Source organism: Symphalangus syndactylus, chromosome 4 (genome assembly GCF_028878055.3).
Source record: "Symphalangus syndactylus isolate Jambi chromosome 4, NHGRI_mSymSyn1-v2.1_pri, whole genome shotgun sequence".
Lineage (NCBI taxonomy): Eukaryota > Metazoa > Chordata > Mammalia > Primates > Hylobatidae > Symphalangus > Symphalangus syndactylus.
The window spans coordinates 84,347,521-84,418,678 of record NC_072426.2 but is presented as its reverse complement, the minus strand read 5'-3'; the positions used below and the strand labels follow the sequence as shown (position 1 = coordinate 84,418,678).

At 44.3% G+C, this 71,158-nt stretch overlaps 1 protein-coding gene across 7 annotated transcripts; it reads right to left on the bottom strand.

The window, feature by feature from the left end:
* Positions 1-11,779: 11,779 nt before the first annotated feature.
* TMEM273 (transmembrane protein 273) lies at positions 11,780-46,687 on the bottom strand. 7 transcript variants are annotated; one of them, XM_055275359.2, is made up of 7 exons: positions 46,597-46,687; positions 25,912-25,965; positions 24,847-24,987; positions 23,743-23,773; positions 23,182-23,338; positions 19,619-19,642; positions 11,780-14,291 (listed from the first exon to the last, which is right to left on the bottom strand). In XM_055275359.2, exons 1-7 carry the CDS (start codon positions 46,637-46,639, stop codon positions 14,223-14,225), a joined length of 519 nt encoding a protein of 172 aa, XP_055131334.1. In that variant the 5' UTR covers positions 46,640-46,687; the 3' UTR covers positions 11,780-14,222. The 7 variants fall into 7 exon arrangements, with proteins under 7 accessions (XP_055131334.1, XP_055131335.1, XP_055131336.1 ...); XM_055275360.2 differs by having other exon boundaries at positions 11,780-13,940; XM_055275361.2 differs by having other exon boundaries at positions 11,780-13,940; positions 23,182-23,260.
* Between the last annotated feature and the right edge of the window lie 24,471 nt (positions 46,688-71,158).

The following is a 71,158-nucleotide window of genomic DNA, read 5'->3' as shown; positions in this document are numbered from 1 at the left end:
ACTTCCTAATTATTTTACTACATTTTAAGACACAGTGGCAGCTTGTTAGAGGGCTTGGTGGGAGTATTTACACCATGGTAATAAGCAAAGGCTAAAACCAGGGGCTTCCTCCTCCCTGGCCAGGAGCAAGTGGTTGAATATTTACCATCACATTACTGGGGGTTCCCATAGGAGATGACCTGAGCTAACAGTTGTGGCTGTGAATATAAACCCTCAAGCAACCTGTTCCCCAATAATGCTAGCTTTCTAGAGCAGTTCTCATCATATGGGCTGCATATTAATTGGTCAGGGAAATGCTCAGAACCCTCCCACCTGCACATGAGTCTGTCGTCCAAAAGACCACCAGGATCACTAAATAGTGAAAAGGAGATCCTTATTGGTGATAGCAGTTGGTGAACTGTAAAGAGACAGTCTCTGGCAAGTACCAAGATGCCCTCTCTTCAAAGAGGGGAAGGGCGATTTGGGTTTTACAGCTCACAAGGCTGGTATCCTATGTATGCAGCAGGTTTGGGGGGAAAGCTGTACATATTTATGAGGAGAGTCAAGTGGATGCACAGTGGGTAAACATGTATGTCACATACATCCCATGTTCACTTTGGGGCAGGGTTTTAGCATTAAAAGAAGTAGAATTTGGCTTTTTATGACAAAAGGTGAACGATATGACACAAAGACAGTTTGTGCACAGCCTCTGTAAGCTGCTGAAAATGACTTAAAGTCTGCAATTGCTCATCAAGAAAGAATGTTGGTAAGGGCATCCTCTGTCCAATCAGAGTTGTAGTGACTGGGTTGTAAATCAGACTTGGGAGGGGTCTGATAACGCCATTGTTAGGGAGTTTGGAGCCATAGGAATATAGAGACTACTCATGCCAGCCAGGCCCTGAACCCTAACCTGTAGGTAACTTTGTTTCCTTAACCTTGGTGTCTGTCTTAGTTGATACAGCGGTGTTTATTTTGATCTTTCAGATTACAAGTCACAATTTAGGAAGGGTGCTCCATCATCATTTCATGATTCTCACTATAGCCCAGACAGGCAGGCAAAGCAGTGTTCTTTCCCCTTTAATAAATGAAGAAGCTGAGCCTCAAACAGATGAGGGGGCTTCCTGGGTTCACACAGCTCTAAGGGTGGGAACCTAGCTTTTTCAGTGACATTAGCTAGATGTGGTGGGCACTTCTCATTAGAAAAACAAGAATTAAATCAACATGAGGTCCAGAACTGGTGTACCCTGTTGGAAAAATAAATTGAAACTAATGTTCTGGCAATAGGTAGCAAAAACTTTAAACCTATGGTACCATCTGTCTTGACAGTCTTACCTCTAGAAATTGACCCCTTAATAAATTAAAACTGTGCCTTTGTTAGCCCATTTTCATCAGCCCATGTTCAACACAGCGTTGTTTATGGATGAGTGAACTCAGAGGCAACCTAAGTGCCTGAGGTGGAGGTTGGGCTAAGTTGGTTTGCTTGCATCATCCTCACCTGGAAACTTGTTAGAGATGCAAATTCCCAGGCCCCACACCAGGCAGACCTGCCGGTTGGGAAACTCTGCAGTGAGGCCTGGCAATCTGTGTTTCAATCAGCCTTCCCTGGATTGATTCTGGTGCCTGCTAGAGTTTGAGGACTCCTAGGTTAAGTAAATTATGGAACAACTAAACAATGGAATGCAATGTAGTGAATAAAGCACATGGGAAAATCTGTTCACAATATTATGATTACAAGCATATATCAAATAATCCCAGTTATATAAAACCTAGAACATGCATGCATATATACACACATGTAAAGTCTGAAATTTTACATGACAAGCCTTAGCAATATTTCTTTGTACGAAAAAGAGATTCTCATCCTTTTGTTAATCTTTTTCTATGATAATTGTGTAAGAAAATAAGCAATAAATTACTTCCAGCTTTATTTAAAGGCTGATGAGGCTGGAAAAAACATATAGGCCCACAAGCAAGATTTTACAAAGCCCCATGACTCCTGGCCACTCTGTCCTAAGATGATCCACGCCAGTCCCCTGGACAGGTCTCTCAGCCTGGATCTCTTGAATGGACATCAGCCTTTGGGTCCCAGAGCATTCAGTTCACTGGGTGCAGAAAAAGGGCTAGGTTGAGGAGTGGAAACCTGCCATTGACCACAAGGGGTTACAACCTAACTGGCTGGGAAGAGGCTCCTGGGAAAGATGTGACATTTGTTTGCAAGGAAACATAAACAATAACAGATGAAGACAGTGACATGTGGCTCAGGGTGAGCCTGATCAAAGCCAGCTGGGCAAGCAAGCTCCAGGCCTGGCTGCAGGAAGAGATACCCTAGGGGCAGGCTTGGCTGGAGAGGGTCTGTGGGGGAGGCCAGGGCAGCCTCTCCAGCTGTGGGGACTGCCCCAGGGAGTGTGGCCAAGAATTCCAACCCTTTTGGGGGAAGTTGGGTATGACTGAGGCTTCAGACACTTGGGACCTGAATTAGCTGTTCCAGCTGCTGGGAGGGATGGCCCACCCAGAACTGTCTTCTTAGCCCCATGGTTGTAGAACGGAAAACAGCATTTACCTACCACCAACCAGATGCAGAGCACACATGCCTTCAAGAATACATGGATTCCAGCCAGGATGGACATGACTTGCCACAGGCAGGCTAAACCGTTCCCTTTCAGTGACTTTCTAAATGGGGTGGTAATTTCACTATGTCATCAAGTATGATAGTCCCGGAGCAGATGATTTTTGAGCCCCTCTTCCCCATTTTCCAGGCGGATTTGCTCAAAGGTCATAGAGCTGCTGAGTTGTGTAGCAGGCGTCGGAGCCAAAGGCCCATGTCCATCTACAGAGTGCAGGCTTTTTCCATCCCAGCAAGCAGGATCCTCATCCGTTCCCACCTGAGCCCTCCCAGTGCCTCCCTCTGCCCTCCCCAGCTCAGGACATCTGCCCCAGCCCACAGCTCTTCCAGCCACCACCATCCATCAATTCCCCTAAGCGGCAGAGCCCTATAAAGAACCAGTGTGAGCCCAGACTTGGTATTACCATGTCTCCATCCTGCGAAGGTGAACACAGCTCTACAGTGGTTATTTCAAACTGTGCCAGGCAAATGCTAAGCACATATTGTAAATTATCATTAATTGAGGAGGTGTTTCCTTTTGGGCGGCAGAATGCCTCACTGGTTCTGTGGACAATTGCTGAAGCTTAGAAATTACTGTACACCCACAAGTTTTCTCAACTGGCCTGGGCCCAAATACAACCTTGCGATGTTCTCTCTCACAGCTTTCAGACGACAGCACAGATTCCCCACTCAGAATGGGGCAGTGGAAGGGGGGCTCCCTTCCAGCCCCCAGATGATGTCTGAGAATGTGACCTGCCCCCGCCTGCAGGTTCCAGGTGTCAAAGTCACCTCCTGTCACCGCCCTCTGATTTTGTTCTTTTCTTCCTCCCCTTTTTACCATCTCTTCCCTAATGTTGGGTGACTCATTACCATGCCCATTTAGAAAGTCACTGAAAAAAGATGCATTTAGCTTGCCTAAGACCATCTCATGCCCTTCCTGGCTGGAATCCATCTTTCCTTGAAGGGACACTGAGGGTTTTAAGTGGCAAAACTTCCCCAAACTATCACTCTTTGGATATTATTTTCTTTCTACAAAGCTTCACTCCCTTGGAACTTGTGGAAACTCTTTTTGAAGGCAGATCCCCTTCCTGCCAACCAGCTCTTCTGCCCAACTCCTTCTCTAGGAAGTGGGGTCAGTGGCCTCGGGCTTTTTTTTAGGAGGAGTGCCCTAGGGTTCAGGGGCATAAAACCCTGCATGTGTTTGTCTACAGCTTTGCTCACTCCTCAGGGCTGAGCCGTAGTAGATCCATGGCCACCATGGAGAGCTAAGAGTTTCTGGATTCAGTGCCTGCTGTTGCTCCTAGAGATTCCTATCCCGATTGAAGGCTGGTCCCATATCTATTCACCCAGGCAGTGGGGATAAAAGCCATCTCTAAGAGAGCTACTCCCAAGAAAAAGAAGAGCAATGAATGCACCCTCGCCCTCCCCCACTGACTCTGTCAACACCCACAGACCCCTGAACCTAACATATGCCTGTGCCCATGGCTGTGGTCGCAGCGTCCCCACCTTCACCTCACTCAGACATTGGGCTGGCTTTGAGCTCTAATCTTAGCTTGTTTTCACCACATTGCTACCCTGTTTGCCTTTCTGGTCTCACAGTTCATTCTGTCCATGTTGCTTTCCTATCTGGGGGCTGTGTCAACCAAGTTCACCCACAGAAGCAGCAGAAGCAGCAGAAGCAGCTCTGACCTCTCTGTCTCCAAGAGCAGCCTGGCATAATCAGAGCCAAACCTGAGGTGTAAACTCAAAGAGGCCAGGGAGAAACGTGCTTGTGTTCCAATGTCAGTGCTCCAGAAACCCTGGAGACCAGGCTCCCCAGTAACACTAATGCTCAGACTTCTTCCACACTGGGCATGCCACATGCAAATTGCAGTTTTAGGAGTAAAAATTCTATCTGCCCCTAGAAAAATTCTTGTGTCTGTGCCAAAAGAATATGCACAAGAATTTTTGTTACATGTGTTTTATAGTAACAAAAAAACTAGAAATGGCACGCAATAAAAGACTGAGTAAATCATTGGAAATGATTTCAATTAGGAAAAAATTAGCAAAATGTTTAAAAGGCAAAAAGCATTGGTGAGCATGTGGAAAAGGATATTGCTTTAGACTGCTGGCGGGACAGTGAATTGATAGGGATTCAGTGATGAAGATTTAGGCAGTAACTACTGCAACTTTTATTTTCCGTTTCTCCCTATGGTAATGATCTTAGCTAGTTTCCTAACCTCTTTTTTTCTTTTTCTTTCTTTTTCTTTTCTTTTTTTTTTTTTTTTTTTTTTTTTTTTTTTTTTTTTTTTGAGACGGAGTTTTGCTCTTGTTGCCCAGGCTGGAGGGCAGTGGTGCAATCTCAGCTCTCTGCCACCTCTGCCTCCGGGGTTCAAGTGATTCTCCTCCCTCAGCCTCCCAAGTAGCTGGGATTACAGGTGGGCACCACCATGCCTGGCTAATTTTGTCTTTTTAGTAGAGGCAGTGTTTCACCATGTTGATCAGGTTGGTCTCAAACTCCTGACCTCAGGTCACCTGCCCTCTTCGGCCTCCCAAAGTGCCGGGATTACAGGTGTGAGCCACTACACCCAGGCCCAACTTCTTTTTGAGCAAACATAGTCATTTAAATTTGGGAAGAAAATAACCCATTTTATCTAGATGTTCAAATTATTTCTATAAAAATATTCTTTATAGTTGCTTATACTATTTGGATATTTTTAATGGAATAGCAACAAATGTTTACTAAGCACCTACTCTCTGTCCAGCACTGTCCTGGCAGTGAAAAAGACAAAATCCTTGTCCTAAAGAAGCTGGCATTACCGTGGAGGATGAAAAAAAAATAGATGGATACAAGCATAAATACATAACATAATGCCAGTGGCAATAAGTGCCCTCATGATAAATATAGCATGATAAGCGAATATATAACTAAAGGAGTGTTCTCAGGGGAGGCCTCCCTGCAGAATAATGTGGGGGAAGAACACTGAGTGGAGAGAGTGATCTGTCATTTGAGAATCTGGAGAAAAAGCTTTCCAGGTAACAGAAACAGCAAGTGCAAAGACCTAGGCTAGATATGGCATTTTTAAAGTCTAGTAATTCCGTGTGACTCTTTTATACTTTCCATTTGCCTGCCAAGGATTCCCCTCTGTCCAACTTTCTGTTCATTTCACCTGAAAAAATATATATATATTTACAATAATTGCTTAAGTCCTTGACTGCTAATTTCAACATCTGGATTATCATGGGTTTACTTCTACTGTCTGTTTTCTCTTGTTAAGAGTCATGTTTTCCTGCTTCTTTGATTGCCTGGTATTGTTCCTTTAAACATTGTGGATGATGCATTATAGAAACTCTGGATTCTGTTATCTTCCTTTGAAGAGTGTTAATGCTTAGTTGTTCTGTGTTTTTTTAGATTCTGTATTTGTCTAGTAAGCATCCATTAATTACAGGGCCAAACTAACAGCTAATGTTGTATATATCTGCCCTGCAGTCCAGTTTCCCTAGGTGCCCGAAAAATCTTATCCCTGGCTGGGCACGGCGGCCCACACCTCTAATCCCAGCACTTTGGGAGACCAAGGCAGGTGGATCACTTTAGGCCTGCCTGGCCAACATGGCAAAACCCCATCTCTACTAAAAATACAAAAAGTAGCTGGGAGTGGTGGCATGCACCTGCACGAGAATCGCTTGAACCCTGGGTGCAGCCTGGGTGACAGAGTGAGAGTGCATCTCCAAAAAAAAAAAAAATTTATCCCAAACTTTCTCATCAATCCTGAGTGTGTGCCCCAACCACCTTCTTTACCTAACTCTCACACACCAAGCTAGTATTTCCCCTGCCCTAAATCACCCAGGGCCAGTCATTCAGACAACTGGAGACCAGAGCCCACCAACCCTATCCACACTAGCCAGTACTAAGTTGCTTCCCCTTTCCTGCCTTGCTTTTCCCATGGAAAGCTCAATAAAGGCTCTGGGCCATGCTTTTCTCTGGCTCTTTCTACCTCTTGACCAAACCTGGTGCTTCCTCCCTGTGGCCTCTTGGGACATGGTACGTCCCCTTCTCTTAGGAAATGTAAGTACTGTAATAAATTATTCCTTCAATGACATGAGCTCTCTGTGTTGTCTTTCAGTCACCTTTAAAATTAAAGCCTGGGCACAAATCATTAGTCTGGCAAGTTACATCACTGGTAAGTTACCTTGATTCTAGAGAATCCTGGTTTTAGGCTGTGTTGGCTGGGTCTATTTCAGTTCTGTCTCTAGTCTTAGAGCACAACCGCTAGTCTTGGTTTTCATGGGAAGCCAGCTGTGCTTACCAAGTATATTAGGGTTCTCCAGAGAAACAGAACCAACAAGATGTGTGTGTGTGTGTGTGTGTGTATATATGTGTGTGTGTGTGTGTGTGTATACATATATAAACAGGTTTGTTTTAAGGAATTCGCTCACACAGTTATGAAGCTGGCAAGTACAACGTGCAGTTTGGGCCAGCAGGCTAGAGACCCAGGAAGAGCTGAGGTTGCAGTTCCAGCCTGAAGGCCACATGCTGCAGAAGTCCCTCCTGCTCGGACTTTGCTTTGTCCGTGCCTTCCAATAATTAGATGAGGCCCACCCAAGTTACGGAGGGCAATCTGCTTGACTCAAAGTCCACCAACTTAAATGTAAATCTCATTCACAGACACCCTCACAGACACATCCAAAATAATGTTCGACCAACTATCTGGGCACTGTGGCCCAGCCAAGTTGGTACATACAATTAAGCATCACACTAAGTCCTTCTATTAATACTTTGGCAGGATTTAAACTTCAAACTTTGTCTCTCAATGGCAGGACAGCTGCTGAAATCTCTGCTCAGCTCTTTTTAGCCTTCCAGCTGTTGTTTTCCACTGAGCCCGTTGACATTTCATTCTGTGCATACCAAGTTTAGGAGTCAGCCATCAATTTAAGGGGAATTTTGAAGCAGAGTTGGGGTCTCTTCCAAAATCGAAAGTTGCTTCCTTTCTGGGATTGTTCCCCTAAATTCTAGCCACTATGACAGCATCAAGTCCCAACCTCTGTCTTCCTAGCACAGTAAGATTGTCACATCCCGCTTAAACTCTCTTGCCCTGTATGCAGTATAAACGGGAATGGGTCCTCAGAAGTCGATCTAAATAAATGTGGAGCTCACCTACTTCTTTTCTTTTAAGGGCCAATTACTCACCGGATCCTCCTTTGAAACCAAGGTCTAGTGTCTTTTGGCAGCTCTGGTAAATTGTGTTCTCTCGTCTGATCTGTCCTTTTTTTGCTCTGTCTGCTCCCTTCTCCTAGAACACCTATTAAATGAGCACTAGAACTCCTGGATCTTCCCTCCACATCTCTCAACTTCCATTTCACAGAATCACCTATTGTCTTTCTGCAACTCGCTTTGTGAAACAGAAAACTGATTTCACAAAATCCAGATAACCAAATGGCTGAACACGTTAGCACCTTGTTTCTCCATAGACTTCCTGACCCTCCTTCTACTCAGCCGCAGCCCTGCGCACAGCAATGTCCTTACTTACCTATCCCAGCTTGCCGCGTGATTTCATGCTTCCAGGCATTGGCATGCCAGGTGCCAGACACCCTGCCAGGTGCCAGATGCCCTGTCTGCTTTTCTGACCAACAAACTCCTTTGTGTCCAGACAGAGATGTTGCTCTGCTGGCCACTGTGATTTTCTCTTTTTCCTGGGATCCAACAGCACCCTGTTCACACCTCAAAAGCAGCACTCACTTACCCTGTTTGCCTGTGGTTTCCTCTGTTAAGGCCACATCTGTGTCTTCTTTGTTTTTTCCCATGGTGTCTCATACCGTACTTTAGAAGAGGGAACATTTATAGAGCACCTACACATTTTGGACACTATTCCAAGTGTTTTACATGCAGTAACTCTTTGGCAAGTCATAGCAACCTCCTAGGGCCATCATCATCATTATAAACGAGAAAACTAAGATGAAGTTGAGTCACTTGTCAGGGGTTGCGCACAGATAGTAAGCAATAGACCAGGAGGAATTAGACCTTAGCCAGCTGGATTAGAGCCCACACTCTGAACTGTGAGAAGGAACGATTCCATCCACAAACGGGCACACTGATCATAATGGTGGGTTGTTAGAGTGCATGCAGCTGTGTCTACAAAAGCTAGGCTACGAGTGCAGATATAATTTACATGAGTAAAGTATCCACAGGGTATAACAGGTGCTTGCCACCATCCTCTGAGAAGGTTTTCTCCTGTTGCATTGTGTCTTATTTTCCTTTTGAAACTGACCATTTCCTTATGTTTGTCAGTGCCACTTCCATCCGGACAGAAGGCACCCAGGTCAAGGCTGACAGGAGGAGCAGGAGCCATCAATGAGAGCAGACCTCAGAAGCCCACGGAGGTGAGAGAAGCACAATCCACAGCCCCATCCTCTGAATGTTGTGGGAAGAAGTCCACAAAATACCACCCCTTGGAGTGAGTCAGTAGCAGAGCCCTTGCTGCTGGCTGCAAATACCCCATCAGAACATGTTTGGGGTGATTCTTGGACCTGGTTTCAATTTCTTTTCTGCCAGTCAGCAGTTGTGCTTGACTCACAATTTGTTGCCATCTCTTGAATTAAACTCAGGAAACAGGATAAAGATCAGAACCACATCGTAAAAGCTTCCTTATGGTTCCTTTTTTGCTAAGATAAATAATGAGCAGCTCTGATGCACCTCTCTGGAGAGCTCAGAGCACACTACCAGGAGCTCCTAGCCGCAGAGTGAGCACAGGGCGCTGGTGTTCTCTTGATGAGGAAAGACAGCAGTGTCCAATCTACCCTGCCTTGCACGGAGCCCCAGGTGCTCTCCTGGACTGTGTTGCTACCTAAAGCACATGGCAATTGCGTGATGCTAACCAGAGCAGCCCTTCACTCATTAGAAACATCTGCTTTGCATTATTTACCCAGGAAAAGTTTTCCTTTTTACTGAGCCTACCCAGTTCAAACTTAAGTGGGATTTGCCAGCTATCTGGCTAATTTTATGAGCAATAATAAAGATTGGTGAACACTTGGTTTTTGTGTAATTATAATCAATTTTATGTTAAACTTAGCTTAAAAGAAATTTATCTTCATGAGAAAAATAGACAGACTTTAGTGAGGACCAATCTACAAAATGCCTGACCAGAGTTCATCAAAACTGTCAAGGTCATCAAAATCAAGGAAAGTTTCAGAGATTGTCACAACCAAGAGGAGCCTAAGGCGATGCTGTGACTAAATGTCATGCGGTGGTCTGGATGGGGTCTTGGACCAGAAAAAGGATACTAGATAAAAACAGGAAATCCAAATAATGTGTAGATTTAGTCAATAATAATGTATCAATATTGGCTCATTAAATTGGGACAAATATGCCATACCAATGAAAGAGGTTAATAACAGGGGAGGCTAGGTGTGGAGCATTCGAGAACACTCTCATCTATGCTCTCAACTTTTGGGTGAGTCTAAAACTGTTCTAAAATAAAAACTTTATTTAAAAATGTATAAAGAGGCTAGGCACAGTGGCTCATGCCTGTAATCCCAGCACTTTGGGAGGTCGGGACAAGAGGATTGCTTGAGCCCAGGAGTTGGAGACCAGCCTAGGCCTCATGATAAAACCCTGTTTCTACAACACATACAAAAATTAGTGGCACACGCCTGTAGCCTCAGCTAGTCAGGCTGATGAAGTGGGAGGATCACCTGAGCCTGGCAAGGTCAAGGCTGCAGTGAATCGTGATTGTGAAAATGAACTCCAGCCAGGGGACAGAATGAGACCCTGTCTCAAAAAAAAAAAAACACTATACATATACATATGCAAATTAAGAATGAAACAAAAACTTCCATAATCTCACCTTCTCTGAATTTTGGAATTGTGTAAAAGTTGCCTCAAACCAATGATAAGTAATAGCTTATGTTTACCAAGTGCTGACAACATGTCAGTGTGCTAAGAACTTTACACGCGTTACTCATTTAATTCTCACAAAGATCCTATGGGGTAGGTACAACCATTAGCCTACTGTACAGATATAGAAACTGAGGCATAGCACCATTAAATAATTTTTTCAGCTCAGAAAGCAGCATTTGGTTATAGAGCTCATGTACTCTACCACTGCTCTGTACTGCACAGAGCAGGGCCACAAATGAAAAGAGAGTCATGAGTCCATTAAAATTCCAGGACAGTGAACACTGGGACATAGGATATGCTGCTAAGGGGGGCTGGGACATTCAAGGCTTGAGTGACTTCTCCGCATCTGTATACAGAGCCTGGGAGATGTGCCACTCATTTGTCATCTGATGATAATCTACTCATGAAAAATCATATTCTTTGAAGGATGATTAATTAATTTGACAAATCTGAGATTAAGACAAATGACTTAGAAGGGAAAGAATCAGTCATAGCCTGCACCTGGCCCAGTATGGACTTCCCGTCACAGGCCACTACCCCTTCTGCCTGTATCTTCGGGTCTGCCCAGTTCAGCTTCTCTCTGTCTAAGCAGCCAACCTGCACACTCCATCTCAGGGGAAAGGAGCCTCCAAGCTGGCCCTCTCCATCTTCTCTCATAAATCCCAGAGCATGTTCTAGAATAATTGTTGACACGTGCTTTTAACCCTGATTTGCAGGTTTGAACACCTGTAGAAAGGTGAGGTTCACTGCAGCCCATCATTGCCTCCCCAGTAGCCTAGGAGACCCAACACCCAGTTGCAGAGCTCTCTAAGGCCATTGCTCCTCAGGCTCTCCACATCCTAGCCAACGACTCCCAAACCTGGGGTTGTGCTGAACTCCCTCTGCCTCCCTGACAGATCGATCCACCAGCAAGTCCTGGCATCTCTTCCCCTAAGGTCCATCCCAACCCCACCCTCACCCCCAATTCTCTGCCTCTTTGCTGCCAGCACTCCACCTGGGCCATGCTCACTTCCTGCTTGGACTGCAGCATGGATGCTGCAGGGACTCTAGAAGCTGCAGAGGGATGCTAGCATGCCGTGACTTGTTTGAAAATCACAATAGCACTGATATTTTTATTTCCAGCTGCCTAGCTTATCTGCCTCTCAGCTGTTTTCCAACTTTGATGATGGAAAGGTTGTATCTTCAGGCTCTGTTCAGCTTAGCCTCCCTCTGTCTAAGCAACCCTGCCTGCTTAGAAAGGAGTTTTATTAACTCCTCCAAACCCGCATTTATTTCCTAAAATTGCATGATATATGTACTTTCAACACACAGAGGACACACATATATACACATATTTGTTTATGTATTAATTTATATAGATTCAATTTAAACACACTTTTAACTATATAGATTGATACATATATAGATGATTTTTAATTTGTTGACCTTGCCAGAAAACCCTCTCCCATTCACCTTCCCCTCCTTCCTGTACTGAATCCTGGAGGCCCTAAACCATATCCACTTCATTAGATCCTGGCTGGCTGCAGCCATCTGCAACCTGCTTCCCTGTGCAGGTTGACTCTTCCTCCTGACATTTGAGAACCATTTTTCCCCTTCCCTTAGGGCATGATGTTCTGCATGCTGTGGTGGGCTGTGGTGGGGGAAGCTGTATGTGTCCTAGGGTCCCAGAACTTATAAGGCTGGGAGGATGGGGCTTAGTCCAGACACTGGCCTCTGCTAGCATACTGTCAAACCACAGGATGAGGCAACCATGCTGGAATGGCCCTGACTTGCGAGGCTACACTGCAGACCCAATGGCTTCTTAGGACTCCTTTCAGTCACTTCCAAGAGCTACTGCCCATTGGACCCCGCATCCCCAGGAGCTGCTCTTATGGAGAGGAGCTATCGAGGGGGGCTTCAGAGAGCTTCTAACAGGACTAGAAGGACATCCAGAAGGAAGATATTGAGCTTGGGTTTGGAGTGTAAGCCAGGGAGACCTCAACGTCAGGGCCTCCTGCCCATCTGCCTCCCAGATGATGTCAGCCTTTATGACCCAAGGAGAGGACGCTGGCCTTCAGCATAATTCTCTCTATTCTTCACTTGGGAAACCTTGTGTGGGGCTAAAACAAAACCAGAGTCCAGTGGTGGTGTTGGGAAAATATGTCATGAGGTGGGGTCGGAGAGAGAACACCGAGGTTTTGCTGTGTGTACAGAAGGTAAAACAATGGCTGAGATTCCAGGAGCATTCACCTTCAGTTCACAAGTGTTTCTGCCATTCACAAACCAGATGTCTTAATTAAAATGCTGCTAAAGGAAGAAAATCATTTAGCAGATACCATACAAGATGGTTTATTTTATCCTACACACAGAAAATTTCTTACGAGTATCACGTTACCACTCTTGGTTATCAGTTAACAAAGGCTGCTAATGAACAGCATCGTTATCAAGTTGGGTAAGAGACGCCCTGGGAGTTCAGGCAAATTATGACAACACAGCACTTTGTTCTGAAATATAGCTCATCTTTCATCACATATGAGGAGGGCAGCCCAGTCTGAGAAATTTCCTGGAAAGTGGAAAGGCAAAGAATATTCTGTGATGTGATCCCAGAAATACAGGGTTAATATTACAAGGGAGAGAAATGCTCATGGGGCCTTAACCTGATGGCAATTGTAGAATGGCGTGGCTTTCCTCAGCCTCCACCAATCATGTCTTTTATGTAACAGCCATGCACATTGTAATAATAACCACAAACTAATTATATAAGGAGAAAAATAATAACTGACATTCATGGCCCTCTGCAAGGCACAGCATCTGCTTTCTCATTTGGTCTTTCATTGGTTCCATCCTTTGAAGGTCTGAGAGCAGCAGGCCCATTCCATGAACACCAAAGCCCTTCCTACCACGCCAGCCCAGGCTGCCATTTCCCCTCCAGAAGGCCAGCGTTCATCATCAACAGGGCTAGAGACCATCCCGGAGTCCCTATGTTTCAGGACTCCCGAATCTTCACATAGTCCATCTTTAAGAAGGAATCTCTTGGCAGCTAAGATGGTGAAGCTAATCGTTCTACAAAGTACTGCCTAACTGTTGATAAGATGGCAGTGCGTACGAAGCTGTGTGTTGGGTCGGATTCCCCTTTTCATGAGCCATTTTCTGTGGTAGCTTCCACGAACATGGACACCATGCCCTCATGGAAGCATGAACAGCTCCAACACAGGGTGAAGTTTTTGGTGTCCACCTTCTTCTACTGCAGGCTAAATTGCTCAATCCTTCCTCTATGCAGTCCGCTTCTTCCAGAAGAGGCGTGATATTTTCCTTCAGGACAGAGGCACTGTATATTCTATTCCTTCTATTATTTGCCTCCAATATTCAGTCCATGTGAAAGTTCATTACAAGCCTTGGGTGTTCGAATGCAGAACATCCTGAGATGTTAACCATGGGCCGTTTTCCACAGGGCTAGAACACCTCTTCACGTCACTGCTCACCTACAGCTCAATCACCTGTGCATCTCTGGAAAGGAAGAGAACCATCTGGAAGACTTATTGAGAGAGCAACTATGCTCTAATTATTGCGTGTGTTTATGCAATTCACACAATTAAACAGGTATAAAAGCTCATCAGCAAAGCCTGCAAGGTGGGACATTTCCTTGCGCAACATAGAAAGGAAACTGAAGGCCAGTGGCTTCTGGGTAAAGGGGAGAACTCAACCTGGAAGTTGTTTTCTGCCTGCCAAACCCAAGGCAAACAAAACTTCATCCACTTTGATGACAAAAAGAGAAGTCATTCCTCGAGGTTAATAGGCATATTTTGGGAAACTTCTCACTTTCTGTAGTTGGTGAATTTGCACAGATCTGGCCAGATGCTACAAGGAACAAGGTAGATAGACATATGAGAATGGAACTGGAAAATAATGCCTTCACATCTGAACTACAAGCTGTTACAGAGGGTGAGACTTCTCCGTACTTGGTGTACCAGCTTTGATGAAAGGGAAGGGCAGCATAGGTGTCTAAAAAAGGGGAATATGGAAGAGAAGATGAGTCAACAAACCACACTCAGATACAATAGAATGTGGACTGAAAGTAGGATGCAGACCCTGCGAAGGGCCTCCCTTATACCTCCATGCCTTGAGACCAAATTCACACCCTCACTGTAGTTTCACATAGACATCTAGACTATAATAGAATGGTATATATGCTTACATTGAATGATGCAAAATTGTGTATGACTTTCCATTGTGTATATTCAATCACAATCTCCTGACAGCTAAGATCTCCTCATGAGAGATGGGGCAGCAAAAGCAGGAAGGCAGGACAGAGTGAAGCATCTTTGGGACAAGCCACGTCAAAGGCCATAAAACAGACAGCACATACTTGACTACCCCATATTTGAGGACCAAGGACACAGGTAATGGTCAGGGATATAGAGCTTGATGGTGATAGAACCAACGTTAAAGACAAGAAAGACATTGGAAACCAGCAAGATATGGTGAGAGGAAGTGGTGAGAAAAGTAAAGGAAGGGATTCCAAGCAAGGGCCTCAAATGCCGTCAGGGGTTTTTTCTCCTTTAAAAGATGGAAGGTCCAGAGGAACATGGGGTTTAGAGGCCCAGAGGCTGAGCAGAGGGTTCATCCTTCCTAGTGTCTTTAACAAGCCCTGCATTAAAAGGCCCCTTCAGGTGTTGATAAGGAAGGGATCTAAAGAAGCTGGAGTTAGCCAGGTTTGTTTTGCACTTGAGATATCAATGCCCAGAGTAGATGGGCAGCCCAAGAGAGCAGCCTCCTCCTACCCCTGGCTGCCCTGAGCAGAAGAAGGGGCACTGCTGAGCTACCTCATAGATGAAGTTGTTCTCTGACAGGTAGTGATACCTCTGCAGATGGATGTGTCACCAGCCACCAGAGAGCCAGGCACGATCTGGAGGAAACAAGATAAGGCTGGCAGAGTCTGGGGTAGCATCTGCTGGCTGGACTAGTAGGTGAATTAGGCTGCATGGTACTCCGGGTTGGCATCATGAGAAAGAGCAAGAGAGTGTTGCATACCATGTGATTTAGTGGCTACTTAACTCAAATCTTTGACCATATCCTCCAAGAATCACACAGACCAACAAGGAGAGAAGAAGAACAAACAAACAAAAAAAAGTAAACTAATAATGAGGATGCCTATACATTCTGGTTAGCCCCAGGGTTCATCTGTTCAGGATACATTTATGCCTGCTAATACTGAAAAAATATCTTTGGCAAAATCCAACACACATTTCTGATTTTTAAAACTCAGTAAAATAGGAATTGATGAATGCTCCTTAACATGATAAGATATGTGTGCTTCAGCCCTAGAGCCAGCATGTTACTTGATGGACACCACTAGTGGATTTCCCATCAAAATCTGGCAGAAGCATGTCATATGCACACTTTTTCCACTATTATTTAACATTGGTGTTTTTAGCCAATGCAATCAGAGAGGAAAAAATAATTAAAGGCATATGAATTGGGAAAGAAGATCTATATTTTGGCAGATGACATAATATCGTAAAAACTCAAGGGACAGAGGAGAAAACAGAGACAAATAATAAAATCATTCAACAAGGCAACCCCTATAATGCTAACATAATCCCCAAATATCAAAATACAATCAATAACCAGGTAGGAGACATAATGGCAAAACTCCATTTTTAAAGCAGCAAAGGCAAAATACTTAGGAATAAATATAACAAAAAATATGACAATCTTATAAGAGTAGAATCTGAAAACTCTCCTGAAACACACAAAAACAGAAACACACAAAATCAGATAATTTTTTATGAAAAAATTATCTCTTTTCCATGGAGAGCCACTTAACATCGTAAAGAAGTAAATCATCTTTAACTTAATATGTAAATGTAATGCAACCCCAATTTAAATACCAGGATGTTTGCTTCTTTTTTTTTTCTGTGTGTTATTTTTATTTTCTTTGCTTTGGTCTATCCAAAAACCCAATAACCAAAAACACAAAGCAATCATCATAAAATTCTCCACTGGGACCTCCCCCAGCCCCCACACCATGAAAGATTTTTGTTTCTGTGGAAAGATTCTGAAGTTGATTCTAAAGTTCATATGGAAAAATAAATATGCAAGAATAGCTGGAATAAAATAGCAAGAATGTCCCCTGCAAAGGAAGCACAACGTGTGTGCGGGTGGAGGGAACCAGCCCCACCAGAAGGTAGAGCACACCAGGAAGCCTCTCTAGGCTCAGCCTCTCTAGGAAGCTCTCAGCACATGAATAACCACAAATACCAATGGAGAATAAAGTCTAGAAATACCCTAGTACACACAGAAATTTAGAACATTATAAAAGTGGCAAATGAAACACTGGGGAAATAGGGTGGTTTTAAAAAATGGTATCGGAATAATTCAATTGCCATTTGGGAAAAAGAAAAAATTGGATCTGTAACTCATACCACACACCAGAATAAATGCCAAATGGATCAGACATCTAAGTACACAATAAAACCATCCAAGTGCTGGAAAAAGTATATATGCACAGATATATACATCTATATGTAAACATTTTCTAATTTTATTTTAAAAAGTGTGTCTATATAAAAGTGTTTTTAATTAAATATATTTTTGTAAAAGTATCACAGAAAGAATAAACCAGGAACTATTGAAAATAGCAACTTCAAAGCAGTAGGTAGGAACACGGTGGAGTGGACAGTTACAAGAGAAACACTTCTCTGAGTTTATCTGTTTACATAGTTTATCTCTGAATTGTGTACATGACACACGATTCAGAGATAAACTGTGCAAACAAAACTATGTAAATTAAAATTTTAAAAGACTAAAACAGGAGATAGTAAAATAGAATACACATTAAAACAAGTGTTTCTGACTCTCTATCCAATTGATAGCATAACCACGCAGAGAATATAATTAATTTCATTTGAACACAATACTCTGGCTGTACACAACTAGAGGGCTAAATTCTAAGGGTAAAAGCCACTGCAAAGAAATGTGCAAGTTTACTGAGCAGGTCTATAGCTGTATAGTGCTCTAATTTCTGGAGGCATTTTGTGTGTATTATAGAATAGAGAAAATGAGTAAAAATATTATGTGGTTGAAAAGCAGGGTTTTTACTTTGGAGAAGGCAATCTAGACACACGGATTAGGGAAAGCTTAGGAAATATCTTATGATATTGAGTTTGTAATTTAAATGCACATTTCCTGACTCTGCCCATTGAAAGGGCCTAGAAGCAATGACACCTCAGTAGCCCTGAGCACACATTGTACCCAGATCTTAGTTTCTAAAAATCATTCCATAGTAAAAATTAAAATAAAATAAAAGAGAGAGAGAGTGAGAGAGAGAGAGAGAGAAACAGGGACCCTTGGGAAAATTAGACCCTTGTGCTACCCTTGGGAGCAGGACAAGGTGAGCCTGAGATATTGTGTTGTCAGAAGTCTAGCATGTGCTCAAAGACTAATGGGGTTCTGTCTAAAGGGCACAGGGGCCACCAAGAAGTGACTTGCACTAGCCAAATTTGCAACAATTTGGGCATCAGAAAGAATCATGATGGCAATGGATTAAAATGCATTGAAGTCCACAGTAATAATCCTCAACAAAAGAAGGAGAAACGGAAGATAGAATAAAAAGGCTTTCTTATAGATGAATGTCAGCTATTAAATATAGAAGAAATTCTGGAATTAGAAAGTCAATATTTTGTAATCACCAATGGCAATAACTGCTTCAAGCAGGATCGTGAACAGGTACAAAATCATTAGGTGAGGAATTGTTGGGGGTCAGGATATTCACATAGTGTCAAAGTGCCACCCCTCGTATTATTCATTCATTTCAGAGGGGAAAATTCTCATTTCTACAAATGTAGAAATCTAGTGGTCACTCCCTTAACCAAGCAAACGAAGCATCACCAAGAGTGATGCAATACAGCGAAAGATACACAACATCACCTCATGGCATTTCCTACCAAAAACTTCAATCTGAATCTATTCAGGAGAAAACAATCAGACAAGTCCAGAAAATGGGACATTGGATAAGACAATGGGGCTTAGGGACTTCTCAATCAACAATGCCATAAGGGTAAAAAGCAGAGGGGCTGTTCAATACTGAAAGACACTTAAAAAAAAGACAAAATAAATACAAATATTTTTTCTGGATTGGAAAATAGCACAATAAAAAATAGAGCAATAAAAGATACTTCTGAAATAACCAGAGAAATTTAAATATGGACTGTATAATAGATGATACTAAATTAGAATTAATTTTCTTAGGAGTGGTCACTGTAATTATACACAATAGGAGACACAAAGGTGTTGTATTCAGGGGTGAAATATCATGATATCTACACTAATTTGCAAGTAAATCAGTCAAAAAAGGCTTAAGTACACAGAGATAAAGCAAAGGGGGCACCGTGTCAGTGAGTGACCCTAGGTGAAGGGTGTATATATTTTGATTGTCCCATTCTTTCAACTTTTCTTTGGAGTTGGACATTTTCATAAAGCAGGAGACTGAGGTCAAGTGATTGCCCCAGGCCTGTGTGACCATCCTGGGCTGGTCAGACAGGGAGCAAATTCTCAGTGGGTGTGGCACATGCATGGGGCATGAGGTGAGGAAAAGTCAAGCTGGGGAATGTGGATTGTGAAATGATGATTCTCAAAACCCTGGTGAAGACGCCTTCATTCCTAGGAGTCTTGATTCATAGGCTCATTCAATCAGGGGTCCAAGATCCTGTCCCCTTCTGTAGACCGGCCCTCCACATATGGGCTTCGTCCTCTCCGAGACCCCAAAGCAGCACTGAGATGCAAATACCCAGCCAAACTGATAGCATGATGACATGAAGAGATGTTTGGGAATTTTTTTTACCAAATGGACTAAACTGGCTAATTATTATATTGGACACTATCATAGGATAGGTCTTGGAGAATGAAAAATAATTTACCTATCCTGTTAAAACCGTTTTCTCAGCTCTAACTGGGCAAATGCCCCACGGCTTCACGTTAAATCTTGCCAAGTACCACCACTTCCCAAGGTGATGCTGATTCCTGGTCTCACAGCTGTCCTGGCATGAGGGCTCCTGGCCATGGCCATGGTTGCCCATCCCGTGTGGCCAGGGTGAGGGAGAGGTCATGTCGAAAACCCATGCAGCCCCATGGGGCAGAGACTGCCTGTCCTCCTTTTAAGACAAGTGATCACCCTTACAACTCACCTTTTGGAGAAATTGTGGTTTTGCCTGCAAAACAAGATAAGAGGGTGTTCATTGCCTAAGCCTTAGAAGACAGAAAGACAATGCAAAACTTGCTGCAGGAGAGTGGCTTGCTTGTCATTAGCTTGCTCTTTTGGGTCTGACTTCCTCATGACTCAGCCTGACTCCATCTAGTGTTAGTTTTGGAAACTCGAATCCTGCCTCTCCTCTCTGAAAGTCCCTCTATTTGCAGAAGAGCTCTGTTACCATACCTGCCAAGAACAGCTCCCTGCATGTGGTGAGGGCAATGTATTAATTATCAGGGGTATAAACTCCCATCCAGCCATTGCCTCCCAGCCTCCCTCTCTCCTGGCCTTTATTTCTTGCCTCCCTCACCCACCTGCTTCCTCTAGCATCCCTTCATGTTTTTTCATGAACTTTGCTTTCAGAAAGTTCATTGTTGAATAACTATTGGAGCCATCTTTCTTGGATTATGGAAAATGCCTTCTATAGCCCTGATAGCTCAAAATAACCCAGAACTTCCAAAAAGCACATATAACTGAGATGCTCCTCTTAGATGATCATGCATAAGAACATGAAAAGCACAGTGACTGCTCATTCAGCAGTGCTTTCAAATGGGTCTGTGTTGTATTGCTCACAGCAGCATCTTCCCACACAGACATATGTGTGTCAGAGTCCATCATGAATGACCACATGCACATACACACATATATACACAGGCAATACATGCACACACACACATATGCGTGTGCATACACGCAACAGGATTAAGGATCAGGCTTTGTGAAATTTCATTCTATGTGAAGTCCATGGCTAAGATGTCCCTGAAGCATGGTCTGCTTCAAGGTCTGGCGATTTGCAAAGCAAAGCGCCTTAACTCAAAGTCCCCCTCAATGTGTGGCAGGAATTCAAATGGTCAAGGTAGTGTCCCTGTGCTGGGTGGAGCTCCAGTACTTTAGAGCCTTCCCAGTGGTGAGAAGGTCACTGTGCTAGAATCTCCACATGTTTCAATATTCCTGACCACAGGGGCTGAGCTGGCCACAGCAGTCTGTGTCCTCTGCCTGGGTACCTAAGCACCCAGCAGAGGGCCCCTGAAGCCACGTGGTGCCAGGGTCTTCGCCATGGCCAACACAGCCCATCCATTCAAAACAGACTCCTCCTGCACTCCTCACCACAGATGCTACCTGGACCCACAAAGGCAACAAAGGTTCTAGGAAGTCAATTCTTCTCACCCTTCCAGACTCAATCCATGGCCTCCTCGTGTCCTCCAAGAACCCTGTGTGAAAACCCTTATAATGGCCAGTCCATCCTGATTCCATGGTGGGAGAGGCTCAGCGCCCAACCCACAGCCATCTGAGAGACCGGGACACCCTCCTGGCCAGGTGCCGCAGATGCACACTTAGGAGAACCTGTGATTGTGCCAACCCCCCTAGGGCTAGAAGAACACAGAGCTGCCCCGGGGCAAAGGCCTCTTAGGGCAGGGGGAAGGGAGGGGTGTGAAGAGCTGGCCAGCATGGAACTCTACTCTCCCGCATCAGTGGACTTGGGGGCACTGGGAGCTGTTCGGCATGTTTCTTCTATAAAAAGGAATGTGACAACTTCAGCCAAAGTGGGCCTGGGTGTGTGTGAATATGTGTGCGTGTGTGTGTGTGTGTGTGAGAGAGAGAGAGAGACAGAGAGAGAGAGAGACAGAGAGAGAGAGATGGGACACATGGCATCTCTGGTCCCTCAACCTGAAATATCCCCAATTCGACCACACATTTCCAAAACCCCCTGAAGCTGGTTACATGTCCTGGGTGCAGAGAATGTGACATGGCCAGCAAGGGGAGTGCTGTGTGGCCACCGGAGCCTGGACACTTCACAGGCCCACTCAATCTAAGTTGACCACACATCCCTATTTCCCTAGGACAGTCCAGGCTCACACCCATCATCCTGGTGCAACTTTTACAGAGCCTCTTCTCACTCTCACAAAGTCCTGTCTTGGATGATAAGTTATATACCCTGTCTTCTCCAGCCCAGGACCCAGTGGACTGACACAAACTTGGGGTGGGGGGATGACATGGGAGGGGACAGAGAGAAGGAGAGTGACAGTCAGAAACAGAAGGAAAGATGGAATGCTGGGAGACAGAGTTGATGAAATGTGCTTTAATGCTTCACAATCAGAAACCACTGCTGAAAACCAGAATATCTGAAGGAGGAGAAATCCTCAAAAAAAAGTGAACTTCTCAAGAAAATCCATGTCCAGCTCATCCCAAGTGCATGACTCCATGAGGGCTGATGAGTCATGACCCGCAGCTACAACGCACCATGCGTTCATCCCTCATGCAGCCATTAATCCATCCGCTCCTTCAATAGACACTACTTGGAAGTTACCCAGTCCCTGGTCCCATGGAAGAACGGGAAGGTGAGACTGGGCTCTGGGTACTTTCTAAAAGCCACTATCCCTGTGTCAACCCAGACCTCTGTCCTAAATGCCAGCCACTTACTAGACATCTCCTCTACATGGAAGTGTCCAGAAACCTTCGGCTCACCATGTTCAAAAAAATATCATCTCACCCAGCTCACTGCCCAAAGCTGCTCCCCCATCAACTTCCCAAAGGGCACCTGCTCAGAGAAAACTCTGAGCTGTTCTAGATTATTTTCTCTCCTCCAGTGGCTGTCTCAGTCCCTCATCCCAGGTCCCTGGGCCAGCTCCTCCTTAACTTTGTTCCTGTGTTTAATTTTTTCCATTGCCTCCACCTGGACTTACTCCAGCAGGGCTTTGCACCAGGCCTGAGTCTCTGTCCGGGCTTCCAGCACATCTTCCTGGCTGCAGCTGGGCCCTCCTCCATGCTACCATATAACAAAAAATATTCTATCCCTCCCCTGCTTAGAATCCATCTGTAGGTGACCAGAAGTTTCAGGACAGATTTCAGACTCCTTTGCTTAACACAAGCCCCTCTGACTGTACATGCGTAGAAACTACTTATCTCTCCAGCCCTTCCTTCCACATGAAACGCTTCTGCCACACAGCATGTTTGTCAGCTGCAGATTTTACCCATGATGCCTACATATACTAGGGTTCCCTCTGCCTTCGTGAGCTTCTCTTAGTCCTTCTGCACGTAGCCTGAGGCTCCCCTGCACCTCCTAGTGGCTATGCAGCCCTCTGCACCCCCAAGACACAAGGCAACACATGCTTAGCCTGCCATAGCCCTCCTAGGAGCCCCACCCCCACTGTGCAGCCACCACCTGGGACCTGCCTGTCTCCTCTGTAGACTGAGGGAGATTGTCCTACTTCTCTCTCCTTGACCCCCGGCACCTGGCCCATGGCCTCATGTTCATTTACTTATTCATTCATTCAACACTTACGCAAGTATCCACTTTGTCCCTGGCACTGTGCTAAGTGCTGTGCTACAGAAGTGAAAAGGAAGACTCTACCTGCCCAGAGCTTACATTTTAGAAAAAAACCCATGCAAAATAGACAAATCAATATGTCATATAGCATCAACTAGTGCAAAGAATTATAAAGAAAACTAAAGCCAAGCAAAGAGAAGAGAATGGTGGTTGGAGTCGAGAGGGGATTGTACCTTAAATAGGCCCTTTATGATGCAGTGGTGACACTGAAGCAGGGATTTGAAGGAAAAGAGGGGCGAGGCTTGCAGCTTTCTGGCAAAGAGCATTCCAATGACAGAAAACAGCAAGTGCAAAGGTCCCAAGGCAGGACCATCCCTGAGGACATGGGCTCTGCGCAGCAGAGCAGGGTACCTTGATGCCAGCACAGAAGCCCAGAAACCTGGGACAAACCACGTGTGACCTCCCAAGTGACAGGGGCTGGAGGCCTCATTCTGAATGTCAGGGTTATGCACTGAAGGGGTCTGAGTGGGGGTGGAACAGGATCTAATCCAGGCTGTGCAGAGGCGAACCCTATTCCCTTTGATGGCTGTATCCTGTGGCCCTCACTCTTGTGACACCTGCCCACTGGTCCAGAGGAGGAGAGAGTGTAAGGAGGGGGCCACAAGGTGCATTCTAGTCACCTAGAAAGCATGCCAGAGTGCAGAGAAGGCTGGGGATGACAGGGAAGGGAGTGGCACGGCCAAGACAGGAGAGAACACGATAACCCTCCCTGACTGTGTGGGCAGTGACCTTACCTTGGGGCTCTCTTCTTTAGCGGGATGGTGTCTAAACAGAGAAAGCCGGGCATTAGGAAGGGGGTCCTGTGACAAGAGGTGCAGAGCATTCCCTAGAACTTTCACCTCCCTCTCCTGGGTCCTCTCATTCACGGATGCCCTCGAGAGATCCGGGGCCTAGCTGCTATGTGATGAAGAGGCTGTTTCCTCCCCTTATTTGTAGGGATACACGAGGATAAGCAAACTCAAGGATAAGCAAACTCCCATGGCCTATTAAAGCCCTCAGGTGATGCACATGCCAGCATCTGGGAAGCCTCCTCCTCTCCTGGCCTAGACCAGCCCCTTCTGCTTATCTTCACAGATCATAATCACATCTTCCAGAAAGACAGTGAGGCTCTGTTCTCCCGAGAAGCATCCCATGGAAAACCGCACCGTCATTGCACTGAGGCATCTAATACAATAGAGGATGAGTCTGGGGGTGATACCGTGAGAGAAGGGATGCAAATCAATACTGCATTTTGGGTGCCAAGGAGGCGGAGGGCTGTGCCATGGTGCACGTCAGCCAGCTCAGTTTCTATCTGAGGGGCTACTCAGTACTGCTTTGAGAAGGACTTTCCCAATGTGTGAAAAAAATATGCATCTTGACCCACACAGGCAACGTCAACAGAACCTCCCACCATCCACCCACACTTAGGACCAACTTCGCTGCCTACTGGGACTGAGTTTATTTGATCTCATCATTTGGATGAGAGAACAGAAATTTCTGTGTGAAGCCAATTTTAGTTCCTCCCCCACTTTTCTCCAGGAAATGTGATTCTCAGGACTGCCAAGAGCAACTGAAAGGAAAAGTACAGAGGGAAAGAGACACAGAAAGACAGAGAGATGGAAAGAGAGACAGAAAAAGGAACACAAATAGAGAGACAGAGAGAGATAGAGACAGAAGAAAGAGAAACAGAGGCAAAGAGATAGTGAGAGAGAGAGAAACACGGAGAGGTCACTGCCTTCCTTTACAGCCTGTTGGGCTCTGCACTTGTGGGTTCGTTCCTGCTGTAGCCAGCATCACGGAGTGGCCCTTGGTGCCTCACTGGGTGGGGCAGAGCCAGGTCCGAGCACCACATCCCTCACCATTGAGGCCCCCAGGCGTGCTTTTCAGGTCGCAAGAGTCATCATCAAATAAGTGCCTCCTGATCATGCAGATCTTCAGGGCCAGGAAGCCAGCAGATATGGCGACACCCACAGCAGTCCCGATGAGGGCGTACCTGAAATCTGAAATGCAGGGAGGAATTGAACACCAGGTTTCAGTCACCTGCAGCTCCCTCTACATTCCAGATGAGGTCCAAAGCATGCATGTGGCCCTTAACACGCCACCTCCCACCGGCTGAGGCCAGCCTCACCTTCCACTCTCCCATGAGTCCCTTTGCTCCTAGCCTCTGCCTGCACCCCATCCCCTCCTTCAGAAGCACCATCCCTGGTTCCTTCAGCTGTAGAAGCTGTTCCCACCTTTCAAGGCTCCCTGAAGCTCACCTGGCTACCCCTGCCCCAGATGGTGAGTGGCTCATTTCTCTGGCCGCCTGAGCCTCCTAGCCCTTCCTCACTGATCCCTTCGTTAATTCATCCACTCATCTATTGCGTGCGTGTTAATTGCCTACTCTGTGGTGAACACTGCAGGAGAATGGATAAGGCCTGTCTGGCCTTTGAGGAGCCTGCAGTCAGCTGGGGAGGACAGGGAAGGAGCTCATGACGGGAGAGGCTGGGTTGGCCTGGAGTCATGGGCTTCCAGAGCCTTCTCAGAGGGTGATGCTTGCAGACTGAGCCTGGCCAGCAGATGAGGCCCTTAAGGGGCAGAGAGGCTGGAAGCTTGCAGGTGGAGGGAGGCACCGATGAAGGCTGTGAGCCTGGCAAAGCATGCTGTCAGGGCCCATGGCTGTGGGACAGGGCTCTGTGGGTGCTAGAGCCACGCATCTGTGGCCCTGAGGTATCATGTCCCCTCTGTGGATGAGCTTTAATGCAAGGCCTTTCCCCCAAAATAGAGCTGTCAGCCACTCAGGGGGGCCTGGAGGTGAGGGTGCCCCTTTTCCCATGCTGACAGCAGGGAACCAATTCCAGCACTGCGGCCCTCTGCTTGCGTGTCTTGGGAGCTTCCTTCCTGCCCCTGACCCTGTGCACAGAATAACATGGGCAGCCACCTACCAATTTCAGCCCCAGGGGGCTTGCCTGTTGCCAGCACTTGAGCTCCTCCTACATCTGCAAAGAAAGAAACCCCAGAGCCTGGTTAGAACAGAGCTGGCTGTGGCCCCAGCCACCCAGTCTCAGAGGCCTGGGAAAGCCTACCCCAGGTACCCGCCAGGAGCACAGAGGTGGGCTCCCAATTGCCATGGAGTGTCTTGGAGCCTTGCTGAGACATCAGAACTCCCCTCAAAACTCAGATCAGAAACGCGTCTCCACCCAATGCAGTTCAGCCAGCTATTAAGCACAGTTTCCGAGACCTGAACTCTGACCCAAGCCTGCTCCACAGGCTCCCCTGTGGCTCCCAAGGCCCTCCTTAATCCAGCAGGGCTTTGGTGCTTCTAGTTCCCCACACAGCCAGGGCATCTCCTGCCTCGGGGCCACACCCTCTGCCTGACCCCATCTTCTTCCTTTCCTCCTTTACCTGGTCTTGGTTCCATGCCACTTTCTCCCTGACTCCCCAGACCTGGGTGAGCTGATCCCAGTGTGCTCCGCAGCCGTGGTGCTTGCTGGCCATAACTGACCATGTCAATATGTAACAACATTTACATAGCACTAGTTTGCACCAGGCACTGTCCTAAAAGCTTCTCACATATTAACACATCAATACTTCTTCTGGCTGGTCTCGCCCTGGGCTGCGTGGTATAGTGTCCAGCATTTGATGCAGTGCTTGTCCCACAGGAGGCATTAATAGACATTGGTGAACGGAAGGAAGGAAGGAAGGAAGGAAGGAAGGAAGGAAGGAAGGAAGGAAGGAAGGAAGGAAGGAAAGAAGGGAGGGAGGGAGGGAGGGAGGGAGGGAGGGAGGGAGGAAGGGAGGAAGGGAGGAAGGAAGGAAGGAAAGAAGGAAAAAGAGCATGCTGTAAGGATCCCTCACTCTTCTAGCCAGGCCTTGAAACCTTAAGACAGGAGACATTGCTCACAAACAGCACCCTAAAATAGCGATCCAGAGGTGAGGTCCTTGGAGAGAAATGTGCACATTTATTGGCCACTTACTTTGAGACGGACATTGGGTGCGGTGCTGGCATTAATATATGTAATACTCACAGCAACAACTCTGTGAGATAAGTACTGTTATTATTGCCATTCACAAAATGAGGAACGGGAGGCATCGTGGTCTTGCTAATGTGCCCAAGAGCCAAGATAAGTGGGAAGTGGCACGTTTGCACTGAGAGTCAAGGAAGGCCTACAGACGCGAACGTGAATCCAGTGAACTAACAGATACAACACCACCAAAACCATCAAGACTTGGGGCTGCATGGACTTGAGCTGGGGATGGGCAAATGGTGAGATTCAAGCCTGAGTCTCACGTTCAAACTTGCAGGCAAAGGCAGGAGAGTGTGGTACCACTCCTGTTTCTCATAAAGGGAAGCAAGCAACTTCACTGGGAAAGACCAGATGGTATGATGAAGGAAGCATCATAGCAAAGACATCCTCCACCCAGCCCTGTCTGCTGACCACACTCAGTGATGCCCAGAGTGGCGTGGGAGGTTGGAGCTCTGCAGGGGACAGCTTTGCTCTGTGTGTGTTTGGTGGAGAGAGGGATTGTCCTGCTAAGAGTTCAGAATTTTTTCCAGCAGTCTTTTTAGACTGGTAAAGCTTCCCCAAGCTTTTTCTAAAGCAAAAGTTCCCAGCTTTGTTCTAATCACAGATATTTTTGGAAATTCAATGACTTATCTTCTCTCTTTCCCACAGATCACAAACCCCATGTGAGCACATTTGCTCACACACACAGACACCACCGCACACAATATGACCCTGATTTTGTCTGTTCTCTGAAGCCCCAATCAGCTTCATTCCATTGTCTTGTTGTTTTTTTTTTTTTAATTCAATCCTGGTGCTCCAGCTAGGTTGAACATCGTTCCGGACATGGGGCAAAGGCTTATATTCAATAGAAGGCTGTGGGTGGGAGCACATTTCCAGATTGACGCTCCCAACTCAGAGCTCTGTGTGCTACGCCCTCACCCTTTCCTGGGACGGGACCCTTTCCTGACACCTCTGATCTCTCTCTGCCTTTACTGGGCAGAAGGCAGGAGGACAGGGGAGGGCAGGGACTCAGTGGGTGGGGCCAGACCCCTGAGCCCCAGCCTCACCCCACGCCCTCCCCCTGCCACACTAGCATGTTGCTTGGTTCTCCCTCCGGTCCTCTCTTGGTGGGCATTGCTTTCACCTGCAGCGTTGGCGTGGAAACTTCATGCTAGCCTGAGATGAAATCCAAGAAGAGAGGAAGGAAGGACACAGGTTAGAAAGGGCGAGAAAGACAGAGGTACACACAGAGACACTCAAGAGACACACTCAGGCTGTGCTTGAGTCACTCAGACCATCATTGGGAGGGAAGAGAAAGGAAGAGGAGAAAGCCCTAACATCAAAAGGCCCCAGCCCTGGCCTTGGTTTCCCCAGCAGCATCACGGTCTCCATTCTTGCCAGGCTGTCCTGCGTCCTTCCTCATTGACTTCACCCCCCAAATGTGTTGCCCTGAACCCTCGGCTCCTTCTGCCCCTCTCTGTGGCTGGGACCCCCTGGCTGAGGCTCAGCTCAGCCCCAAAAAGAGGCCAGTCCCTTAGACACCATCCTCTATGTCCCATCCTGTGTCCCCTCCAAGCTGTGAGGCTTCCCCTAATCCCTGGCCCCAAAGAGGCTCTATTTTTGGCGGTCTGACTTTGGGACTCAGTGAATTCCCACTGCCACCCCCACTCCACCAACACCTTGAGTCACTTGCAGGGAGACCAACGTGGGGGGATAACCCAGCTGCGCACTCAAGCAGCCAAGGGCCCAGCCCTTCCTGTGAGCCAGCCCCACGGCCAGTCGGCGGCAGCCTTTCCCCTCCTCAGGGAGGGAAATCCCTCCATGCAGCCCTCCTGTGCTTGGAGCTGTGACTCCACACACTCATGAGCCCTTGGGTGAGGGTCCATGCTCAGCACAACCCTAACCCTTGCATCCTGCTAGGGTCATGAGCTGGGGAGGGCCCCCTGGGTCATAGACCCCCTGCAAGCCTCCAGTACTGACTGATGTCCCCTGGCTCTGCAAAGTAGCTGGAGGATGGCTGGCCCTAGCAGGCCTGCTTGGACATCATAGCCAGAGGTCTCTAGAGTGCCTCGGCTGCATTTAGATCTGTGGGAGACCCCAGGAGGAAGCCCACGAGAACCAGCAGGAGCTGCACTGCATTTTCTCTGTGGGAATTCTCCGAGATCTCATGCAATAAGGAGGAGGGAGCTTGGCACCCACACAGGAGAGTCCTATGGGGCTGAGGTGAGGCTGTGTGAAGCAGGCACCCTTCTAATCTGTAGATGTGCTGAGGCCATAGTAGGCACAGTTCTGGCCAAATCTGGCTTCATCCCATCTGACTGCTACCACCGACTGCCCAAGTCTGGCTGACTGCCTCCCTTGAACTGCTCACACTGGGCAGGGTCAGAGAGCTAGAACACAGCCCTTGCTGCTGCCTAGAGCAGAGAGCAGAGGGCAGAGGGCTACCTCCAGAGGGCTTGCTGAGATGCGGGAGCTTTCCACAGCCTCCACCTGTGTAGCTTCCATGTGTGGTCAGATCAGCCTCTGACCATAGGAGCTTTTCCTAATTTGCACAAGGGCACTCGATAGGCTGTAGATTCTAGAATTTCTGCTTTCTCCCTGATGCCCCATTTGGACCTGGTACTCTGTGCCTCCCTGACAAAATAGTGGGCTCCAGCCCCCTCATAGCTGCCATTCCCACCTCAGGCCTGCAGAACACAGATTGCTCTGTAAGTGGCTCTCCCAACAGCAAGGAGCCCTCTGCAAGAGTGGATGTCCCTCTGTCTTATGGTCCCCCAGAAACATGGGAGGGCAGACACCCCAGTTCCTGGAGAGGAAGATGGCAGGGCTGATCTACACAAGCTGAGATGAGCTATTTTGGAGGGAGCTGAAGGCACGGCCTAGCTTTGCCCCATCTCACTTGGAATCTGACCTGCTGAGAGCCCATCCCTGGCATCCAGGCCTCTCTGAGCTGTCCACCTGTTGGGTCCACCCTTGATGGGGGACTGGCACTCTTTGCCACCCTTATTTGGGCAGAATCAGGCTGTGGGATTCCCAGTTGTGGGCCAGTAGGCGTGCGTGCACTCAGATGTCATTCTATAAGTATTTGAACTAAAAATAGGGAGAGGCTGCCCTAAGTGTTTGTCAATGATGCCCGGCCATAGTCATCTTGGGACTTAAATGCTGCAGAATGGCTCCTAACTTTAGAGCTCGTGAATTCCAACATTCTCAGCTAGAGGAAGCGGCTTTGAATGTCTAGAACAGGCTTCCTTATTCTCCTAACAGGGCTCACACATGTAAATAAAGAGCCTACAGGGTGTTCCAGGGGGGCCCTGTGCCTAGGAGAAATCAAAGAGCAACCAGAGACCCAAGTCCCCCATGAAGGAGCTCACAGAGTGACCAGGGAGACAAGATTTACACTGAAGAAAAGATCAGAGTGTCACAGGCAAAGCTCAGCACCTTCCCCAAGCCTCAGCCTCACAAGCTGGAGGAAGTGGGAACAGGGTGCAGGGTGGACACTGGTGCATGGCCTGCCTTCCTCTCCTGACTAGCACCTCAGTTTTCCTCTGAGCAACCAGAGGCCCCACAGCCAGACCTCCAGCCAACCCTACTCACTGGGGAAAAGGCTTGTTCCACTTTGAGCCTCTCTGTGGGGATCTGAGACTTCACTATGACCTCATGATAGGTAGGAGGGAAGAATATTTGGAACCAAGAGATCTGAGTCCCCATTCTGCCACCCACTGCTCAGCCAGTGGCCTTGGACCAGACACAACACGGCTCCCATCTCAATGGCCCCATTGCACACAGAGCATGGCTGGGCAAGTCCCCAGAAGGAGTGTGTGCACAGAGTGAGGTGCAAGTGGCAGCTGCCTTTCTACAAGCAAGCACACCACCACCTGAGATGGGCATCTGCCAATTTCTAGGGGTGATGGGCAAAGTGGGGAGCCAAGCACACCAGGAGGGACTCCACGTGACTCCCACAGGGCTGGCTCCTGGGGAATGTGTGAACTCTGCCTGACCAATTAGCACATTTCTTCTTCCTGTCAACTGTGATTGGTTAACAGGTGGGGCAGAAGATCCAATTCAGACCAGTGACACCCAACTCAGAGCCTCAGGGGAAACTGAGAAGCAGGAATGTCTTCCAGAGCTGAGAGCTATGGGGCCAAGGGAGGCCTGAGTTTGCCCACTGCAGGGAGCCTGCAGACTGAAGTCCCTGCTGAAGAAGGTTGAGCCCAGACCAAGTCCTAAAGATGCTTTGAAGCCTCTGAATCCAGCTGTGCCCGAAGCACTTCTCCCTGGACTTTTGAGTCCCCTCAGTAAGGAAATAGCTTCTTTTTCTTACTCTTCTTTTTTTTTTTTTTTTTTTTTTTTGAGATGGAGTCTCACTCTGTTGCCCAGGCTGGAGTGCAGTGGCACAATCTCAGCTCACTGCAAGCTCCGCCTCCCGGGTTCACGCCATTCTCCTGCCTCAGCCTCTCCGAGTAGCTGGGACTACAGGCGGCCGCCACTACACCCGGCTAATTTTTTGTATTTTTTAGTAGAGACGGGGTTTCACCATGGTCTCGATCTCCTGACCTCGTGATCCGCCCGCCTCGGCCTCCCAAAGTGCTAGGATTACAAGCGTGAGCCACCGCGCCCGGCCTCTTTTTCTTACTCTTATCTGAGCTCAGTAACTGTCATCTGTAATCAAAGGAGTCCTAATGACTTCGGTAGTGGGTCCTGAGAGGGCATCACTGAAGACTGGGAGATGGGAGCAGAGAAGGCTGGCTGTGAAGGAGGAGCTACACCACACAGCCCCACACAAGCTGGACTGGGACCTGCGAGCCATGCAACATGCACGGCTCCTGGCCTCTGCACAGGCTGCTGCTCTCTTTGCTGCAATGCTTTTCCCTCATCCCTGTGGAAAGTGCTTATTTATCCTTCAAAGCCACTCCTCTGAAAGTCCCCCTTGCTCTCGTCAGTCCAGGATAACCCCTTCCATGTGTCACACCTCTCCCCCGCACTGTTGGCCCCAGTCTACAGCTTGCTCTATGGCATGAAGGCCACAAACAACCCAGAGGAAGCTGTTTCTCCCAAGAGCAAGATGATGCATGAGAGCCCTCGGAAGCTGGACTCTTCTCCTGGGGGATGCCGAGAAAGGTGGATGGGAGAAGTCTGAACTGAGTGTTAAACCAGAAATGGCTTGAAGAGATAAGATCTGGTGTAAGTACTGAGTGGTACGGAGCTCAGGATCCAAGTACAGTTCAGCCACAGAGAGACAAGGGGGGCGATAGCATTTCCCCTGTGGCTCTGAGACCATGTACACTGTGGTGGCTCCATCTTCCAGCCCACTGTGAGCCTTGGAGGCCCGGCTGGCACACACTTTTCTGAGCCAAGAGGCTCAGAAAAGAAATCAGATGTGCAGAGTCAAGGGAGACAGCCCAGTTATGCTTCACACAGCAGATTGATCCTGGGCTTCCCTTTTTTCATGGAAAATGGGGATGCAGGACCCTGACATATAAAAGACTCGCCAGAGACAACTCCTGCCTTTCTGCCCATTTATCCTGTGCCACCCTGCAATGTTAGTGGACCCTGGGGTCAGAGTGAAACACAAGTTATACTTTTTAAATTTAGCTGGCTTGGGTGATATGGGTGCGGGTGGGCCCTGCCCCTGCCTCAGGGCTCACAAATGGGTCTGCTTCTCAGGCACTCCATGGGGCTGTTTGAAAGTGGAAATGAAGCGCACCTACCCCAAGTGCAATAGCACCTGTTCAGCCCTCTCTCAAGCAGAATGCAGGGGCATAGGTGCATGGTCCTTGGCTACACAGTCCTCCTACTTCCAGCATCGCTTGGCTCTTGCCGGAGTCTAAACCCTTCTAGACCATGACTTGCAGAAACCTCAGAGTCCCCATCTCAAACCCCGGAACCACCTGAGATTTCTCTTCCTCAATCACCCTCCAGTCTTATCAGAGCGTGACTCTAACCTGTTTGTGGTCCTTCCCCTCTGTGCAAGGAACTAGGCTGGGGCAGAACCCAAACCTACCTGGCAAAGCTGTACAAAAGGGACACACAGGAAAAAGGTGTGCAAAGCAGTGGTGGGGAGTGGTGTGAGGGGGACTCTGGGAGCTTTTAGACAACTCCTTGATTTCCATGGACCGCCCCCCATCCACGGAAAGACAACACGCGTGGTGTCAGAGCAGACCACTTGCTTGGCAACTCCAGCGCAGGACCCCTGGGCCCCTGATGCTAAGGCTTCTGGAAGACAGGCAGTGATTAAGGAATTCCACACATGGGGGTCCCTGCTAATGCGTGAAAGTACAGTGATTAGCCAGCCAGGTGGGCCAAGGCGGGCACCTAACCCAGCCTGGGGGTGTCGCAGAAGCTCCCCTGGAGAGATCATTATTTAAATTAAAAACAAAAGGACCAGTTGGAGCTAATAAAGTCTCGGTGAGGTAGTAGCAGGGACTGGAATGGAATGTGCCCAGACAGGGAATGTGACCAGGCAGAGGACAAGGTACAAGCAAAGGCCAGGCGATTCAAGAAGGTACAGAGAGCTTGAGAGCTAAAGAAGGAAGCTGAGCAGGGTCAGAGCAGCTGGTGATACTGGCATAAGATGTGGCCGGCACTGTGGACAGATAAGGTTTTCAGACAAGCAGAGGGGAGAGTCCCGTGGCCACTCCACTCCCAGAGGCGGGAGTGCTTGGCCACTCATATCTTGCCTGCTACAATGCCTCTGTGCCTTCTCTCCTCACCGCACGCCACCCTGGGCAGGAACTAGACGCAGGAGGCCACGGAGGGCCAAGCAGAGGCCACCTCAGGCTGAGATGCACCAGGGAGCTTGCCTCTAGCTTCCAGAAATAGCATGATAATTAAGAGGGAAACAATAACAGTGGGTGACCAGGAGGTATCAAAACTGGTGCCCACTTTGTTTTTCTTGAGCACTCTGCTAATTAATTCTTAAAGATTCACACAGTGGGATTAAAACACTCAGCTTACAGAAGCCAAACTGATCAATACCTTTTCAGGCTAATGGAGGGGTGGAGGCGGGGAGCTGGCCTGGGCCTGAACCAGGCCTAGGAGCTCCTCCAAGGGGGCAGGGTCCCCCCACCTCCGCCGGGTGTCCCAGGTCCATTCTGACCAGGGGTAGTGACACATGTGAGCACTGAGCCACACCTGGGAAGGGGCTGCTGAAGCCTTGAGGACGACGGGGGTTCTGGAACAAGGAGGAGCCTGAGGCTGTCGTGGTTGGGTGGACAGTGGTATCCAGGGAGGGCCAGATCAGAGGCCCCACAGTTGGACACCCAGCCAACCCTACTCACTGGGGAAAGGACTTGCCCCACCTTTGAGCCTCTCTGTGGGGATCTGAAACCTCACCATGACCCCCATGGTGGGTGAGAGGGAAGGGTATTTGAAACCAAGAGATCTGAGTCCCCATTCTGCCACCCATTACTCAGCCTTGGACCAGACACAACATGGCTCCCAGCTCAGTGGCCCCATTGCACACAGAGCATGGCTGGACAAGTCCCCGGAAGGAGTGTGTGCACAGAGTGAGGTGCAGGCAGCACTCCACAAGCAAGCACGCCACCACCTGAGACGGGTGTCTGCCACTTTCATGGGGCCATGAGTGAAATGGGGAGCCAAGCACACCGGGAGGCACTCTGGGAAGGTGCTCAGGTCAGAAAAGAGGTGGCTCTCTCCAGCAAGGGCACAGGTCTCTGCTGTTTCGAGAAATGGCCAAACCAAGGCCTCCCATAGCCTGTACAATCCCAGTGAAGAGGGGCCTGGCCACCTGATGTTGGTGCTTCAGACCAGGACAGGCCCGTTTGCAGGAGCAACTCTCAGGGCATGCCTTGCAGAGAGAGCAGGGGAGGCTGGAAGCCGTGCAGAATAACTAATTAATGATGGTAAAGTATTGTGGAAGAGGAAAGCATTGCATAACCGCTAAGTGGTGGGGTTATTATTATTCATGCAATATTCATACTGTGCTCTTCAGCCTCTGGGAAGCATTGCTCTGGAGTCCTGAGGGACCTGACCGAGGGGAGTGCACATCCAGGGAGCAGGGCTGTGGGATGACAGCTGTCCTGGACCATGGGAAAGGGGCCATGATGCTGCAGAGGAAACGGCAGCACACAGCCTACACCAGAGCCCCTTAGTAAACCCATCGGCCTCCACTTACCAGGACAGATCATTTGTAAACCCTGCGAGGCACCAGCATCCGTGCTAGGCATCTCCACTCTATTTAGCTTTTTAAGGCAATTCCTGACATTTGCAGAGCCTAGAGCATGTCACATGTCTAAATATTTAAGTTATAGATCAAGCCCCATGCATGGTCCAGCCGAAGTCCCCCTGACCCCAGGGCCCTGCAGTCCACTCTTCAGGGGTCCCTTCCAGAGGGAGAGGTGCAGCCCTGCTGCCTGCCCCCAGGGGAGGCAGGGTCAGATGGGTAGAGCAGAAGGAAGCCAGGCCTGGCCTGGGCCACCTTGAACCACAGACCCTCCAGGACCAAGGGTGGGGCCTGAGCCATCAGACTCACCAGCAAGTTCCCTTACCCAAGCCCTGGCTTTTCTCCTAGAGTTCTGGGCAATGCTCAGTCCCCAAAGGAAACCACCAGGTGGAGGGAGAAAGTGCAGTTATCTGGGAATCTGGTCTTTTGGAAATTGAAATAAAAGCATTTCCTCCCTCCTTCCCTAGTTCCCAGGTCAGCCACAGGCTGTGGTTTCCCCGACTCGGGTCCTCACTTTCAGCTGCACTAAGCCATTGCACTCACACGTCCCTCTCTCTTTGCCTGAGTGCTGGCCCGGTTCCTGAACTCTCAAAACATTTCCTGACAAGACAAAAAAAAGAAAAAAAGTCTTTGCATTTGCATATATGTGTGTATGTGGTGTCCTAGGGCCAGTGTCAGGACAAGGGCCTCTCTTGGGGACAGTGGCCTCTTTTCATGGAAAAGCCCCAGGAAGTGACATGACCTCTTTAGGCTCCATGCCTGAGCCTGAGTCACTGGCTCCGAGGAAGAGTCTCACAGCAGCATGGAGGGTGAACAGTCATTACAAATTGACCAAAGTATCTTAATGTGTCACATGTGACTCAACAATCAGGGCTCATCTGCAGTTTGGGAGGGTCTCTTTTCTTTAGGACGCTAGGGTTAGCTCAGGGAGCCCTGCCTGGGTCTGCTCAGCCCTCCTTGGCACACAGCCCTGGCCTGGCCTGTCCAACACTGTCTGTCGGTGGGGCTAAGCATGGGCTGGCCAGGAGCTGGGATGGACACCAGTTTTCTCAGCCGCACACCTGGACCTCAGGCCACACACTGCTTGCCTCGGGGAAGTGGCTGTGACAGATGGATGTCCTGGGGCCTCAGAAGCCAACGTGACCCTGCTGGCGTGGCCTGGGACAAATCCAGCCAGCCTCCCCTCTCCTGGACTATCCATTTGCCTTCTCCTAGTAAGTCTCCCTGCCTCCAACCCATCTGGGGCACTGCAGCCAGGCACTCTTCCTGTAAGACTATTTAAAATCCTACAGAATGAGGCCCAATGTCCTCCCAGGGCTCATCAAGCCCTCCTCTTTTGCTGGCCCATGTCACCTCTCATTCTCCCCTCTTGCACCACCCTGTAGTCTGTGCTGCCCTTGCCCGAGGCCTCAGCAGAGGCTGTCTTCTCTTAGGATGCCACGCCACCTGTCCCATTCTTGCAGATTGGCTCCCGAGGCTGACGTTCCACTTCGGGCAATAATTGACTCAAACAAGTGCTAATTACTGAGCAGGTTCTAGAGCGATGGCCCAGCAAGACCAGATCTCTCCCCTGACGGTGGTGATAGTACAGAGGGGAGTGGGAGTATCTCTATGGCCCTGGAGGGGAACAGCATCATCCCATGCAAAACAGATGACATGTGAGGAGGCTGGACAGTAACCTGATGGATGTTCCCTGAGACCAGGAAGCAGGAACAACAGAGGATGGCTCGTGACAGGGCTAGGAGGCCATGACACAGTAAACACTTTAGTATGTGCTGGCAGTAATGGGAAGCTGCTGAAGGATTTCACCTAGGCAGAGATGTAAGCAATTAGCATTCAATAAGACTCCTCCTCTAGGAAGCTTTCCTGGATACTCTAGTTTGGTTCAAGAGCTTCTCCTTCTTCTTCTGTGAGTCCTTCATCTCAGTATTTAACACACTGCATTGCAACTGTCCCCTGTAGACAGTCAGGTCCTCAGGTTGGAGCCTGACTTACTTATCTTCATGTGCCAGTAGACCTTGGTGAAAATCAATATTTGCTTAATCAAAGAGAAAGTTCTGGGTGTCCGTGTGTCCCAGTCCTCTGAGACAGCCTGTGGGTCCAGCTCCAGGTCCTTCACCTCTTGCCCTGAAGAGTGACTTCTTGATAACATGGCCAGTTTGCAAAGGTGTGAACAGGACTTGGCTGCAGCTGGGGTCCAGGCAGGAGTTCCCCAACTGACCATCTGCTTCACTCAGACAAGCAGGGGAGAGTGAGCCCAGTCCATCTCACTAAGGACCATTATCCAGTTATTTCATGGAATCAAATTTAATAAAGGGAGCAGTTCAAGCAATTGTGGTGGATAAATGAGGGTCTAGGTGTGACAACAATGCTTATAGTGACTTTAAAGAGGAAGTGGAGATGGTTTAATCTGGGAGCTAGTGAAAAGGTCTGCTGAGTGTGTGTTGGCCTGTGGGGCTCGGCTTTACAGCCGCCCAGCTGTGGTCCTCATCAGGGATTGAGGATCAGAGACTCCCCAGCAGGCATTCTGCCTATATCCCCACTCCTTCTTTCACCCCATGGGGAAGACCCCCTTCAGGGGCCTCTAGAATCAGGACTGTGTGTCTGAGGGAGGTTTGACAGCCCAGGGCCCCTCCACAAAGAGCGTTACTCCAAATCACCCATCCTCCAGAACTCTTTTCAAACTTACTTTTCTGGAAAGATGAAATAGGTTTACTTTTCCCTATTCCTCTCACTAAGCATAGCTAAAACCCCTAAATATTATATTAAAAAACATATATAAAAAGACAGCCAAAAATGGAGAGAAGAAGGCAGACTGGCTAGGGACCTTCAGAACCCAGGAATAACAGGGCAGTGAATTTCTGGGTTTTCTTTTTGCTTCAGATGTCCCAGATGGGAACCGGAGAAGCTGGCAACCCTGTAATGCCAACGGGCACAGACGCAGAAGCCCCAAGAAAAGCCAGCTCCCACGAGCCAAAGACTGGGAAAGGTGCAGCCTAGGAAGACAAGACTTTTAGGTGATAACCACTCCACAACGGTCAAACAGCACAGAAAAAACTGTGCCCTCACCCCAAGCCACAGCCTCATCAACAGAGGCCGAGTGGAGACCTGGGCTTCCACTCTTACTGGTCAGTTATAAGGAGCCCCCACTTCCCAATGAGGGTGGTGACAGAGGGTCACACGGGGAAGAGAGGGCTTCATGCCCAACGAATGAAAAAGTCCCCGCCCCCAGGGGTGGCAGTGGAGACCCTGTGGGATCCTGCTCTTCCACCTGCTCCTGGCAGTGACAAGGTGCCTCTCACCCTTCCTGCTAGGAAAGAGTCAGGACGTCCTCCGCTGCCCAGCCGCCACGAGGCTACCCCCACCCCACAGTGTCAACAAGGGACACATGAAGAGCAGTGATGAGCCTGGGCACTCCCAGCAGGGTGCTATCTGCGAGGGCCAAAGGGGAAGCCCACACAAGCCCGAGGCTGACGTTCCACTTCGGGCAATAATTGACTCAAACAAGTGCTAATTACTGAGCAGGTTCTAGAGTGATGGCCTAGAACCTAGCCTGCACCCCACCCCACAGTAACACAGAGCCCTTCTCCCACCAGGTGTCAGTGGCGGCCAGAGAGGATGTCAAGCTCCACCCCTCTAGCAATTATGAGAAAATGCCCCTTTTCTCTCCACAGAATGATATCTGAGGAGGCCTGTTAAAATTGAAGATTTCAATAAGATTCAGAGTTTCATAACATCAAATCCAAAATGTTCAAAGGTTTCAGTGTAAAATTATTTGTCATAGCAAGAACCAGGAAAATCTCTATTTGAATGAAAAAAGAAATCAACAAATGCCATCACCTAGATGACACAGAGTTAGAGTCATCTGACAGAGATGTCAAAGTAGCCATAAAACTGCTTCCATGAACAATTGTGAAAACTTTCTCAACTTCACAAAGAATATATGCAAAAGCACCTACAGCTAAAATCAAACTTCATGGTGAGAAACAAAATACTCTTCCACTAAGATCAGGAACAAAGCAAGAATATTTGCCGTCACCACACCTGTTCAACCTAGTACTAACGTTCTTGTCAGCCTAGTAAGACAAGGAGAGGAAATAAAGGCATACTATTCAGGAAGGAAAAAATAAGACTAATCCTATTTGCAGAGAACATGACAGTCAACATAGAAAATCTCAAGAGATCTGAAAAATAACTCTCTTTAGAGTATGTGGTAGTGGAATACAATAAGATTAACATAATGCAAATCAATGATGTCTCCATATGCTCACAATTATACACAGAAAGAAATACTTTAAATACAACACAACTTACGATCACTCAAAAATTATGCAGGTGTAACTCTAATAGCACGACATTGAAAAAAAAATCCAGAAGGATCTTAATAAATGGAGACATGTACCGAGTTCATGGAAAAATACAACATGATAAAGATGTCAAATCTCCCCAGATTGATCTATAGGTTTAATGTAATTCCCATCAGAAGCCCAGCAAGACTGTTTTTGCAGATGTACAAAAGATTATTTTAAAATTTACATGGAAAGATAAAGGAAAGAGAATTGCGAAAAATCTTTTTTGAAAAGGAAGAATAAAGTAGAAGGAATCACTCTACTCCCTTGAGACTTAATATATTTACAAAAATCAAGACTGTGTGGGATTGGCAGAAGGACAGACATATCAGTGGAAAAGAAAAGAGAACCCCAAGTTAGCCCCACCCAAGTATGACCAACTGATTTTTGACAAAGGGGCAAAATATGTTCAATAGAGGAAGGATCATTTTTTCAACCAACAGTGCTGGACCAATTAGATATCCATAGGTTAAAAAATTACCTTGATTAAATTCACACTTTATACAAAAAAAAGTTCAAAATGGATCCTAGATTTCAATATAAAACATAAAACTATGTAAATTTTAGGGGGAAATCTTGAGATCTTAAGGTTTGGTGCAAACTTCTCAGACATGCTATCAAAAGCACAATCCATGAAAAAAAAGATTAATAAGTTAGGCAATTAAAATTAAACATTTTGTTCTGTAAAAGACCCTGTTAAGAGAATGAAAAGACAAACTATAGACTAAGAAAATATTTGCAGGCCACATATTTGACAAAGGACTCATATCTAGGGTATATAAAGAACTCTTAAAATTCAACAGTAAAAGAAAAAAGCAAGCAATTCATTTAGAAAAAATGGGCAGAAGTCATTAGGGGAATTCTTGCCCTATCAGGAAATATCTCTTGCCTACCTGCGGTTTCAGGCTCTTCCTTGACCTTCTGCTGACTTGCAAGAGACCCTGGTGTATTCGTTTATTGTTACATTTGTAGAGATTCGTTATGCAGCAAAATAAAACGAATATACCAAGGATTCTTCCTCACTAAAATTCACACACCACATGATTCTGAACCATTGTCTTGGCAGGAAATTGGAACAGGGGAAAAGCTGTCAGGAAAAAATTTTTACAAAGATCTCAGGGACTCAGACCCAAGGAATAAAGTGATGACTTTGACTTGTAAGATAAAAACGAATTTAATTCTCTTTACCCGGGCCTCTGCCATCTTTTCATTATAAATTAAGGGAGAAAAAAAAGACTCTGCTCTCTTCAATAACTCTGGCTCCTTCAGTGAAGAATGTTTTAGGCCCTGGAATGTAATTAAAGTGATATTGTATTTCTCTTATTATCATGATTATAATAATACATAGATTTCAGCGGATGCTTGGCAACAGAATTAAAACTGAGATAGATAGCTGACATTTTGGATGGAATTAGAGTCCACAGGAATATTTTATATGACAGCTTTTTTAAAAGGAAGATGCAGACCTCTAATAAAATGCCTAGAAATTTCACCAGATATTTTCAATAGCTAGTCTTAGATCAATATTTTAGCAAAACTTAAAAATATTGATTGGTTGATATTTAAGTAGCAATTTATTTAGAATTTTGACAACCATAATCCAAAACCTAGTTTTAAGGTTTTTTTTATCAGGATGGCAAAAATACATCAGCCTTCCTCAGGCATCCCGTACCTCTAAGTGTGGACACCTGAGAAGGACAGTGTTGGCCATGCAGTCTCCTGGAAGGGAATGAATATGCTGAATCAAATCACCAGGGGCTATCAGGCAAACCCCAAGATAAGGAATGTTCTGTGGGGAAAAAAAGTGGGGTTTGAAAGCTGTGTGCTTCAAAAATATCTTTATCATGAAAGACAAACAAAAGCTCAGGGGCCGTACCAGATTAAGGAAGGCTAATGTGACACAGTCGGTCACCCCTGCCATACCTGTCCTAGATTGGGTCCTGGCCTGGAGGCAAAACCAAGGCTATAGGGGACATTATTGGATCCATTGAAAATATTAGAATGTGATAAATAGATTATATAAAAGTATTTTTTCAAAGTTAAATTTCCTAAAATTGATGATTGTACTGTGGTACATATATTCTTAAGAAATAAACACTGATGTATTTAAGGGTTAAAAGAAACCCCATGGTATACAAAATTTACCTCAGTTGTTTCAGGAAACAAATTGTGTGTGTCTCTGTATGTGTGTGTGTGTGTGTGTGTGTGTGTGTGTAGAGAGAGAAAGAAAGAGGCAATATATTATCAAGCAAATAAGATAAATTATTTAAAATAGGCAGTCATATGAGTGTTCTTTGTACTATTTTATTCTTATACTTTTCTTGAAAGTTTGAATTGTTTTGAAATAAAAAAATTTTTTAAAAAGTTAAAAAGTCACTTCAGTTTTTTCAATGTCCTTTCTATTCTTGACTAGCAGTTTGGCATTCGAGCTAAAAATTCAGCTTTGGGGCATCAAAATGCCTCAGTTTGAATCCCAACTGGGCCACTCACCTGCTACTTTAATCTCTCTGTGCCTCAGTTTCCTTGTCTGGAAAAATGGGCATGACTACAATAAAAGTATCTGCCTTGGGGCTGAGAAATTAACAGGGTCCACGTGGGAGTGCTGAGAGCAGCCCTGGCCCGTGGTCGGCTCTCAGGAAGTGAAATTTTATCACACTTTTGAGGAAGGAGTGTTACATGTAAGAGGAAGTGAATTAAGGACCAAAATGATTCTAGCAACAACAGTGACAAGCAGTAGATATTTCACCTGCAAGCTATCAAGATTAGTCAGCTATTGCAAATAAAACATTGTGGCATGATTCGAAGAGAGGCAGATGCAAAAAGTGGAACAGAAGATGAAGCCCATTAATGGTTCAGACATCTTAAATGGGTACAGAATAGACATAGAATATATTTGCAATATAGAATCATTGCAAAGCAAAGAAAGGAAAGATTATTACACAGGTGATATTGCAACAACTGATGTCCCATACAGAAAACATTAAAATTAGATTCTTTCTTTAGGCCATAAATAAAAATACATTCCAAATAAATTAAAGACCTAATCATAAAAAATGAAACCACTTTAAAGTAAAAATAACTTTTTAAAATATTTCTTAACACAGAAAAACCAAGCACACAAAAAGGAAAAGACCAATAAATGTGATTATATCACATTGAAAGACTTCTCACGACAAAGGATGCCACAAAGATAAAAGATAAGCAATATACTGAGAGAAGATATTTGCAACACATGAAACATACAAATAATTAATATCCAGAATACTACATAAAAGACCAATAATCAAATACAACTTGGGAGAAAGGTATATAAAATCAGAAATCTACAGAAAAGGAGAATGGGCTGTCTGATAAGGTAGAGAAAGTAGTTATTCTTAGTAGTAATTAGGAACACACAAACTAAAATAAAAACTTTGAGATACAATTTTATACCTCTCTAATTGTCAAGAATTGAGAAGTTGGGCAGTATCAAGTATTACTGAGTATGTAAGGAACAGATGTGGCCACAATCCCCTGGTGGAGAGCAATTTGGCAATATCCAATAAAAGGAGAATTGACACGACATTTCCCCTGCCAGGGGTGTCTGCTAAAAAAACAGCTGCAGGTGGGTTCCAGGAGGTGGGGCGAGAGGGCTCATCGAAGCATCAGCCATCAGGCTGCAAGTTAGAGACAACCTAAATTCTGACCATATGGGAATGGATAAACAGTCAGATAAATGACAGTGTTTCTGCGGAAACTTGCAGAGTAGTTTGGATGAATGCATTTGACCCATATTATCAGAATGGGTAGATAATGCAACTTGTTAACTATGCTATGGCAGATTCCTGCAGTTTTTAACAGCTGCAAAGTAACCCAGGAAGGAAGCACAGCCAACCCTGGGGTGCCTCTCCCTCTGGGGAGGGAGGAAAACAAGAGGAGGAAGAGAGCCAAACTCCACCTCTTACATTCTGTTTCTCTGATGGATACATTGATTTAGCTACCTACCTTTAAATATATATCTAGAAAAAAGTTTAACATTTGGTAATTCAGAGTGTTGGCTCCATAAATGTCTGTTCCATTAATCTCAGTGTTTGAAAAATATTTAAATAATATTCAAATGCTGTTTCTTTAAAAACTTTCTACCTACTCTGTGTGTGGGAAAGACTGGCCTGGCTTCTCATCCCAGGGTCCCCCAGTCATACTTGGGATCCTGGATGTCACAGAGGGACTGGACAGAGAGTGCCCCCATGCCCCCCAAGTCCCCTGAGGTACAGTTCTCATACACCCTGGGTGACTGGCCTGGTCACCCACCCTCACAGACCCCCATCTACCAGTAGATTGCACTAAACAGTGCTCTAGGGCCATTTCTGCAGTCAATAAAGGGGAAGCCCAGCGTTTCCTTCATTTGCTTTCAACAGGCTGTCATGTTAGCTTTTTGTTCACAAACATTTGTTTACTGGAATTAACAACATATACAATCATTATGAAAAATGCCAATACAGAGAAACTAAGATGCTGTGTAATTCTTTTTCCTAAGAAGAGTAAAGGATAGCCAGGCGCGGTGGCTCACGCCTGTAATCCCAGCACTTTTGGAGGCCAAGGTGGGTGGAACACCTGAGGTCAGGAGTTCAAGACCAGCCTGGCCAACATGGAGAAACCCCATCTCTACTAAAAATATGAAATTAGCCAGGTGTGGGGGCACATGCCTGTAATCCCAGCTACTCGGGAGGCTGAGGCAGGAGAATCACTTGAACCCGGGAGGTGGGGGTTGCAGTGAGCCGAGATTGCGCCATTGCACTCCAGCCTGGGCAACAAGAGCGAAATTCCATCTCGAGGAGGAGGAGGAGGAGGAGGAGGAGGAGGAAGAGGAGGAAGAGGAAGAGGAAGAAGAAGAAGAAGAAGAAGAAGAAGAAGAAGAAGAAGAAGAAGAAGAAGAAGAAGAAGAAGAAGAAGAAGAAGAAGAAGAAGAAGAAGAAGAAAGAAGAAGAAGACTAAACACATGCAAAATATTACTACGGAACTCTAACCTGTAACTATCACTTCATCACTTCTGTTTCTTCGTGTCAGCTCATAGAAAGGCATGACTTTCAACTAAATATATTGGATATTGTCGGAAAAACTAAAGCATAATTAACTTAGTCAAATTCACTTGTTTCTGGTTTCAGCAGTGTTGAATAATACTCTGTGAAATATTTTGGGAGGCTTTTACCCTATTATTTCATCAGGTTATATTCCTGGAGGTGGAATTTCTGGGTGAAGGGTTATGAACATCTTACATTTTGCTTACATTGACACCCAGATTTTGCCAAATTGCCCTCTGAAGAGTGAATAAATGAGTCCCCTCATATCCAATAGTGAGTGCTCACCACGTATCACATCCCATACTCAGTGCTTTAAATGTGGTAACAGATTTCATTTTCCCAATAGTCCTATGAGGTGTCCCCAACTCACAGATGAGAAAACTGAGCACAGAGAGGATTAATTCTTTGTCCAAGTTTTCCAGGCTGGTAAACAACAGAACAGGGATGAACATTTAGGGAGTCTCATACTGGCTACCCGCTCCTAACCACTGTGTACCTCTACCAATAGTATATGAAAGCACAAACGAGCTGTGATGCCTTGGCCTAGTGATTAAAACCTCATCTATAACATGCAGGTAATTGTGGCACCTATTGCACAGAGTTGCTGTGGGGACTAAATGAGCTCATGTAACATCTTCAGCAGAGCACCCAGCACATCGACACACTAAAAAATGCGAGGTGTTGTTAGTTCTTTTATTATTTGTGAGACTGGACATTTTAAAGTTTTATTGTCTGTAATTCTTCAATGAATTGCCTGTTTATATAATTTGCACATTTTTCATTGGATTTCTTAAATTTAACTTCCTTTTTTTTGTACCAGGACAGACTAGTTTGTTTATCTAGATAAGTCAAAAGCAGAAATAAGGTTTACAACTTCTCTTACCTTCCACCACATCTCTGGGCAGGCACACTGCATCTAACCACCGTGCACACCCTTAATTGCTGCTTGCTGGTGCCTGCCATCCCTTCACAGTCACCGCCAAGGGCCCGTTTCCATGTGTAAACTGATGGATGATGTGGCTGGCTATCTGTCTGACATGCTGACTCCCCAGGCCAAAGTCTTTGCTATCCCCTGCTTAGTGCAGACTTTAGATGGAAACCTGCCCACAGCACTAACTTTGCCTGCATTCAGGGTACAACCTATTGGTCTGGAGACACAAGATTTAATCTGGAGACAGACTGCTTCCCATTGAGTCTTGGCCCAGTGCAAGTTCTGGGAAGGAACATCTTTGTATATATGAGGGACATATGCTGCCTTTTTAGGAAACAACAGTTGATATCAGAGGGGACTTTGTAAAGCCACGTGTCTCTCTCCATCTCTGTCTCCATCTATGCATATTTTTAACCATCTCTCTATGTCTCTGTCTCTCTCTCTCTCTCTCTGAGTTTCTTCCTCTCTGTCTACTTCTCTGATTTTATATTTCTCTCTCTCCATTTGGCCCTACTTTGTTTAGGTCTTTGCCTCTCTCCTTTCTTCCTTCTTTCAATGAATACATTAAAGATAATTTTTAAAAACAAAGATACCTCTGAGTAGCAAACAGTCTGCTTCACTGCATGAGAATTCTGATTCAACATTAACTGTACAGCAGCATCTACATGCCTACATGTTCTCATTCTATGTCAGCATTTTGATTTGACTTAATTAAATTTAACTTAACTCTCTCGAAATCCCAAAAAGTAAACATGATTATCTCCCATCTCATTGGTTCAGAAAGTTAGGGAGTTTCAGAAGCTTATTCTAGTTTATCAGCAATGGAGCCACAGTTTACACCCAGATATTTCTAGATCCCAAGCCCGAAGTTCCTTCTGCCATGACCCTTCCTATACTCCTTTAGCCTAGAAGCATTTGTAAGTTGCAGCTAGAATGAGACAAACAAGATCATTGCTCACTACCAGATCAAAGTGAGAAATATCATCTGTGTAAAGGGACAGAGTTATGTTTTAAGGATCAAGCCCCGGTGGGCTAAGGCTCCCCCAGTTTCCTGCCCACTGAGGCTCCCCCAGGCCAGAGATCCCTGCAGTCCCCACTTACCCAGGAGGAAGAGGATCCTCAGCATGCTGACCCCCGAGTTCATGCTTGCACTCTGCTCCTGGCTCCTGGCTCCTGGCAGCGCAGGCACAATGAGCCATGTGACCCAAGGCTCTGGGGATAGGACAAGCCCCACGTGACTGACGGGGAAGGAAACCACAGTCACAGCCAGGAGGCTGTTCAGTTCGTCTCAGCCTCTCTGAATACAGGGCTGAAGGAAGCCCCTGTCATCCTGGACTCCACCAGAAGCTGGCTGTGATTAGGCCCATTGTACAAGCTGGGGCATTATACCCAGTGTTCTCTCCTATAATCCTCCCCACAGAGTGTGGGAACAAAGCATGGTAAGGTGCAGTTTCTTGCCTAACGACCCATGCTAGTAAGTCTCAGAGAGGAATGTGGGCAAAGCCAGTCTGCCCTGCAGTCCAGCCCTTGCAGTAGCCTCTGCCTTGGAGCAGGAACAGGAAATGCCCCTCCAGCCAATAGTCCAGCTCGGTCACTGTTTTTGTGCCATGGGAGCCTCTGAGTCTAGGAATGCCTATCACTCTCTTCTCAGAATAAGATTTTTAAATCCCCAAACTAAAATAGATAAGGATCACAGTAAAAATCAGTAGTATTAACACAAAGTTATCAAAATATTTTGTTAAACTTGCGACGTAGAAATATACATGCTTCTTTATCCACACAGTAAATAGCAAGATCTGGCAGCAGATGAAACAGCTACCACCATCTCGACATGGTGATAAATGGAATCGATATTGAGAGATACCTATAACACCTGGAATGTGGATGGAAAGACCTGTGATTCCTACCAGGAATAAAGTTATTGGGTGGTAATGTTTCCGTGGTTCATTTGCCACACTACTATTAGAAGAAGATGCTAAGTGTTCCTTAGAGGTTAGAGAACAGAGATGTAATATTTTTCCCATCCAAGTTTACAGGCTCCATGTCCAGGTCCTTAGCCTGGAGGAACTTTGGTAGTCACACAGGCTCAGCCAGCAGACTGAAGGCCACATACTCCTGTATTCCTTTATACCTGCACGTTGTCACAATGCTTAGCTGTTCAGCCACCAACCCAAATGTGCAGGAAATGTCACTTTTTTAAATATAAATCAACTTAATGACAAGTCTTGAGTCCCCCACCCAACTGAGCTGGCAGAAATTGAGCTCATTTCATTCTTGGGCTCCCTCAGTCAAATCCCTAACAGTAGCAGCCAATGCCGTGAGCACTTGCTACTGTGCCCAATGCCGTCTTAGCATGCAACCTGTCCAAGTCCATGCAGCAGTAAATGTGAGAGCTGGACTCGAAACCCAGGCCTTCGGCTGGCAGCCTACACCCCTCAGGCTTCATGTGCCCTCTGTGCACAGGCATCTTCCCCTGCCAAGGTCAAGCCAGAGGCAGTCCGATTGCCCTGGTGCCACGGATGCCCCTTGGGTCCATCTGCATATCTGCTGTGGCTCCTTCTGAGTTTCACATAAATAATGGACATGAGTGGAGAAGGCTGGTCATGAGAAGCAATTAGCTTCATCTGGGTGCCTTCAAGTTCCATCTGTCCACACTTTATTTATTTGATGAAATTTAGATCAGTCTCCACCTGCACCAAGAAACATACTCTCTTATTTCTCCTGGAATATGTGGAGTTTTCTTAATTTTGTCCCAGTTCATGGGAACATGTATAAGAAAAATATTTCACTTTCCTCTAAGTGTATTGAAAGGAAATGCCAGTGCAGACCTGACAATCTGTAGACAGTGGCTGGGGACGGTGGAGCTACATTCAGGCCAGGCCCAGGGCTTCCAGCCACACCAGGCAGTTCCGTTTTTATGTGAAATCAATAAGTTTCAAATGTCGGCAACTGATTTCAAAATACTTTTGCATGGGGTGAGTCAACCTAAACACCAGCATGAACTTCTGCTCCCAAACACCTCTCCAAACATCCTTGGGAGCTTGACCTGTCCTACATACTCTCAGGAGGGGAAGCATCTGCAGCTACTTCTGCTTTCACTCTGCCATAGCCTCCGAGTCTGGAAAATGCAGTCTGCTCCCTGCTTAGACAGGCAGAGTCCCAAAACGCCCCGTAAACTAGAATCTCATGAGACGCCCTGGCACCCAGCCATGGCACCTTGGCAAGATGGTTGTGTGTCTTCTTGGTGTGGCACGATGCACCCAGAGGAGCAGATGCCCCACCACATACCCCTGTAATGAACGCCCAGTTCTGACTGTGAGGCTGCTCCTGTCACTAGTGTAGGATGGCTGACACTGGCCCAGGAGCTTGTGAGGGCAGGGCCCAGGGCACCAGGCCTAGCACCTGACACAGCGCAGGCTCCCAGCGGTGTTTGTTGAATGAAGAATTCAATTCACCCCATTTATTTGGGAGGCTGAGGCAGGAGAATCGCCTGAACCCGGGAGGCAGAGCTTGCAGTGAGCCGAGATTGCGCCACTGCACTCCAGCCTGGGCGACAAAAGTGAAACTCTGTCTCAAAAAAAAAAAAAGAAGTCATTTCACTTTCTTATGCTCAGCCGGCCCAGCCTCCAGCCCACCTGGCAGGAATATTTTCCAGGTCATCTAGGTGAGGAAGGTCACTGCACTGCCAATCAGAAAAGAATGAGCCCCACTCCGGCAGCTCTGACATCCTGCCCCTCACTCGGGTGCGGGGTCTCCTCCAAGGCCACCAAGCCTGGGACTCTTCTGTCCTTAACACTGCACCCTCAGGACCAGCCAGGGAGCTTGCAGGATTCATGCCTCATGTGAATGCCTTTAGTGCAAGTCACAAAAAACTGCCAAACTCCATCATTATGCATCAAGTTTTTAAAAATTTAAGGATAGAGACGATTCAGCAAACAGATTTGTTTATTGGCCTTACATAGAACTGTGCACCCAACAATTAGAAAACAGCCATTCAATTCAGCATGCATGCAACATTTATACCCCAAAACGGTCACACACTGGGCCATAATGCAAGTCTCAAAAATTTCAAAGAAAAGGTGACATATAGACCATATTTTCTTACCACAATGTAATTGAATTAAATGACAGTAACAAAAATACATGATAGAAATTTCCATCAGTTTGGAAATTTTAAAACATTTCTAAGTAACTCATAGATCAAAGAAAAAATTACAGTGAAAATTACAAATAGCTAGAACTGAATGATAATGAAAATGTTGCACGTCTGATTTTGTAGAATGCAAGCCAGGTAATAATTAAAAGGAAATGCATAGATGTAAATACTTAGAAAAGAAGAACTGAAAAAGGAATGAGATAAGCAACCAATCTGAGAAGTTTGAAAAAAAAATAAGCCCAGAAAAAAGGCAGAAGAAAGGAAGCAATAAATATGAGAGCAAAAAGGAATGAACCAGAAGCAAGCAAAGATACAATGGGGAGGATCAATACATCTTAAAAGTTTTTTCTGAAAAAACTAATAATATGACAAATTCCTCACAGAATGGATTAAAAAAGAGAGAAGACAAAAATAAATAATATTAAGAATAAATAAGTCCAAAAAGATAGCAATAATGGCATTATTTGCAATCTTATGCCAATGAATTTGAAAACTTTGATGAAATGGACACAATCTCAGGAAAGTGTAACTTACTGAAATGTACTAGACAAAAACAGCAAGACAGAAGGGTCCTGATGCCTTTCAAAAGATTGAATCAAATAGTTAAAAATCTTGCCACAAAGAAAATATCATTCCAAACTATTTTACAGAATTTTACAAAAATTTTAGAAACTTTAAGGACTAGGAAATTACAATATTAACAAACTAGTTCAGATAATAGAAATAAAATGAGTGTTCTCTGACTGTTCTGTGAGGCTAGCATAATCTTTGTACCAAAACCAGGCAAGAAGAAAGCAAGAAAATAAAAGTATATCCCAATCTCACTAAATAACATAGAGTCCAAAATCCTTTTAAAAATTACCAAATCAAATGTAATGACACACACACATATATATATATATATATAAAGAATAAACTACTATGACCAAGTCATTCACCACTTCAATGGATTAAAACAGAAAATAAATTAAATTAACTTAATATGTACAGAAAAGCATTTGATAAAATCCATCAGCCATTCATGATAAAAACTCCTAATAAACTAGAAATAGATAAAAACTTTCTTAATCTAATGAAAAGATATCTGCTAAAATATAACAGCAAGCGTCATCATTATGGTGAACCACAAAGAGGCAATCTCTTTAAAATTAGGAACAAGATGCCATGTATCACTATTTCTATTCAAAATTGTCTAAGGTCTTGTTAGTAAAATTTTTTTTTAAAAAAAAGGAATACAAATAATGAGGATTGGGAAGGAAGAAAAATTTATATTCTTAGTTGATATGTTTGTCTACACAGAAAGCCTTTAAGACTCCAAGACTAATTGTTAAAAATAATAATATGGCTGAATGCAAGGTCAATATTTTTAAAAATCAATTTAATTTGTATATACCAGTAACAAAAAGAAAACATGTTATTAAAAAATATAAAATTACACAACCACTATTCCATAATATATACGTATTTTAAAATAACAAGTACCTGATAAATACATACAATTTTGTTAATTAAATAAATACATAAAAACTAATAGTAATAATTAGACCACATGACCAAAAATAATATATATATACATATTTAAGGAATATAATAAATATATAATACATTTGTTTTATATATATGAATAATGAATCTAACAAAAGTTGCTCAAGACACATGGAGAAAACACTAGTGCACAGCATTAAAGAGGATCTAAGTAAACAAAAAGTGTGTCACCATGGATAGAAAAACTCAAAAATCCTTAAGTTGGGGATTTGTCTCAAATAAATCTATGGTGTCAATACCATCTTCCACTCAACTTCATTAGTAGTCAGAGGAATGAAAATGAAGGCCACAGTGAGACACCATTTTACACTTTCAGATTGGCAATAATAAAAATCTTGGGTAATATTAAACGTAAGTGAGAATGTGAAAAAATATGGTGTAATATCAGCAATTTTCTATTCTTTGGTAAAGTTGAAGATTAGTGTATCCTGTGATTCAACAGTACTCCTCCTGAACATATGCCCAGGGTCTCTCTCACACACGTACATTCAGAAACAGAAAAGAACAATCATAGAGCAAAACTGGTCACAGCAAAAAAGACCTTGGAGGAACCATGAAATCTATCAACAGGAAAATGGTTAAATAATTTATGATACATTTTTATAATGGAATAGCATATAGCTATAAAATGAATAAATGACAGCAACCTAGGACAATTTGGATAAGTCTTAGAAACAATATTGTGTGAAAAATCAAATTGTGAAAGAGTATAACCAGAATGATATTAATTTTATGAAGCAGAGTACCAAGCAAAACTATACAATAAAAACCCTAGAGATACATATATATTCTTCATTAAACAGTATTTTTAAAAATCTAGAAAATGATAAACACAACATTCTGGAGAGATTAATCTCTCAGAGCAAGGCAGAGGGAGGGGAGAGAAAGGAACACGCAGTAAGATGCAGAGGTAATGGTCTGGTTCTTTAATCGTGAGGTAGCTGCATGGGTATTTGTTTTGTTAGTAGGAAGGTCAGACTCTGAGTTTTTCCTAAAGTCCTGGTTTATGCCCACTATCTTAGTACAATTACAATAGCATCCCATTTCACTCTCAAAGGTTTGGCAAAGGTCCTTATTCAAAACCTACATATGCTATGGAGAATTTGGTGTTTATTGAAGATTGCATAATTAAGAAGTAACTAAAACAAATATTAATGCCAGCAAGGTTGTGTCGATAGACATTGGAACGGTTTCATTCATTCTAGCAATTAGCAATTCTAGCTTGAAAAACTTACCCCAATTTTGACCCATTAATTCTACTTTAAGGGACGTAGTTCAAGGAAATGATTGAACAAAAGTATATGGATGGATATTTAAGGATGCTCACTACCGAATTATTTGAAATGGAAGGTCAAAACAACAAGTGAAAGACAGGAAACAACCAAAATTGGCACACATCTGACACAATGGTAACCAGGCAGAAGGGTGTTCACCAGGAAATGAGAGTTCCTTTCTCATTACCACCTCGCCTGACTTTCAGTAAGCAAATGGGTGTGGATACCTGCTTCCAGGGAAAGAAGAAAGCTGAAGATTGGAAGCAGACATGGTCAGTGGCTGCAGCCCATCTGTGCAAGAACTTTTGCAATTAAAGAATACTGTTACCTTGTGTATTAGTTCATTCTCATGCTGCTGATAAAGTTATACCCGAGACTGGGTAATTTATAAAGGAAAGAGGTTTAATTGACTCACAGTTCAGGATGGCTGGGGAGGCCGCAGGAAACTTACCATTATGGCAGAAGGGGAAGCAAACACGTCCTTCTTCACATGGCAACAGCAAGAAGTGCAGAGCAAAGGCGGGGAAAAGCTCCTTATGAAAGCATCAGATCTCATGAGAACTCACTATCACAAGAACAGCATGGAGGTAACCACCCCCATGATTCAATTACCTCCCACCAAGTCCCTCCCATGACACGTGAGGATTATGGGAACTACAATTCAAGATGAGATTTGGGTGGGGACACAGACAAACCATATCGCCTCGGCCCATAGTTAGCAGAAGATATGAGTTAAAATAAGAATATGTGTCCATTTAGGGGGAGTCTAGAGGGAATCTTAAACATAAATATGACCCAATTTTACCATAAATACACATGTATGTGTTGCTGTTTTAATACTCTTTCCTGATTATAAAAATTCTCTCTTAGTTTTTACATACACCTGGCTTCATTTCTTTCCCTATCTCTGTAAGGCTATACACACTTCTGTTGTTAACCCAAGAATAATATTGTGGTTCTAAATTTTCCCAAATACGTCCAGGTCATGGTAAAAAGTATAAAGTCCATTAAAGTACTAATGTAAATTTCATTATTAACATAATCAATCTTGAAACAATGAAATCACCAAAACCTAGGGGCAACTTTCATCCGCAGTTTTTTTCCCAATGCCTCATAGGAGCCAAGGAGCTGGTGAGCCACTGAATGGACTTTGAGAAAGCCATGGACAAAAGCCATGTTTGAAATACAAAGGGTTAAAGCCCAGGAGACCTGGCCCAGGGGCTCCCAGCCAAGGAAACCAAGGCATGGCTTTCTGTGAGCCCGGCTCAAAGGGAGGCTGGAGGACAGAGCAGCTCTTTCAAGCTAGGCGTCTGATTTCATCCATATTTGATCACCTGAAGGTTGTGTGAAATTAGGAAACTGTGGTCCATACAGTATTTTCCTCACTGTTGAAAAGAGGACCTTCGTTCTCAGCCCCTATCTCTTAGAACATTGCAAAAGTTGGCATTTATTGAGTTTGAAGAACAGCAAAAATACCAAGCCACCCAGAGGCCTTGTTTCTTTATCTCAACCGTGAGTAAAGGAGGTCCTGATATCTGGGCATTTTATATCATGCAGGAAGCATCTTGAGAACACTACAAAATACTGGGGGTCTCACACCCCCACCTCATTTTCTCAGGAGTAATAAACATGTTTCTTGGCTTCTCTGCCTAGGAAATGAGCCTCAAGTCAATGACAAATTCTCAATTTAGATGTGATTCAGCTCTGGAATCACAAGAATTAAGTATAGACAGCAATTTACTTTGTATTAAAAAGTTATTGTGGCACTATTCCCAATAGCAAAGACTTGGAACCAACCCAAATGTCCATCCGTGATAGCCCGGATTAAGTAAATGTGGCACGTATACACCATGGAATACTATGCAGCCATAAAAAAGGATGAGTTCATGTCCTTTGTAGGGACATGGATGAAGCTGGAAACCATCATTCTCAGCAAACTATTGCAGGGACAGAGAACAGAGCACTGCATGTTCTCACTCATGGGTGGGAATTGAACAATGAGAACACTTGGACACAGTAGGGGGAACATCACACACCAGGGCCTGTTGTGGGGTCGGGGGAGGGGGGAGGGATAGCATTAGGAGGTATATCTAATGTCAATGACGAGTTGGTGGGTGCAGCACACCAACATGGCACATGTATACATATGTAACAAACCTGCACGTTGTGCACATGTACCCTAGAACTTAAAGTATAATAAAAGTAAAAACAAAAAGTGTCATAGGTAAAAATTCTGAAAATGCACCTACATGAAAAATCTCTTCTTACTTACACAATCTCAAAGACCTATCTACTTGGTTAATAGTCACACCAGGATATATTGTTTACTAAGTAGTAAGACTTGGGATGGAAAAGAAGAAAAAAATGTTGGAGAGAGAAACAGTCTTGGGGTTAAGTGAGGCTTTTAAAAAAGAAATTCAGAGTCAGCTGTAAGGTAGTGATAAGAGCATAGACTCAGGGGCCAGATGACTTTGACCCTAGACCTAACCTTTGTCTTTGTTTCTTCATTTGTAAAAGAGAAATGAAAATGTGCTCATAGGGTTGTTATGAGGATAAAGTGAATTAATTGTTCTGAACATTGACTAACACATAGTAAATTTAAGTGTGTGTTGTCAATGCTATTGTTGTTGTTTTTTGCAATGTTGATTTACAAAAACGAGCTCAATTTTGAGTGACCTATAAGATGAATGCTACACATCTATACTGGGAGATATAATGGATGACTTAAATAAATGCAGACTTATCACAGGTTCCTGAATGGACAGGCATAGGGTCCCTGGTAGATCAGCACAGGGCTTCTCTCTGAGAAGTGAGAAAATGGATGAAGCCCTAGGATCTAAACTGAAAACCGTGAGAAACTCTGGAGGAGACAGGGGCAGCTGGGCATCAGTGTGCGTGGTAGGAATTGGCAGCCAGGAGCAGAAGAGGCCGGGCACCCTGCACCAGGTTCAGGCTTGTGGGAAGCCCTCTACTTGACCTACTCTCACCCCACTTGCCTGGATGTAGCAAAAGAATAGCAGGGCAGCCCAATGCTAGGTGGAAGTGGCGTGTTCACAGCAGGAAGACACCGGAGTAGAGGAGACCAATACCAACAGGTGAAAGCCAACCGGCCAGCCCCTGAGCCTTTTCTGACACTGCCTCCATCTTGCCACACTCTCAGGGCACGCAGTCCACAGCGTTGCTGCGAAGAAATAATAACTGAGAGCAGGGCCACGTGGAGTTTCCGAGCAGCCCCATGAAAAGAGAGAAACTTTAAGGCTTAGCGGGTGGGCTTAGGTGTCCAAATAAGGAGTGTCTGAACCCAGATCCCAAAACCAGAGGAATGACACTCAACATGCTCTCAACTCCCTTAACAAGGCACCCGTGGAGCTGGGACGGTGCTGGTCCTCCAGTGCGGGTCACCAACCAGCACAGACGATGGTCCTAAAATAATATGAGTTCACATGGAAGGTAATGGGGCATCTGAAGTGAAAAGTGAAAAACTAAACAGATGATGACGAATTACAGTTAATGGAATGAGGAGTAAAACAAGTAATTTAACATAAGCACACAAAAATATGCAGGGATAAGAGAGACTGTTGGAAACATTGAGCAGGAATGAGCAGTCATAAAAAATAATTAAAATAGAGTCACTGAGTACGAAAGTATGTAAATAAGGAACACAATGGAGGAGATAAAAGAAAGAACATAGCAGAAAATTCATTACTGAGTTCTCAAAGTTCAGGTTTTCCTGAACACGAGGTCAGGAGTTTGAGACCAGCCCGGCCAACATGGTGAAACCCTGTCTCTACTAAAGATACAAAAAATTAGCCAGTCGTGGTGGCACATGCCTGTAATCCCAGCTAGTCGGGTGGCTGAGGCAGGAGAATTGCTTGAACCTGGGAGGCGGAGGTTGCAGTGAGCCAAGATTGAGCTATTGCACTCCAGCCTGAGCAACAGGCTGAGACTCTGTCTCAAAAAAAAAAAAAAAAAGAAGAAGAAGAAGAAGCTTGGAGTAAAAGTGTCAACATTGAAATACATGGAGAATTGGAAAAAGAGAAAAAAATTAAGAGTGTGAAGGATATTTGAATAAATAATAAATTGAATTTCTCATAGAAATGGCTCAAAGAATGTTAAAAAGGGTATATAAGGGAGGAAAACATCTATGTGTGTTTTACTAAAATTTAATACCATCACAGAAAAAAAAAGAACATTCTAAGACTTCTAAGAGAGAAAATGAACATCACTGACAAGGGAAAATGAATCAGACTAGACCCAGTATCTCAAATGAAACAATAGATGTGTCCATAAAATGGAGAGTTAAAGTAAAAGAACTTAAAACCAAAACTTTTATATCCAGCCAAACTCTCATTTAAAGGCAAAGACAAAATATAGTCTCAGTCATGCAAAATGTCAGAATCTCTTTGAAAGGACTCAGAAGAAATACTTTACCAGAAAAGAGAAATTTAAGAAGCCAAAGAAAGGCACTAGAAATTAGTGTTAAAACAAAAACAAAAACAAAAATTTCAAGTCTATTGCCCGAATGTGGAATTACAAAACAAATGGGCAAAATTCATGTGTTTTTTTTATAAAATCCCTCTTGTCTCCATTTTCATATTCCCCACTGTTTTCACTTTTTTAAATAATTATGGACATACAAATACACATATTTTAAGAATTAAAATTCTATATGATATTAACATGGAGGTGAAGATAGGATGTCAGATGGAAGTTAATTTATGCTAACGGAATTATCTTGTTCCAATAAAGACACAGATATTGCAAAACTCAATAAATTAATGGGGAGAAAAACATCTGGATGGATTATAATAGGCTAGGGATAAGCATCAGAATCATAAAAATGGGCTGCTTAAGTTTTAAACGAACAAAAGAAAGCTCAGCCTGTCCAAGGAAATCTAAGAAAAGAGAAAAAGAACAAATGACAAAAAGCATAGTAAAAGGAAAAATAAAAGAATGCTACAAAAATAAATTATGAAATACTTACAAAATAAATATGAATGGAAAGAATATTTTTGTGTCTTTGGAGTAGACAAAGAATTCTAAGTAAGATCTAAAATACGTAACAGAGAAAACTGATAAATTGCACCTCATTAAAATTAAGAAATTTTGTGCATCAAAAAACATCGTTAAGAGTAAAAGTACAACCCAGAGTGGGAGAAGGCATTTATAATGCATGTATTTGACCCAGGCCTCATCTCCAGAATATACATGTGTAGGGAGACTATAGTAAATATTCCCTGGAATCAATAAAACAAGACAAGCAACTCAAAATAAAAATGCGCAGAGCACTTGAGGAGGCACTTCACACACACACACACACAGACATCCAAATGGCCAAAAAATATATGAAAAGGTGCTCAATTACATTTTTTAGCAGGGAAATGCAAATTAAAGTTACAATATGATGCTGCTGTATACCAACCAGAAGAGCTAAAAGGATAAAAACAGAAAATTCCAATGGTTGGTGAAAATGTCAAGCAAACGGATCCCTCATATACTGCTGGTAGGAGGGTAAATTGGTACAATCGCTAAAATATTTGGCAATATCAATGAAGGTTAAATACACACACACACACTGACCCAGCAATTCCACCTCTATGCATACCCAAGAGAAATGTGTGCATGTGTATGTTCACCAGAAGAAAGGTATTAGAATGTTCATAGCCCAAACAGAAATAGCAAAAATCTGGAAACCATCACAATGCCTAATAATTAAGTAGGTAAACAAATTATATATTTACACAATCAAATTCTATATAGTAATAAACAGGCACAACCAACATCTTTATATAACAACATAGATGGGGCTCACTAATATAATTCTGTATAAGCAAAAGAAGTCAGATATGTTACGTAAAGTACAAAAGGAGGTCAAATTAATTTCTGCACTGAAAAGCCAGGATAGGATTTCTGCTGGGGTGGGAGTGATTGAGAGAGAGCACAGGGGATCTGGGTTGCTGGTAATGAACTGGGAGCTTTACACAGTGTACTCTTTTGTGAAAATTCTTCTGATATGTACCCGTATGTATACGTTCCCTGCATGTATATTGAATACACATTCCCTGCGTGTGTACTGAACTTCAATAAAAATTGAAGTGTGTAAATGGAGACACCTTATAATTATAAAACCATTAAAAATTTATAAAACAACTTATATGAAAATTTATAAAATGCCCCAATCTATTGTCCATGTGTTGTTAAACAAAGATGAATTTTTTTTAAAGACGTTCATAAAAGATGACGATAAGGAACAAAAAATGTAACAGACACATATAAAAACAAGGTGGCAATTTTAATATGGGATAAAACACAATTTAAGGTGCATACTACGTGAGGAAAGATGAATATTATACATACTGAATATTATATATATGAATATTATACATACATAAATAAAGAAAATATAATGATCAGGCACATTTAGACACCTAAAAAGTAATCTCAAATACATAAGGCAGTAACTGAAAGAAGCACAGGGAGAAATAAACAGGTTTAGCTGGAGAATGTCATACATCTAGTTCTGAAACTGAGAGATCAAGCAGACAAAATAAGCAGGAGTTAGACAATTTGAATAACACTATAAATAAGGTCATACTAATGCATTTATACCCAACAAAGAGAGAATACAAGTTTTATGACACATCATTTCCTCTTAAATCTCATTGGCAAGAACTTTGTAACATAACTGTGCCTAACTGCAAAGAAGTTGGGAAATGTTATCTTTCACTCACATGTCCTATGTAAAGCTGAGAGATTTATTACCAAGGTTAAAAGAGGAGAAAGGAGACCCACAACAGAAATGATTAACAAAACACTGGGCCGGGCGCGGTGGCTCACGCTTGTAATCCCAGCACTTTGGGAGGCCGAGGCGGGCGGATCACGAGGTCAGGAGATCGAGACCACGGTGAAACCCCGTCTCTACTAAAAAAAAAAAATACAAAAAAAAATTAGCCGGGCGTAGTGGCAGGCACCTGTAGTCCCAGCTACTCGGAGAGGCTGAGGCAGGAGAATGGCGTGAACCCGGGAGGCGGAGCTTGCATTGAGCCGAGATTGCGCCACTGCACTCCAGCCTGGGCGACAGAGCGAGACTCCGTCTCAAAAAAAAAAAGAAAAAAAAAAAAACACTGGTTATTTACAAAGACTAATACAATGGACATCTAGCAAGACTTACAATGGGGAAAGAAGAACAAATGTATAAATAAATAGATAAATAAGATACCAAGAGTTTAAAAAATAATTTTATAAAGATTTACAACAATAAAATTAAGAACCTTAAAGAAATGGACAAAAATTGGTAAAAATATAAAATGTCAAAATTAAAATGAGAAAAATAGATAATTTAAAGATACAAAAGCCATTAAAAAATGAAAAGGTAATCACATTCTTCCTTTAAAAAGTCCACGTTTACATGGGCCTTATAATTAGTCTCTACCAAATTTTACAGGAACAAATCATTCTTACACAAATTTTTACAGTAAAAAAAGTAAAACCTATTCAACTTATTTTAATAAAAGCTCATATCAGCTGGGTATCAAAACCAGATAAGAGAAAACCAAACAAAGATATTCACATATGAACATATACATTTTTATATAAAATATTAACCAATACAATTCTACTGCTTATTTAAGAAAACTAATAAACTATACCAAAAAAAGGTTTGTTTCAGAAATTCAAGAATGATTTGAAGTCAGAAAGTCAATCAGTGTAATTCACTGTATCTGTAGATCAAAGGCAAAAAGTTATATGATTATCTGAACAGATGCACAAAGTACCTTTAATAAAGTTCAAAACCTGTTTATCGTTTTTAAAAACATAAAGAGTTCTTGATGTTGCAAAAGAAGAAACGAAATTGCTATTACTTCCAGATGAAACAATTATATGAATAGAAATCTCAACAGCATTAATATACAATTATAAAAACTAATAAAGAAGCTAAGCCAGATATTTGAACACAAAGCAACCATATAAAGCAATAGCTTTCTTTTAAGGCATCAAAAATATATTCAAAAATATTTTCAAATATTAAGACATCATGCTCAATAATAGCATAAATTTTATATTATCTGGAAATTTAATGAAGAATGCACAAGTCATTTATGGAGACATAAATCTCCAATGAATGACATTAAAGAAGACTTGAATAAATGCAAAGAACATCACATTTATATTAGGAACAATTTAACATTCTAAAGATGATAGCTGTCTGAAATGCATAGTTTAGATATAATGACAATAAGAATTCCAGGTGAATTTTTAGGAGCTTCATATGCTGATTTTAAACCTTACATAGATAAACACAAGTTGAAGAATAGCTAAGAAGTTTTTTTAAAAAAAGAGACTGAGTGTGAGGTAGGAATGAGGGTTGTTGGTGGAAGGTACCTTGCCCTGCTGGATGCTAACCACTACTAGGTGATGGTGAGAATAATGAGATGATGATGATGATGATGATGATGATTCTTTTGTATAGCAATGTATTCTTTTCATTGCTCTTCATTCTTTCCCATATCTCAAAACTTCCATCTGCGAGCATTTTCCTTCTTCCTGAAGAATACCTTCGTATATTTTTCAATGTGAGTCTGAAGCAGACAAATTCTGTTTTTTTCCGAAAAAGCCTTTATCACTTTCATTTGCCTGGGATATTTTTTGCTAGATATCAGCAGAACTAAATAGAGGCAATAATTTTTCTTTATCACTTTAAAAAAATTGTTTTATTGCCTTTTTTGTTTATGGGGACACCTCATAATTATAAAACTATTAAAAATTTATAAAACAACTTATATGAAAATTTATAAAATGCCTCAATCTGTTGTCTATGTGTTGTTAAACAAAGACATATTTTTTAAAGACAGCTGTCTGCAGTAGAAGATCCAGATATTGTGTAGTCTAAAGATTACAAAATGTGGGAAAGCTAATTTAAGAAAAGGAACATAAAATTTGGTTCAAAAGTGAATATTTATTTAGAATGAGAGACATCACAAAAAATTACAAATTTATAAAAAGCTAAAAATAATACAAATATCAAAAATCTTAAAAAGACAAAATAATATTTTATTAATTAACTGCCTAAAAAGACTAGAATATATTTTCCTCCATCTTTTTGCTACATATTCTTTTGTGTGTCTTTGTATAACCATCTTTCATAAAGAGTAGGAAAGTTCTTCTAATATGATTGGAATTTATTTTTTATTACTGATTGTTTATAGAAGTTTCTTTAGTGCCACTCTTACTGGTAATGTAGAAAAAAATGTTTATGATTGTTGCCAAAATTGGGGAAACCCTTATCAAGTTTCTCTCACATATTAGATATAAGATGTGGAAGAATTTTCCATTGACTAGATTCTGCTTCTGTATGTTCCAAACCTTGTGTTTGCTCATTCCTTTGCTTTTTTTTCTCTACTATCCACATTCTTCCACTGCCACCCACCACAAAGCACATGCAGACTTCGATGCAACCTTTGACTTTATACCTCTGTGTGGTACTGAGAACTGTTTCTAAACCATAATGATATATATGAAAGTAACCAAGAACCACACAACTATATCCCATTAAACCAAAACTAAGTAAATCCCCAACTCACCTTCACCTCTGCCTGATTCCCAAAACTCCTAGAACTTCTCTAACACCACCCATCACAGTGATTAGTACATGCAGGGAACTTGGAATGGAAAAGGACTGGTCTTAACAGTTAGAGTTAAAATTTCTTACTAGCAAATTTTGTGAGAGCTTTGACCACGTAAGCAAATGTCCAAGAAGGTCCCATGTAAGTGAAGAACACTGAAGTTTAAGCCTCATTACTGTCACCAAAATATGTCTCTGGCAGCCTATCTTATTTTTGCCCCTTTGTAGATTACTTTTTTTCTTTTTCTGTCTACCTTTAATCTTTTTACTTGTCTTTCATTTTCACCATTTTTATTCTGATGTGCTTAAGTATAATTTTCTTTTGATCTATCCTGCTTGGAGTTTTCAGAACTTCTTAAACATGCAACTTGATTTTTTTTGTTAGTTAAAGAAAATTCTCAGCCATTATCTCTTAAAATATCATTTCTGTTTAATATCCTCTCCTTCTGGTACTCTACAATTTTCATTTCATTGAAATTTATCACAAGAACGATTTTCTTAATTCTTTTTTATACTTTCCAATTCTCTGCCAATGTTCACAGTTTTATCTTTTATTTCTTTGAGCAAAGTAAGCATAGTTCTTTGAAAGTATATATTCTGTTTTCTGGATCAACTATGGGTCTGTTTTTATTGTCTGTTGTTTCTCTCTCTTTTTTTCATATGTTTGTGTGTGTGTGTGTATGTGTGTTCTAAAACACACCACAGAAAATTCTGTGTCTTCTCTTATGCCTGGTCATTATTTTTTAATGACTCTGACATTGTAAATGAAAAATTATAAAATTACTTTAACCCTAGGACAATGTTATCTTCCTTCAAATGGATTCATATTGCTTTTGACAGTCTTCTAGATTTCCCTAGCAAAACGGCAACCCCTAAATCCGATTTCAGAGATGATTATGAATTAAAGCTGGATTTCAGACCATTCAAGGACCAGTTTGTTTCTGGTTGACCATTCTCCTAGGGATTAGTCCTTCCACATCTTGACCCAAAGCTGGGAGGGTTACCAGGGTTCCTCTTCCTTGGTGGGTTCTGAGTTCTAGCCCTCAAAGCTGTTTGCAGCTTTAGTCACTTCTCAGCTTCTCAGCCACCTCTTGTGGAATTGAAAGATGCCTCTAGAAGAAAAACTTTTAAAAGTCTAAGTTCATTTTTCAGTTTTACCTCCTGACCTTATTCTCATAACTCTTCACTGCCTTGTTATCTCTCTGCTACCTTCAAACAGATGTTTTAAAATATATATTTTATCTATTTTTTCTAGGCATTCCTAATGGGAAGAATTAAGGTCTAAATTCTCTTGTCTATATTTTTGGAAGTCCAAGTCCCCAAAAGCCAAACTTGTTTCAGTGTACTATGATATTTGTAACTATGGTGACACCTTCAAAGCTCTCTATTCAAGGAGATGAAAAACCTCAAACAGATGGATTTCATGGAATTACTAACCAGCTGCTGACTACTCAAAATATCCTAATTATCTATATTAGTGTGGATTGATCAAGTCATTGAACTCTTTTAGTACAGAAATCCAGGCCACAATCCCTAAATATGGCATAAACCCATATTTCTATATAAGCTAAGATTCTCAAAGCCAAGCAAAGCTTGGGATGCACATCCACACCTAAATTCATCATCCAAGTCTTTGCCCCACTCCCCCCATGTGCAATGGTTCTGCTCCCAAGAGATTCCAGACCCTAAGCATCTGCCCAGTGTCAATCTGTCCCCACCCATCCTAGACATGCTTACTTAAGGAGATCTCAGCCCACATGCTTCCTCCCTCTATTTGAGCTCCCTCCCCACCTGTTAGTTGCAGCTCAGGATATATACGTTTAATTAATTCGGCTTTACCTCCAACTAGTAAATAGTGGGAGAAGTGTCAGATTTACATGGTGGATAAATAACAAGGGATTTCCCGAGAGATTCTGTCCTGGTGAAAGAGGGTGACTGTAATTTTCAGCTGTGAGTAATTGTACATAATATAATCCTAAATGATTTTTCTTCTGTAATTTCATTAGAGTTTAGAAATTTAATTAGATTTTGAATCACTCTGAAATAAAGTAGCAAAACACCGAGAGACTGAGAGCAGTGGTTATTTTGTCCTTTGAGGCCACATTCTTGGTCTCAAATTGGCATGTCTTCATTAGGAGGAAGTTTGCAGAACTTCTTGATATATTATTGTCTTTCAGAATGGACTCTGAATAGGTCTTTGGAGAGCATTAGAAGAGTACACAATTATTATGCACGCTCTTCTTGAGGTTTAAGATCATCTGCCTTGCATATACTTAATAAAAATATGTCTCTAAAGTTGTTTAAGAAACTGTGGAGGTAGGAAAGATGTTCCTTGAATGCCCCAATGCTGTTCCTGGATTATTAGCAACTACCTGTACATTATGATGCAGTGAGGGGCTGTTTGTTTAACTTTAATGATTATGTAAGGTTTATGGTTATTTTTATTGCTACAACATATGAACTGTCATGGTGGCTGTAATTAGAGGCAAGCTACAGTGTTACTGTTACTGTCCTCTGGGATGAACGACTTCCTTCCTATCAACTTTGCCTCTGTGAAAAAGTTGGCAAAAAAAAAAAAAAAACTGTATGAACTGTTCGTACCTCAAAACAGGTTATGACAGAGAAAAAAATGAAAATAACATTAGAACTTCAGACCAACAGCTTGCACCTAACGAAGCTGCAAAAAAACCAATCTTCTGTCCCCTGAATTGTTTACATTTGTTTAATTCTCTGAAGGGCCATTGCCCAGATCTTTTCCCAAAGATCACCCAAGTGGCACAGGGATGGCGGAAATGCTCTATGTCTCCAGCACCGTGCTGCTGCCTCTACCCAGGCATCTTCTCTGCATCCCAGGCAGGAGGCTGAGAAACTCAGGACTGATTGGGATGTATGGAGAAAAGAGCTCAGAGGCTCAGGCAGCCTGGACAGGAGATACTGGGCTACAGAGAAAAAAGACAGAAGCAGCAGGAGATGAAATAGGTCAGACAATCTGACTACATGGTCTGTCTGAAGAGGGCTGGCTTGGATAGGAAGCTGAAGACACAGTTATCAGCTCAGGAGATCTGAGCATCTTGTGGCCTGAATATGAGGATCCGTGCTGGGCAGCGGGCAAGAGGAGAGGGATTCTGGAAAAAGGAGAAGCGTGGGAGGTGCTCCTGGGAACACTGGAATTAGGGAATGGGACCCTGGCCCCAGGGGGAGCCTAGCCACAGGCGTCTCCACAAGGGCTGTCCAGAAAGACACGGCATATGGCACACGACTCCCCCCACCCCACACGTCATGCTGTGTTGTCATCCATCTTCTCCTCTGGACCGAGAGTTCTCCAAGGAGCAGGGATGTGTCCGATTCATTTTTGTTTCTGCTGCACACACAGCAGTGCCTCGTATACAGCAGAGACTCAATAACTGTTGAATAAATGAATGAATGAATGAATGAATGAATGAATCAGAAAATAGCAGAGAAGCCAAAGCCTAAGCTGCAAGGTGGAATCGGAGGGAGACCCACAGACTGTCACGCTGAGAGGCCCAGTTGGTAATTTTTAACAAGAGTTTTAAAAACAACTGTGCTCTTTGATATGTGAACTGTATTTCTGTAGGTGTTTTATAAAAACATAACCTCAAACATGGAAAATAACCCTATGTACAAACGTCCTTACAATAGTGAAAAGTCAGAAATGACTCAGATGTTCAAAGAGGAGCATTCCAACTCACTTGACAGGATATAGAGCAACTAATAAGGTAATTTTTACAAAGTAATAACATGGAGAAGCCCATTTCGGGGGAAGACAATGTACAAAATTTGTTTACACAGCATGCTTACAAAAATACATGGGGAAGAAAAAGGCTGTAATGAAATATAATAAAAAGACAATAATAGCTGTATCTGGGCTGTATGCCTAGGAGAGGATCAATGTCTCCTCCTCTCAATTTTCTGTATTTTTCAAACTTTTATTAATGTCACAGCAGTGGTCCCACTTCTAAAAGAGCCCTCAGCCCCGGTCCAGCTCAGTCACTACTCAACGCCTGCCCCTGGCAGGACCTGCCATCTGACGGGTCAGATGGCCCCAGGTGGGGCTTTTCCAGGAGAACCATCCCTGGGTTCAGCCCTGCAGTGACTTCTGCCCACGGAAACCTAAATCCAACCTCGGTAGAAACGTGCAGCAGATCTAAGTCATGGAGCTGCACTAAGCTCCATGTATTTGTCCCTTGCTTTCAAGATTTTATTTCATTTTATTTTATGCAAGCTCCATTTGTGCGAAACTTCTGCCTTAAGTCCCAATCGGGACAATTATCTTCCACGTATCTACATCCTCTGTCATTTCCACTGGAATTTAGTCCTGTCACATCCTGCTCTGAGCTTTGCCTGCTTCTGAGCAGTTGGGAAGAGCTTTCTCAAGGGTCAAACATTATCCTCTAGCATGGCCTTTGGGGTACAGGTGCGGCTTTATCCTTTGCTCTCCCCAGAGGTTTGTCTGGCAGATCACCTGTGCTCTAAGCTGTGGGGCCTCTTCTCGGTCATCTTCACTGCAAGGAGCCTAGAAACAGGAGCAGCTCGTGCCGGGGGAGCTGATGCACAGAACGAGCTCTTGAGTGGAACATGAGCTCTAATTAAAGTTGGGGGTGGGAGGGATGCTAAGGGAGGACGCAGAGCCCAGGATCAAAAATAGACAGGCAGGAGAGAGCGAGCAGTGTTTGCTTAGTGGAGGAGCAGCTGTCGAAAAAACAGAGGATGCTTAGCTCTGTCCTAAGCTACTGGGGCTGAGATTACAGAGGGGCCCTGGGCTTTGGAGCAGAAAATAATGGCTTTGGGTCCTGGCTGTATCCCTTACCAGCTGTGCCTAGGAGCAGGGCTCACGGTGGCCTCCTGGTGCATGGTCAGGACTTTAGTAGGGCTCTTAGTGCATGGTTAGGACCTCCACCCAGAAGCGAGCCTGCCTGGGTCCCAGACTCTGTGTTCCCATTTATACACAGTGTCACCTTGGGCCTATCACATAACTTCCTTGGGCCTCAGTTTCTTCATCTGTAGGATCAGATCAATGAGAACAGTAAGATGTGCCTGGCACCAAATGAGTGGGCACCTGCAAGGTGGCACAGCCCATGTGTGCCACTGGTTGAGTGTTTGCTATTGTATCTAGTACAGCGTTTGGCACACACAGGAACACCTCACCCTGACTCTCCCAGCCTCAGTCCTCCCTGACTTCCTGGGAGCATCGGAAGCAGACCTCATCTGTAGTTCCGTCCTTCTGAGTCCTCCTGGCCCCAAATCCAGCTATCCCCGCTCTCGGTTTCTCAAGTGGAGTGGTTCTAGCTCCGTGGTGGCCTTCTTGGAGCTGTCCGGCCTAGCTCTCATCTCCTATACCCCTACACCCCTCATCAAGTGAAAAAGGGGTTTCATGGACCCCCTGCACCAGGGCTGGCTACAGCCTGGGCACTAACAGCCTTCTCTCCAGACACAGACAGCAGAATTCTGGTCCCAGCTACTCTGCATCCTCATCTGGCCTTGCTTCCCCCCAACCCCACTCCTGGGCCCTGTAGTCAAGCAGCACACAGGGCTTACAGCTGGCTCTCACGCTGCATGGGAGCAGAGCCCCCTCACGGGCTCTTCCTTTGCTCCCTCCATCTCTCCCATCCTTGTCCCCAGTGACAGCACAGCAGGCACATAGCGGGCAGGACACATTCCGCCACTCTACTACGTCCTGGCCCATGCAGCTGCTGAGCGAGGTAAGGTGTGGAATCCAGGATTATGGACCCCCAGAAAGAGCCATGACAAAACCAGGGCTCTTCCAGCTAGAGCTGCTGGAGTGGAAGTCCACGAGTGGACATTCTAGGAAAACTTGGCCCTCAGGCCTCTGCCTCCTTCCCAAGGCTTTCACAGGAACAAACAGGGAATTCTTCATTCTTCAGCCTGGGTGAGGAAGCCCTTCTCCTTGGAACCCCACACTCACATTGTCTTTGCTGTTCCCCAGAAGTATTATTTATTTTATTTCATTTCATTTTATTTTATTGTATTTTATTTTATTTTATTTTATTTTATTTTATATGGAGTTTCACTCTTGTCACCCAGGCTGGAATGCAATGGCGCAATCTCAGCTCACTGCAACCTCCGCCTCCCAAGTTCAAGAGATTCTCCTGCCTCAGCCTCCCAAGTAGCTGAAGCTATAGGTGCCTGTCACCACTCCTGGCTAATTTTTGTATTTTTAGTAGAGAGGGGGTTTCACCATGTTGGCCAGGCTGGTCTCGAACTCCTGACCTCAGGTGATCCACCTGCCTTGGCCTCCCAAAGTGCTAGAATTACAGGAGTGAGCCACCGTGCCTGGCCAGAAACATCATTTATAATGGTAGCCACTAAAAATGTACAGATGAGCAAATGAGCAGATGTTGGGAACAACCTGATTCACTTTTTCTGAAAATCTATTTTCCCATTAGGAAGAAAATTGATAACAGTTCCAAGATGGACTTAATAGAAGCCACTGCATTGAATAATTTTATTTGATCTTTTTTTCAGCATATACAAAATTACACAAAAGAAAAAAGAAATTTATTATATAGCTCCGTGTACAAAGGGCTTGCAGCTAGGGTCAGATCTTATTGCTTTTGGCCAAAAGCCCATGATAGAATTTAGACTAAAGAGTGTATAAGCTGTGATCCTCAGAGTGGCTCAGGGTTACTTGGGGCCCCACTAGAAAGATCTTTAGCATTTCAAAGCCTGTTCATAAAAGGAGTCATCATAGTATCCACCATATTGATTTATCTGGGCTGTCTAAAAATCTCTTTAGCTCTGATGTTTTGAAGATCCACTGCATAGAAAGAGTGGATCCAAAAGTGACTAGTCTGTCTGTATCAGCAGTTAGGAACCAGCCTTCTGTGGGATTGATTTCCCTGAGTGCTACTCAGAGTAACAAGGGATTCTGGGTGTGGATCTAGGACAAGAGACAATATGGGAATTCCACTACTTTCAGGATGGAGGTGACACCTATCCTGTCCTCTAACATTGAGTTGGGTTAGGGAAAAATCTTTTGATAGTTCAAACATGTTCCATCCTTCTCCTTCAAAAGCATTTCCCCCTGCAACTGCTTTCTGTGGTGTCTCAAAACCATGAGTGCCTTCTCTGTGCTCCATCGCCCATGGGCCTGCTGACTCCCCAAGAAATTGATTTTCATGAAAACCCTTCAGGGGAGGATGCACATGCTAGTAGGGCAGGGAAGAACTAGAGTGTGACCAGGTCCACTGGCCTGGAGCAGATGAGGCCTGGGGTTAGGAAAGGACCTGCCCGTATCACACCATCAATGGTGGCCTGGCTCTGGTTGCTATTCTCTTAGCCCCATGCCTTGTCAGCCCCACGTCAGGGTGACTTCTGCTTCTCTTCCGAGGAAGCCAATTTTTTCCTTTCAAAAGTGAATTTGATTTGAGAAAAGAGTAGAAGTTCACTTAGAGCCAAGTCTAGAAAAGTAGGTGAGCAGTCATGGGTGAAAACCGATGAGGTTAAAGGAGTCTCAGACCAGGCATGGTGGCTCACACCTATAACCCCAGCGCTATGGGAGACCAAGGTGGGAGGACTGCTTGAGACCAGGAGTTTGGAACCAGCCTAGGCAACACAGCAAGACCCTGTCTCTAAAAAATCTTAATAATTGGCTTGGCATGGTGGCACAGACCTGTAAACCCAGATACTCCAGAGGTTGAGGTGGGAGGATCATTCAAGCTCAGGAGTTTAAAGTTACAGTGAGCTATGATAGTGCCATTGCACACCAGCCTGGGTGGCAAAGCAAGACCCTGTCTCTAAACATAAAACATTTAAAAGGGAGTCTTTCCTATGATTTCCTTATGACCAGCTTATTCCCCCTGAATTTCATTTCTGTAGAGGCCACGCTTGAAAACTAGTCTGTGATGTGTCTGAAAGAACCAATGTGAAATAGTTCTCAGGTTTGTCACCCGCCCATCCTGTCTCTCAGGATGTGCCGTGTGGCAAGGTACTGCTCTCTCATCCTTCTCTCCTTCCTGTGCACAGTTCTGACCCCACCTCTGTTTATTTTCTCTCCTGAAACAGTACACACAAAGAAAAACACAAGTTCAATTTGATATGCTGTTACAGACAGAGACTCGCTTACCAGATCTTTGCTCTCTAGTCTCCTTTCACCAGTTAGCAAATATCTAATTCCCAGAGATGCAAACCAACAATTTGAGAACTGAAACCGATCTTTGTTTCACCTCTTCAATTGATCAAATACTTGCTGAGGTCATGGAAAGAAGGCACTGAAATTAAATCAGACAGCCCCAGCTGGAATCCTGGCCTTGTCAACATCTCATGGAGAGCCAGACAGAAGGAAGGGTCCCAGGATGGAATAGAGGGAGTGGAGGAAAGGATGCTGACTTCCCACTGAGTGACAGGCACTGAGCTGGGCACCTTCACGTGCTCTGCTGTGTGGCACATGCTGTAAGTATCTCACTCCAGATCAGAATGGCACCTCCAGTTTGAGCCACAGCAAGTGGATAGTTTCTAGCACACATGCTAACATATCCCAAGGTACAAGCCTTTGGTCTCTTTGCTTCTCTGCTTCTGAGCTTTCTCTGAAAGCACAGCATCTCACTCAGCTCATGTGCTGCCTGGAAATATGGGAAGCTGTGGCTTCCTAGAGCCAGTAGACACACGCTCCAAACTTGTGGGTTTTAAACAGACAATTCTGGGTGACTCTTCTCAGAGGTTCCTGCAGAGCTGAGTCTCTGCCATCTATAGAAGCTGTCTTGCTAATACACATCTCACAGGCTTTTTCCTGCCTCACTCTCCCTACTCCCTCACTCCTGCCTCCTGGCATCATCCCCAAGGCTCTGCTTGGGGGGAAGCGCAAACAAAAGCAACTCCAACAAAAACAGGAAGAACTCTGCAATCTATATTCTTAGCTGTCTTCTCGGAAAGGTGAATGCTCAAGAATCACTTGAACCCAGGAGGTGGAGGTTGCAGTGAGCCGAGATCATGCCACTGCACTCCAGCCTGGGTGACAGAGTGAGACTCCATTGGAAGGAAGGAATGAAGGAAGGAAGGAAGGAAGGAAGGAAGGAAGGAAGGAAGAGA

Bases quoted from the DNA above. Each gene is read 5' to 3' on its own strand.
- TMEM273 (XM_055275359.2), bottom strand. From the start codon at position 46,639: ATGAACTCGGGGGTCAGCATGCTGAGGATCCTCTTCCTCCTGG. The intron at 25,966-46,596 runs GTAAGTGGGGAC...CTTTCTTTGCAG, and splicing joins GAGGATCCTCTTCCTCCTGG to ATGTAGGAGGAGCTCAAGTG. The intron at 24,988-25,911 runs GTAGGTGGCTGC...CCTGCATTTCAG, and splicing joins GCCCCCTGGGGCTGAAATTG to ATTTCAGGTACGCCCTCATC.